Genomic DNA, 72,089 nt, shown 5'->3' on the forward strand with positions numbered 1-72,089 from the left:
TGTTCCAGTCCAGGCTGTTCTGAAAGGTGGCTGCACTGTTTGAAGCAGGGACAAAATTGTTGCCCCTACTAAGGCCAATACTTTCACAAGTTCTTCTGCACAATCCCTCCCTCCCAGTACTACCCAAAGTGACTTGCTTCATCTTGTGGGATGACACGTCCAGTCTTGGCTGTTCCTGGGATCAGTTTCTCAGGATCCCAGGAACAGCCAAGACTGGACGTGTCATCCCACAAGATGAAGCAAGTCACCTTGGGTAGTACTGGGAGGGACAGGATCCCCTGGATGCTGCAGAACATCTGATGAAGAAACTGAAAGAATTCAGGTCATTGGTGGGTCTTAAAGTAAACAAACAAAAAACAAAAATGCTAATTAAAAACATGACCCTGTCCAATCAAGAAATGCTGATGGTTGTTTCCTTTTCAGACTATACAGATCTTGTCAACAGATCTGCCATTTAAACAATGGCAGAAAGACATTTCAAAGTTTATCTGGCAAGGCAAGAAACTAAGAATTAAATATAAATCGTTACAGATACCAAAGAACGAGGAGGGTGATGGAACTTTTTATCATCTTTGGTGGCCCTGTGAGAAGGCTAAAAAGTTTTGGGACCAAATATGTAATATTGTTCAAAAGATTCTCAAAGCGAACATAAAAAAAAAAACCCAAAACCAGAAAACAACCCAGAAATGTTTCTCTTGGGTTTGATGGAGAAGGAGTTAGAGAAGCAACATGGAAATTTACTTTTACATATGATTACGGCTGCAAGACTTCTATATGCACAACGATAGAAAGAGCCACATACATACATATACCTCCAGTGGAGGATTTGGTCACCAAATGAATGGATTTGGCCCAAATGGCGAAGCTAACAGCTTTAGTAAGAGAGAATACTGTCTCCGGATTCATCGCCACTTGCCAACCACTTTTAGACTCCCTGCGTGTGATGGAAAAAAATGAAGCTTTAATTGTGAGGTTTAGTGACTAAATGGTTTCCTTTGAAAGGAACAACATTAATATGGTCTAATTATGGGTAAGAGTTTACATCTCAAATTATACCTGCATGGGATAAATTGGAAACCATCTTTCATTTCTTCACTTTTATAGTCTCTTCTTTGTTCTATAGCTATCTTTTCTTGCTTTTCTATATTTTTTATATTGTATTGTAACTATATATGTTGAAATTGAATAATGTTCTTAATAAAAAGAAATAGAAAAGCAGGAGTCAGAGTCAGAAGAAAAAGTTAACTGAATTGAGAAGGGAATTAAATGATGGCAGCCCTGAGAATATCACCAAACCAAAGGAGGCTTATTACTGTATGCAGAGGCACGCAGTGCAACCTAAGTCTCTTAGAAAAGGGGATAAAAATGCAGCGTCCCTTTGTTAACGCTCCCTCCCCCCTCCCCTGGTGATCAGTAGGTACAATATTTTAAATTGTATTTGTATCTGTATTGGAGAAGTCGGAAACCATCTTTTGTTTCTTCACTTTTATAGTTTTTTCTTTTTTCTTTAGCTCTATCTTCTTGCTTTCCTATATTTTCTATATTGTATTTTAACTATATATTTTGAAATTGAATAAAATTCTTATATAAAAAAGTGCGAAACTGTCAGCCTGCTCAGTGTACAGCTGTCATCTGCAGTTCAATGATATGGTGGAAGTCAGCTGATAGCTCTTGTGACTTCCTTATCACTACCCTAACTCTAACCTGCTCAGTGACTAATAATTCCCAGGGAAAAAGAAGCTTCTAATCAATTATTTATTTGGACTTGCAGGCTGGGCTTATCCCATCAGCCACTGTTGTCACACATAAAACTGGAGAATCTCACTCATCAGCATTGCATAATGATCTAGGCATGCAAGTCCCTAGCAGTTCTACATCCTGTTTTGGTAAAGGCAAAAGAAATGTTTGCTGTCTCTCTTCCTGTTTAACAGATATGGCTGTTACAAGAAGCAACCGTCTGGGTGATTTGCACAGTTCCTTATCAGGCAGCACATTAAAGAAACCAGAAGCCCGGGAAGTAAAACACTAGGAGTGGTGTCATTTCTTGTGCACGTACCATAATCTGGAAATGGAAAATAAATGCTGTGTTCTAGGACATAAGCACTGTGGAATTTGATTGCATGGATGACACATTCCTCAACATTCTGTGCATTACAACTCTGGGCAATTGCGCTGTCAAACAATCACAGCATTGAAGCTCCTTGGACTTCTTTTGAAGGGCCTTTGGGGAAACTGTGAACACTTCTGAAAGGGGCTACTGTCCACTTGTGAGGGACAGCTTCCCCTTTGGTGTCTTGCTGGCTTGCCCTACTCTTTAAGGTTTTAACAAATAAAGTTTTAATATCTCAAGTCTGAGAATTGTGCTTCTTCAGCAAGAAGGCTCTAGAAAAACAAAATAACTGGATGTTTGGCAGAAGACTGATTTCAAGTATAGAGGCCAGGATGACATTTTTTGGATTACAACAGCTTTGCAGGGGTATTCTCCTTCTGCTACTCTTTTAAAAAGTGTCTCCTCCTCACTTCCTTTTGGGTCATTACGAGCTTCTTTGTTTCCAGGCATTTTGAGGAACATTATAGGAACCAAGTCTGGATTCACAAAGAAGTACCATAACTTTCTTACTACAATATATGCAAATTGCTTCTAGGTGCAGTTTTCATTGTGAAATCCTGCTGCTTCATTCATAGAATCCAAATGAAGTTGTTTTCATTTGCAATTCTCTTATATTTCTATAGTCTTTCTCTTTTTCCTTACCATGAAAAGTCAGTAATAGATATCACTGCACATTGTCTTTGGTTGGTAGCCCTTGAGGTCTTTCCATCTAAGTTACCCTGAAAAATGGAGCAGTCCTTGCTGAGTTGACCAGCATTTGGTGTACATCTTGTGAAGGAAACTAGTGTGATCCTCCCTCCCCGCTCCCTCCGTCCTCCTCCTCCTCCTCCTCCTCCTCCTTTTCTTGTTTCCCTCCCTCCCTCCCTTCCTTGCCACCCACTGCAGTAGACTCTGGGCAGCTTACATAATCCAAGGGCAATAAAAAAACAGTTAAAAACGTACAGCAACACAGACAGCTGTTGTAACAATAACAAGCAACAGGTGCTCCACAAACACATTAACCCCAGGCCTGAGACCAAAGACAAGTCTTAAAGGCTTTCCAGAATCCCTTTTCAGAATTTATTTATTTATTTATTTATTTATTTGCGCACTCTCTTATTTACTTACTTTCTTGTTGTTCAACATATATCAATTTATATAGCCACCCACCTTGCAATTGCAACTCTGGGTGGTGAACTTAGGAAGGAGCAGGCCAGTGGTGAATATTTTGTGTTAATTCCAATTAAAGTACAAGGAAAATGATGTAAAGAAAGGGGTTTAGTGAAGTGTCTGAGTGAGTTCCCTATTTGAGGAAGATAGGGATTAGCAACAGAATTGGGAAGCTGTAATTTAGCCACATATACTTCTCTTATAAAACCATCTAGAGAGAAGGACAGCCAAGAATTTGGGTGAAGAAGAGAAACAGATCTCAGCATGTATGAACAATACTTGCTAGATACCAAACTCTCCCCAAACAACAGAGGGCTGCTATGTGAAATAACAGAAATCATCTACAGTATCTGAATAATGAATATACAGTAGTAAAATGTTCTCATTAAACACAGCTGGTACAAACAGGCTTTACACCTTTACTGTAGTTAGCTTGGCAAGACTACAAAAGGAAATAATATAGAACATGAAAAACATCACTAAGGGGATGTGGGCTCATGCCAAAAAGTAATATGTGGCTGTTTTTCTCTTTTGATGTATATTACCCAAGAGCTCTCATAGCCATACTAAAAACAAAAACAGAGCCAAGGCTATAAATTCAGTTAACATTAGTCATAATTAATGGAATGGAAGAAGCAATGGAACTTTTTGGTTGCAGCATGTTTCCATTGATCTTAATGGGACCTATTCAGGACCAAGAGAGCAAGTTTGGTGCAGTGGTTAAGGCACCAGGCTAGAAACCAGGACTCTGTGAGTTCTAGTCCCGCCTTGGACACAAAGCCAGCTGGGTGACCTTGGCCCAGCCACTTTCTCTCAGCCCTAGGAAAGAGGCAATGGCAAACCACTTCTGAAAAATCTTGTCAAGGAAACTGCAGGGACTAGTCCAGGCAGTCATCAGGACTCAAAAACTGGCTTGAAGGCACACACACCAAAGAAAGAAAAAAAACCCAGTATAGCATGGCACATTTGGAAGCAATATATTAACAACCGAAAGTGTGAGAGGTGGTAATTTCTGAAACAGTGGTGTGAGTTGTTTTCTTCTGCAGTGATTTCCATGTTGATAACCCCTCTGTTTTCCCCAGATAATTAGATAATAAAACAAATCTGCTGTACTGAGTACTTTGACAACTGGCCATGGCAGTCAGGAGCCCCTTGTCACCCTATTTCCCTAGTAGCCTTCAATAGTGTGATGGCCTCCATATATTTTAGGAAGTCTAAGACAAGCATCTGTCTGAAAACTCCTTATGCAATAGGGCTGATCTATACAGAACCAATCATAATGCTTGGTGGAAACTTCAGCATGGGGCTTCAGATCTTTAAATTTCGAAAAAGTGATATAAATAATGCATTATTTAGGGGGAAAGAGAGCAGTAGCTGGAAGAGTTTTGTCATTCTGCCCTTCCAGCTGTTTTTCCCCAGACACTTCTATTGCAAATCTCTATGGGGAAAAGTGGTTTTAGTGGGGAAGGGTACAGTGAGAAAAGATAGATGGGAGATTATCTTCATCTGTCACTTTTCTCTTCCAAGTTGTATCTTTTTATTTTCCCATATTGTGTATATTAAGTAGAATCCTGATTTCTCAGAAAGGTTGCAATGTATTGTACGGATGGTGGAGCAATATTTAGTAACATTCAGCGAAATAAATCAGATTGATTTGATAATTACAATTGGAAGTAAAAGGAGTCAGAGCAACCATGTGCTTGACTAAAAATAGAGAGAACTCCTGCTGAGCATCAGCTTAAAACAAGCAGTACTGTACAATATGATCCAGTGATTCAATTGCTCTCCCACCTCAGGGGTATAGTCTCTACTCAAATGGGATGTTCTGAAATCTCCCCTCAGCTACAGCTGTTGGAGGGTGTTTTTACTGTGAACCGCCCAGGGTCCCCCATGTGGGGGAGATGGGCGGTGATAAAAATATGATAAATAAAATAAAAAATAAAATAAAAATAAATCTGGCCAAAGATACATCGCCTCTGCCGCCCCAAACTCCTTGACAATAATAGGCTGGAAAATCTTAAGATTGGCATCAAAGTTCAGATTCCACTCCTGTGCTGTACCTGGAAGAATCATAGAGTTGGGAAGGAACTGATGACCTTTAGGTTCCTTCCCAATACTATGATTCTTCCAGGTGCAGCACAGGAGTGAAATCTGAACTTTGATGCCAATCTTAAGATTTTCCAGCCTATTATTGTCAAGGAGTTTGGAGAGGCAGAGGTGATGTGCTGCTACAATTTTCTTCCCACCATCATAATAGCAAAGAATTAGCAACAAAGCTACTCTATTGTCCTAACCATAGCTTCAAGAGCTGCTACCCTGAAATGTAGATATTAAAGAATGAGCTAGCTGCAATGATGTTCCTGGGCATTTTAATCTTCACTTGTTTTATCTGCAGATCATGGATGGCTTTGAGTGAATGGGCTTCCTGCACCGAGTTGGAGCCATAAGCACCACCTTTCCTTTTGTGGACCCACAGGATGGGGTTATAAGAGCTGCTAGGATTTTTTTTCTCTTTCCTCATACAAGGGACCATTGACCAGCCAGACCCATTTATAAATATAAAGGTGGGCTGAAGTGGGAAAAGAGCAGGACCCTTTTGATTTTAGCTTGTCCCCTCTATTTAACGCTATGGATGGTGTTGCCTTTGTGCCGAGGAACCCAACCATTCCTCTCTTGTGCATGAAATCCTTCAACAAACATCTGGATCAGAGGAAGCTAAACTACAACTGAAGTCGTAGTTGCTGTAGCAATGTGATGGAGTAGATTTCCAGGCAGCTAAAGCTCTTTTGACTAGGGGGCTTAATAGTTGTGGAAAAAAATGTTGCTCCAGAGAGAAGCGCAAGTGGTATTTTACATAATGTTTGGGGGAAGAGAAGGCACGTTTTAACCTGCAGCCTTCCTGTGAATGTCTGTTTTGCCATTCCTCAGCAGCAGGCGCCAGCAACCAAAGGAACAGCAGGAACCTCCTGAAAGATATGGATTCAGGATACAACTCCAGACTTCCGGCTTTGCAGTGGCTAATACCGAGTGCTTTATTAACTGTATCACTCTATATTTAAATAAAGCCGAGACTTGTGACATTTGCCTCTTAATTCTTGGTTGGAAACATTTCTGTTCCAAAGGAAAATGAGGGGGCAGGGCATCTGGCAACCTGCTGGTACTCACCTTACCTTTTTGATTTATGCCTTGTTTTGGCTTCTTTTTCTTGTCCTTAGCTCTACTTACTAGCCTCACTTCTGCACTTTTAATTAAGTCAGTTGCTGCGTGGCAAAATTACTGTTGCTGGTAGCACAGTGTAAGCATCCTGGAAAGTATAAACTGGATGAGGTAATGCTGAGTGGGAGAAGGGAGGATGCTAACTGGCCTGGGGATCCATGCTAAACACCATGCTAGTGTTTTGCTTAGGCAACATTAAATAAATAATGGAAAGCATCCTCTTTTCACATAGCAGCATTTTTTGCAAGACTGCTGCAAAGTTCAAGAAGGACAGAACCCTCAGCAGCACCGTTCCAAATTCAAGCAGATTAACTGACAGATTTTTGCAGCCATAAAAGCATGCCGGGGAAGGCCATCACTTACTGTATGCAGTGCCTGCTCTTCTTTCACAAGGTACTCACTCTGCAGATTGCTACTGGGAAACTTCATTGTCTTAAACCTGGGTCCAATCATAAATTAGCAGAGCTCAGTTCCAGTCTGGCATTACTGAGTGAGAGACTGATATGAGGGCAATTTGATTTTAATTTCACAGTTGCATCCCCAAAACATCTTCACTTGATGACTGGAATCGTCTTTTTCTGGAGGGGATGCATCTACTGAAGGTGTGGCAGAGCCTCATGATAGAATGGAAAATGTTCTTTGATGACAGGCCAAGACATGAGCTGGAAAGGGACAGCTGCAGCACCTGGAGTAGGAAGTTGGCATTTCCTGCATCCACAAATGGCTCTCTCCATACCTCTGCTCTTTGGCTACTTTGACAAGCCATTAACGCTGTGTTTATTTGCTCTCATTACCTCCAAGAGCAGAGAGCAAGACAGAAGAGCATAGAAATGGTATAAAATGGAATGTGGTACATTTTATCCATTCCATGTTGCTGGAGTTATTTTCTAGTTGCTAGGGTGGACTTTAAATAGAACAGTTATATAGTCCTGAAAAAATGAAGGTGACTCCTCCCCTTTTCTGCGTTCAGCTGCAACAAAAAACAACTGCTCAGAAGCACAAGATACTCCTTTCAAACCCATGTTCTTGTGCCATTGCCAGAACAATGACAGCAGGACTAACAGCTGCCTCACCATGTTACCCTGCAGGAATGAAAGACATAGTTGGCTGGACCATGCTCAGAATGTGCTGCATCACAAGTTTGGGGCTTCTGCCTTGTGCTGCATTTTTCCCAAGGCAAGGTCCAACTCCAAGCTGTAACAGACTACATTCCTTGGCCTTCGCTAGCAGAAGTTGACTTAAAGTGTTTGGTGTGATATTCCCCTTCTTCCCTCTCCCACCTTTACCTCCTTTGGAGGAAGTTACAATATTGGCTTAATAGTATCTCTGAAGTTCCATCACTACTACCAACACATAAACACACTTCCTGGAGAATTATTTCACATCTCAGCCAAGTATTGCTGCTGAAATGGTCTTCCTAATTTCTGCTTCCAAGGGCACAGTTTGTTGAGAGCTCTGTGTTTCTACTCTGTCTTTTAGACTTCCATCATGCAAGAGCTATTGAGAGCATGGGAAGTAATCTGCTGCTATGCCATCTAGTTTGTTAGAGAGAAGCAGTGTGGAAGAAAAGCCTTATGGTGGGCTTGATGCAGTTGATCCAATGGATCTGTTCCCACGGGCTCTGCACTGGCATTGTGGATCATCAGCAATGTGAACCTTGCACCATCCACATTCCTCTTCTAATGGCTTCAGCTCTTCTGCATAGACATCCTGTCTTCTTGCCAACACATCTGCTGGTAGCAATTGGTGCATTAGTGAGCCACAGGCTCTTTGTGAGAATCCTTGTCCCTTTCCTGCTTCCTATATGTCCTTGTTTGAGCAACAGTTTTATGAACATCGATTCTCTTCCACTTCTGTCAACCCTGATTGAGCAATGCCTTGAAGAGTATTGATTCTCTGCTGCTTCTTATACTGTATCATCATCAGTATTAGATGTGAGGGTGGAGAGAGAGCAGTCATGGGATCTGTCAAAAGAGCATCTTCTATAAAGACTAAACAGATTAAAACCTAAAGCAGAAACAAGTGCTTCAGAGCAATTTGGAAACATTCACAAAAGCTTTTCCTGTAGTTTTAAGGGTGATGACTCAGAATCAGAAATAAACAGTCTTTATCCCTTAATTCATCTGTTGAGATTTGAAACTAATTCTGAGTTAGTGTAAAGCCCTTGTTGGAGGTTCAGCCATGGGTGTACCCTGTATGTAAGGATATAAGTGCTACTTCAGTAACACAAAATCCCATTTTTCCTGGACCATTATCTCTACTGACATCAAATGGAAATCTGTATAATTGAAAGATAGGAAGAAACTTCATGGAAAAAATACCGTGCTAAGGAGAAAATAAACCCCTAACTTTTTCCTCAACATATTCAGGGAACTTTTTCTCTTCTTTTTTTAACCATACACTCAGAACTGGCTCAACTAAGGAGTCTCAGCCTTTTTTCTGAGGGCGATGCTCAGCCGCTGGAAAACCAGCTGTATTTCATAGTAATCCTTATCTCGCCATTGTAAGAATGCTGCTGTCAATGTGCAGTTCAGGATAAAATGTCTGGGGGTGTGTCCTAGTCTGTGGTGTCATTTGGTAGAGCAAAATTAAATGCTGTGCTCATTTCTTCCATGGACTGTACAGTAAGACAGTACATTCATCTGACTAGCCAAGTTCAGTAGATGGAGTGAATGCAACTGGATTTCTAGATATTTTCATTCTACTGCAAGATTCACCTACTGGTTAACAGGGCCTGGCTTTACTTTATTCTTTCCCTTGCTCCTGCCAGATAGAACACATTTCTGTCCACCAGCCTGCTGGTAAAGTATCTTCAGAGAAGGAAAAGGATAAAAACAGGATTCTTGAATGCTGGACTAAGTCATCCTTACCTGTTCTAATTTTAGTGTTCTTCCTCTTATCTCAACATATTTTTTTCTGCTTTGGATACGATATGGTCATCTTCACCAACCATTCTGTGCTGATGTAGTCAGCTAACTCCTAGGGGTTGGGATCAGCCCAACTATTATTGGCCAGATTGAGTGCAGGCACTTCTTCTCCCTTGGGTCCCTGGGCACTGTTCGGACAGCAGAGAGACTCATTCTGTCAAACTGGACTTTTCCTCTGTATCTGATCCCTGGCTCACAAACCTGGATAGTGGCTGATCACCAGTGGAGGTGGGACATATGGGAAGGAGAGAGCCACTTCATAGTGCAACCCTCCCTGCATCTGTCAGCTGTTCCTCAGGTGGATTTTGGGCACAGGTTTAGCGCTGTTCTAGAAGTGCCCTAAACCTGTGTACAAAAAGAACTTATCTATAATCTGATTATAGTTCCTTCTGAACACAGATTTACACTGTTCTGGAATGTCCAAAGGGAGCCTGAGTGTCAGCTGATGGTCAATCTGCTTCTGTAAACAGGTTTAGTGATCTTCTGAAAGCTGGGCTGTCTTTGAATGTACTTGCTGTAGTACAAATCCATGCCCTTGCTGTGGATACAAAAACTTGCACCAAACCATAACAAGTTTTGACAGACGACTAAACCAGCCAGTCTAGCCATTTGTAAAATCCCACCTCTGTCTCCATTCCCATCCCCCATTACAGAAAGGGACAGGTGGGATGATTTTCCACCAGCTGGTGGGAGGGAGGGAAGCAAAGCAGAGGAAATTCACTCATTGCAGCCCTTAATATGCTGTAAAAAAGGAGGGGAGTACTTGCTAGCATCCTGCCTGGGGCAGGTTAGTGGTCTCCCTGGGGGCAGCAAACTTTGGGCCAATATATTTTGATTCTGCTATGAGGAAGAGCCCTTGTTCATCCAGTTCTCCCTGTGTTCTTCACCCTCTACTTAGCAGATCCCAAGCTCAGTAGTGAGTGAACCCATCCCTTTCCCCAGCTGCTCTGTGAAATGACAGAGGGGGAAAGAGAGGGGCTGGTGTGTTTTCATCTCACATTAACTGTTTCCCCTGAAGGATGAAGAAGAATTGTCATGGCAGTTCCAGTCTTTAAAAAGGATGGCGAAGTCTGTAGATAGGTTCTACACAAGTCACTGGTCCTTGGTGGTTTCCTAATTTGGTTGTACATAGGCTAGCTATGCTGTGAAACATTTCAGATTAAAAAGTGAAAAGGACCTTCGGAGCACACTAAGGTGTGCACAGACTCCTGTCTGCAGCTCCTGATAGCAGCTGCATCTTTTCTCAGGATTGCACGGCTGCTGCCTGGAGGTGTAGCAGCACCCCTGGGAAAGACTTGCTTGGCTTAAGAATTGCAGGTGCTATGTCTGAGCCCCCAGGCACTCCAGGGCACTTTCTTGCTTTGGCATCTGAAGTGCTGCACAATCCTAATATATCATGTTTGTGGTGGGTTATTTATTTATTTGTTTGTTTGTTTAATTTATATCACCGCCCATCTCCCCCAATGGAGGACTCTGGGTGGTTTACAATAAAAGATAATAAAAACCTATAAACCTGAAATTACAATCTAGGAATATAAATAGAATAAATAAATATAAAACCCAAGAGGAGCTGGAATCCCAATCAGTAGGGGTTGCTATGGTGCCAACCTCCCCAGGTGGAGCCGTTACCTTTCCCATGCCCAAGCAAGGCGGCAGAACCAGGTCTTCAAATTCTTCCGGAAAGTCAGGAGTGAAGGGGCCTGCCTCACCACCGGGGGCAAGATGTTCCAAAGGGCAGGGGCCACTGCAGAGAAGGCTCACCTCCTGGACCCCGCTAGATGGAATTCCTTTACGGATGGGGCCCGTAGCATGCCCTCCCTGCCTGACTGGGTGGGATGGGTCAATGTTATGGGGACGAGACAGTCCCTCGGGTACCCTGGTCCCATGCCATGTAGGGCTTTAAAGGTGATAACCAACACCTTGAATTGGACCCAGAAGTAAACTGGTACCCAGTGCAGCTCGCGTAACAGCAGTGTCACATGTGCCATTTTTACAGCACCAATAACTGTCCGCGCAGCCGCATTCTGGACCAGCTGAAGCTTCCGGATACTCTTCAAGGGTAGCCCCATGTACAGTGCATTGCAATAGTCTATATGAGAGATGACAACGGCATGAGTGACTGTTTGGAGGGCATCTTGGACTGTTCGGAGGGTTAAGGGTGGAAATAAGGGTATTCTGCCTTACAGAGGTTCAGCAAACCCATGTCTACCCTTATATGTGTGCTACAAATCATATGATCAAAATCTGGTCACTCATTGTTTGCAGCCTATTTACAGGCATTCTTGTGTCACTGGAGTGCTGGTTGCCCATCCCTACTTCATAGCTACAAGGTACATTTTTTTAATCTGTTCAATTGTGTCTGATTCTCAGAGACTGCCTGGACAAGTCCCTGCAGTTTTCTTGGCAAGGTTTTCAGAAGGGGTTTGCCACTGCCTCCTTCCTAGGGCTGGGAGAGAGGGACTGGCCCAAGGTCGCCCGGCTGGTTTTGTGCCTAAGGCAGGACTAGAACTCCCAGTCTCCTGGTTTCTAGCCTGACGCCTTAACCACGACATCAAACTGGCTCTCATGAAGCCCCTAAAGCGAAAGGGGAAGTACACTCACAGCAACTTGTGGATGAAGACCATGGTTCAGAAGCATTAAAATGGCTTCAGAAGCCTGAGTGCTCACTTCCAAGCTATGTGAAGCTAACCACTCCCTCCTCTATTGTGCCATTGGTAGGCTTTGTGCCAAGTGAGCGGTTGGTGTTCCAGATTAGGGATTGCTTACATTTTGCTATGTATTTTTAGCAGCAAAGATGTTGGCCATGTCATCTATAGCACAATGTCTCAGATTAAGAAATAATAAGTTACCAAGCTATAAATAAATGCCCTCTAGCATTTCCCAGGTAAACACAGAGACTTTGGGGAGATAGGCTAAGCACTGGTCCTTTGTAATCCATTAATAAAGTTTTCATGCCATGTGAATTACACTGCATTTATTTTCTCTACTCTGGTTTATAGTGTTAATAGCTGGAAGGATATCCCATAGGCTGTAGCATGTAAAATAGTAGATGGTGTATTACATAAAGCCTCTGTGTTCATGAAAATGCCTACCTAAAGACATACTAGCTATACAATTCACAGCATGACCTGATCCCTTCAAGTCCAGAGAGAGAACCCAGATCTGGAGAACCGGCAGTACTAACTCAAAGAAAGCCATCTTTGGACCCAGAAATCGTGCGTTCTCTGTTGAGGCAGCTGCCCTCTAGAGCAGTGTTTCTCAATCTTGGCAACTTTTAAGATGTCTGGACTTCAAGTCCTAGAATTCCCCAGCTAGCGTGGGGAAAACAAACAAAATAAAAAAAAACACTAAAATTTCCTCCTAACCAAATTAAATGCAGGATTATTGGGTGCAGTTATTGGGACGTTCAGAGCAGAAAATTTGGCCAAAGCAGGCTGAAGTTGCAAGTTACACTATAACCATATATAAAAGTAGTCTGATGGCATGCTCTCCATTGCCAAGTCCTCCAGAGAGAGACATTTAGGAGCAGAGAATAATATCTTTCCCTCTTAAACTTCTTTGTGAATGTAATCGTGGGTCAAGAAATGAGAGGACAACAATGAAAGAATGGAGCTTTGGAGTCCTTGGTGCTCTCTGAGCTTGGTTGTTTGCTTGCAGGTGCTTCATTACTCGACTAGGTAACATCATCAGAATGGAGCTTGCAGGTCAGAAAACAGCTGGCAGAAGAAAAATTAAGCATCTCTTTTTCTGCCACAAAACTACTACCCCAATGATGCTTTCCAGCTGAGGAGGAGCTTGCCAGACTAACATTACAATGAAGTATAGGGTTTGGTTGGCTGCAAGTTTCAAAAGAGGTTTGTGAACTCTCTGTTCACATTAAGAAAATATTGTGCTGGTGTCAGTCACTGAAATACGTTTCTCACTTGTTTCAGGAACTGGGGAGAAAAAGGAGGAGGATCGGTGGAAGCCAAAGCTTGCATTATTTGTACTTTAATGCTAACAGAAGCCCGAGGGCCCAGCACAGCAGGTTGAAACAGGCGGTGTGCAGAAAATGTCTCAGATCAAAGCAGGCATGCAAGGTTGTGGCAAGATGGGTAGAAGGCAGCGGCAGGACAATTGTGAAGCAAGGGAGGGTGAGCTATGGATTGAATGTCAAGTGTGGATGAGCAGTTGGACATCCTAGCATTGGGTGTGTCCCCATGTGCATGTGGGGAAGAGATAATATCCCTGGGGGTGGGGGGAAGAAAGGAGCAGAGGGAAAGGCAGAGGCTGCAGTCTGAAAACCCTTGTAGGCAATGAAGTTACTCTGCAGTCCCTGGATGAAAAAGATATGCATTCCATCCCAAGGAGTAGAAAGTGTGTTTGAATTTCACGTTCCAGGAGAAAACCATGACACAAAGGAGTGGGTGGGAAAGTTATCAGCTTCCATTTCCTTCAGGGATGTTATTTTGACCAGCTTCCCTGCCACTCCTCCATCTCCTCCTCTGTCATGCCTCCAGCCAGAGTAGGAAGAGAAAGCTTGGTCTCTGCTCTGAAATGATATTCATTGCTAACCCCTGAGGAGAAGGTGGAGTAAAGGACACAGCCAAGGAGAGAAGTTTCACAAAGAATTCAAAAGTGAAATCATGAGGACATCTCGGCAGGTAGGACGGGGCCCACTTTTCTCTCTTTGCTCATCTTATTTTAGGCATTTATCTTCTCAGGCATTAGGTATTTGTTTGCTCCAAGAGAATGTGTGGTGTGTGGACTAAAAGATACATTGCTTGCTAGCTAGCTTCTGCTATTCAGAACAAACAGATACGCGCACGCACACACACAGAGACACACACACACAAACTTTTACCAGCTAAAATCAAGCTTTAATTTGTGTTTTTGTGGGTACGTGTGTTTTCAGTGCCAGACTTGACTCTAGGATAGAGGAATTATCATTTTAGAAGGCAGTGTTCGTTGGCTTGGATCCTGGATCATTTACAGCCAGACTCAGAATTAGGGAGACAAAGTTACACATCAAAAGCTTTCAGTTTATAGCAGCAACATACATATTTTTAGAAACTAAGCATTGGGTATTCAAACAAATGCTTCCTCTCGGCAACAATAATTGTAAAGATATCGATAAAAACAAATGCAGGATACTACTTCCATCCGGCGACGTCCATTTCCCCACACTCCACTGAGCAGCAGTAATGTCTTTTTAGGGAATTAAATGTTAATATTCTCTCGTTAGTCCACTGCAGACTGTGTCGTCATTTCCTAAATGTTGAACACCAACATTTCAATAAGTTTAAAACGTGCTATCTACAACTGCTTTTCAAATGTAATGACGACTCAGTCATCCGTCGGGTTTGGCTGCACAGATCTGGGGCCTGTCAGATACTGTTGTTTAAAGTATTTGAACCCCCCACCCACTGACTATGTTGTGATAGATTTAAGTTAAACATACTTTGAAGTATGATTAATTCCAAGTGATAGATATTATCCTTAAGAAATATGAGAACAAATACTGGGTTATTATAGAAACCTAATGAGTTTTTCCTGTACTTATTACTTAGATAACTCACACATGAGGTTAATTGCTCATTTTACTTTAATGGCATATTTTGCAACAAGAACTTTTTTGATGATAGAGTAAGTATCACATACTTCTCACCTGCTTTGCAGTGAGATCCTTGGCTCTGTGTCGGTTCAGGGGGCAGCACATACTATCTGGTTCCCAGTTCTGAAACCGAACTGGGAAAAATAGCAGTCTTCCTACCATGGGAAAAACGAACAACTTTTAAATATTTAAAATCAGAACAGATTGATATTTGCAGGAACCAGAGCATAAGAAAATGCTAAATGTCACAGAAATCACTGTAGGGACCTAGAACTCACATGCTTTAGAATCTGTTTTCTTTTTAACTAGAACAGAGGAAAATTTAAATTTAGGCCAGATCACCATTAAGAATTATGTTTGCTAAATTTCACCGGAAGTGGTGCCACTGAGCCAGGCTTAGTTCCTGCTGACTATATGGACAAGTGCTGGCCAACTTGCCTTGTCTTTAGTATTCATTGATAGGTCTTCTAAAGATATTCCTGGAGGTTCTTTATATGCCTCAATATTGTTTTGAGTGAGAAGGTAATAAAATTTGGAGTGAAACTAGAATACATGATGAGAAATATCTATGACAAATCTCAGATCAACACTGATGGGTCTTTGGGCAAAGGAAAGGAAACATGACAAAGGATTAGAACTAACAGTTGGGAGTAAGAAGCAGTGAAGACTACAAGAGATTAATTTATTCATCTTTCCCTTAAACAAAATTCATCTTTAAGGCTATCATATAAGCAAGTCTGGCACAAAATATATTCTTCCCATCTCCCAACTTCTAATGATGGGAGATGGGAGACAGTGAGGTAAGCAAATGGTTAAAATAAGATTTCTCTTTCAAATTCTCTCCCAGCATTGTTTCTAAGATGCTATCCTTGATATAACCAATAGTAGTCTGTTTGCAAAGGACATTCCAGTTAGAGAGCATCACTGCCATCACTGAATCTAGCATTCCCCCTACTCTGTTCCTGCCAGGTTTGTTTATATAAGCAAGCACAATTTCTGGCATGGGGCAGAGCACCTAAACTTCAGATCAAAAGTGGAATTTTATGGAGAATTTTGAATCAGGGACAAATTAACCCTGTCATTTTACTGGATGCCCAAAATAACACTGAGTTGCCTGATGCATGCAAAGTTCAGATTTCATGATATAGACTTAACATAGGGAGAGAAAACAGCTGATATATAAATGTATGGCATTCTTTTCTTTAACATTAAAGGTTCATAATGTTGCACATTATTCAATAAAATTGAAGAATATTTCTGTACAGTGGATTTCTTTGATGAACTGATATTAACACCTAAGGCTACATATATACTAAAGTTATTTTGACTTGGAAATTAGATCTGATAATTATTACATGTTGTTTACACTTACAAGATTAATATAAAGTATGTTAATTCTGCCATGGGTTTTTTAAGGAGGCTAACCAATCTGGCCCAGCTCCGGATAAAAAAATGTAAGACTGCTCCTTTCTACCTTTGTCAGTGTTTTAGAATGGAGTATGATAAAATAGTTTTTTCTTAGAATAAATTTCCCCAAACTTCCCAGTCCATGAATCCTAACAGTTTGGAATATTAGATGTTTCAGCTCCAACTCCTATGAAGCTCACTAGATATCATACATATATGAGCCATGTACTACTATATGCTGCCTCCGTCTGCTGATTTAACCTTTGTTAACACCAAGAACCCCAGAAAGCTCTTCTTCCAAAACCTTGCCCCAAATATTTTATTTCAGGGGTCTGGCAACTCTTGCTTTATAGGCCTGCTTGCAAGGATGGCAAGAGTCAAGAATGGCATGGCAGTGGTTGTATGGCTGAAGGTGCTAGGTGGGCCTTGAGCTTCCTCCCTGCATTAATTGGTCTCCCCCTTCCTCAGCTGTCACTCTCTCTACTGTTCTCTCACACAGATTTACATTTGTGGAAACAATATGCAACACAGTGTAATATGCTGAATTCAGATTTCATTGCTAGAAAATTATAGTTTTATATAAAAATAATTGTGACAGTGAGTTCACAAGCTGACAAATGTTCTGGAGATGGTTGGTAAACAGACAATTCCAAGTTTCTCCATTATCTGTGGAAAGGTTCAGCTCCTTGCCCCTTCATAGGAAAATTGTTAAGAAGTATGAGAGTAAGACTTTGCAGTGTCTGCCCTAAGATATTCAGGCTATAAATTAGTTCTGTATGAAAAATATTTAACTTGCTGAAAATCCTGTATTCTATCCTTTTCAGTTCAAAATGTCTTGTTAATGAAGGTACTGAGAGATTCTGGCTTGGAAGAGTTGCTCTGGGTTTGAGGCAGTTGTCAAAATGGTGAAATAATTTAATTACTGATTTCATTCTTTTAAATAAGACAGCCATTGTGTGTGGTAGGGCAGACTGAAATACAGTCAGGTCTCTAAGATCCAAGTACTTCATTTTGACCTCTGAATTATATTGGCAGTGATACACAGAGATGACTGTGAGATACCTTTGTTGTTGGCAAATTTTGGGCCAGCATCTCCTTTGTTGCACTCACATCTTTCTGTTCATGTTGCTATTCCTTTCCCTATGCCGGTGTTTCTCATGCTGGCTGGGGAATTCTGGGAGTGGAAGTCCACACTTCTTGAAGTTGCTGAGGTTGGGAAACACTGCCCTATGCAGTTGCAATAACTTTAGAATACACAAGGTCAATTGTAAATGCATGTCTGTTGTTTAATTTCTTTTCATGGTTAATCAAGACATGGACAAGTAAAATCTCCCTCAAATTAAGCTCAGCTCCCAGTGACTTCATGGGCACATCCATACTGTTTTCTTGGTAGAATTATGGTAGTAGTGTGTGCATTTGTGTGTACAGAGATATAGAGATATTTAGTTTATTTAGTCACTTTTCAGGAGCATGCCTTTGTAAGGTGATTAGATACGTCAAAGGTAATACCTCCTTCAAGGACAGCCTAATGTTTGGTGACTTCATGGACCTGTATATGTGATTTTTGTTTGGTTTGCCACTGCCTTCTTCTGGGAGGAGGAGGAGGAGGAAGAGGAGGAGGAGGAGGAGGAGGAGTTCCCAGTCTAGCTTTCAGCCTTGGTATTCCCTGTAGGTCAACTAGTTAAGAACCAACCAGGTCCAACTCTGCTTAGCTTCTGAATCCAGAAATGGTTGTCCAGGGTGAATCTTAGAGATCAACTAATTAATTATGACATATGTTTGTGTAATGTCCACTTTAATAGATGTAGGTTGTCACTTTTGCGACAACAGATTTAACAGGGCTACTTCTCTAGAAATGATTAATGAATGAAGTCTCTCAGTTGAATGTGCAAATTGATCTGAGGTGATGTTACGAAAGTTTAATTCTGAAAGTTGTTGTCATGAGGACTGATGGTGAGCAGGAGGGGGCCCCTATCCAGGGGGGAAAACGCATGCATAGTACTGAGGAGTTAAGCAGCCATTCAAAGAGACACAGATCAGACCCGCCTTGACTTTGTGGTTTATCTGTCTGGGTTTTTCCCATGCTTCTTCAGTTTGTTAGGATTTTCTGTCTAATGTAGCAGTAATAAAACACTAGAGACCTACTCCTTGTCTCAGTGTGGTTCCTGACTGTTAGGACATCAATCCTAACAAACTCTACTACTCCCATTGAAAGAGGGAGGAACAAAAAAAAAAAAAGGAAGAGACATTTGGGAAAATGTCTTCGGAAAACCAGGAAATTCGGCAAGCCATCGAATAACTGGCAGCAGCATTGCAACAACATCAACAACAAATAGATCTCCAGATCAACACATTACAAGCAGCCATGCTACAGCAGTTACAACAACCTCACAACTTTCAGCAGTCTATGAGGGGGAACCAGACAGAGATTTTAGCAGCAGGCAGACAAGCAGAGGACCTATTTACAAGAGTCAGAGCTCAGCAGCAACAGGACCTGTATGCCAGGGCCAGGATGGATGACCTCCAGAGGGGCCTGCAAGACACTGCCTCCCCATTTAATGTGGAGGCAGGAATCCTCTGGCATAGCAGGTGATTATACATCCCCCCCTCATTGAGGGAAGAAGTACTGAGACTTTGCCATGACCATCAAACGGCAGGCCACAGAGGTGTTTTCAAAACTCTCCATAGAGCTCTGAGAGACTACTGGTGGCCTAAGATGACTGCAGACATAAAGGGCTACGTGGCTTCTTATCATACCTGTAGACGGGCCAAGCCTCTCCCAGGGAAGCCCACAGGACTCTTGCAACCCCTACCCACCCCCAGTAGGCCTTGGGATACAATCTCCATGGATTTCATCACTGATTTACCCCCGGCCCAGGGGCTGACTTCCATACTAATGGTGGTGGACCTTTTCACTAAAATGGTGCATTTTATTCCTTGCAAGGGCTTCCCATCTGCGCAAGCCACAGAGCAGTTGTTTATGGACCATGTTTTTCGGTATAGAGGCATGATAAATCACTTGGTCAGTGACAGAGGCCCTCAGTTCACTTCCAGGTTCTGGAGGGCCCTTTTCCAGTCATTAGGGGTCCAGATCCACCTATCATCATTGCATCACCTAGCTAGTAACGGGCAAGCCGAGAAAATTAACCAATGGTTACAGCAGTATCTCAGGTGTTACACCACTTATCAGCAAGACAATTGGCCAGCCCTGCTCCCCATGGCAGAATTTACTTATAACAACTCTGTGCAATCCTCTACCAAGATGTCTCCTTTCCAAGCACTCTACGGGGTTAACCCTCGGGTGTTGCCCACCTCCTCCCAGCAGGGAGCTGTTCCAGCCACGGCTGATTTTCTTAAAGAGCAACAAGCTGCACAGGAGTTGTTAAAGGAGCAGCTGAACAGGGCAAAGAGTGCTTACAAAAGGGCGGCAGACGCTCACAGGCAGGAGGGGCCAGCGATTGCAGTAGGAGACAAAGTGTGGCTCTCTACCAAGTTTTTGACCTCTACCAGGCCCTCCAAGAAGTTGGACTCTAAGTTTGTGGGCCCTTTCACTGTGGTACAGCAGATAAATCCAGGGGCTTATCGCTTAAAGCTGCCAGCATCCATGAAAATCCATCCAGTCTTTCACAGAGCCTTGCTAGCCAAGGACCCTCCCCCAAGTGCCTTACGATCGCAACTGCCCCCCTCCACTTCCAGTAATTGTGGAGGAGGAGGAGGAATACGAAGTTGAGGAAATTCTGGACCCTAGGAGGAGGGGAAGGGGCATCCCATATTTCATACACTGGAAAGGGTACGCTGAGGAAGAGTGCACGTGGGAAAATGCCAGAGGTGTGCATGCACCAGCGCTGGTTCAACGATTCCATCAGTTTTTCCCTCACAAACCCAAGCCTCGCACTCTACCAGAGATTCCTCACTTGACTGAGCAAGCAGAGGAATCCCAAGCAGAGGAGTTCATAAGTTGGCAACCTCCACCCCCGCCCGAGGCTCTGAGACCAGAGACAGAGGAGGAAGGGGAGCCGCAGCCCTCCACCTCCGACTTGCATTTCCCAAGGGGGAGGGGGGAAGAATCTTCTAATTATCTAGCTATTTTCCATCAGCAGCCACCTGGGCCAGAAGCGTTATCAGACCTGGAGAGCAGCAGTGATTTGTCCTTGGAGGAGTTTTCCTTTGAAGAATTTCCATCGTTGCCCAGTTCCCATGGGAGCTTGGAGGGGGAGATGGACTCTCATGAGACCCTGGAGGGAGGAAGGAACTCTGGAAGGGAGGGGGCTGAAATGGAATGTGAATCTGGAGGGGAGGGTGATGTCATGAGTACTGATGGCGAGCAGGAGGGGGCCTCTATCCAGGGGGGAAAACACATGCGTAGTACTGAGGAATTAAGCAGCCATTCAAAGAGACACAGATCAGACCTGCCTTAACTTTTGGGGTTTATCTGTCTGGGTTTTCCCACGCTTCTTCAGTTTGTTAGGATTTTCTGTCTAATGTAGCAGTAATAAAACACTAGAGACCTATTCTTTGTCTCAGCGTGGTTCCTGACTGTTAGGACAGTTGTTATGCAAGTCCTATCTGGAGTATTTGACATGACAGATGTGAATGCACTGTCTGAAGCTGCTGACTATATCGCGTGATAGCCAAGGATGTATGAATCTGTTTGCGCATTGCACAAGTAAGAGCTTGCAAGATACACTGTCACCCAACGTTTTAGAGAGCAGGGAGGTATGTGAAAGAGTTAAAAAAGAATGGAGAAGGAATTTAAAAATCTTCAGATGTATCTCCCATTACCTATATCCATGTTCTGACACTTTAGTCCTGTTGACTTAATATTTTAGATCCTACCTGAACTGTTTCATTCTGGGATTTGTTCACTTCCATCTCCATTTCCACCCATGCTCCTATTTACACCAAAACATTTCATTTCACATTAAATATCCCCAGCTTTGAATACCTTTGAATAAATCCCTTTCGTTCATAAATGTTGTAAGTTTATTAGGAACCATGCAAAATCTATGTGGTGGATTCTGGCACTGCCACTAATTCTCAGGAAGAGGAAAGCGCATTCCAGAGAGATAAGAGGATTCACAGTCCGGAAAGTATTTGTGGGAAAGCTCAGAGGTTCAGGGTCGCCCCGCCCTAGAGTCTCCCTGGTTATTTGTGCTTAGGTCAGTTACAGTAGCTTTAGCCTGGCAAGATTCTGTCTACATGTTGAGAACAGTAAAGAACTAGAGTTGGAGATATCGGCTCAGCATGGTTCTTGGCCTGGTTCCTGACAATCTATTACGTATTCTCCCCATTTGCTTGAAAACCTAACTGTGTCATCACACCTCTAATTCAACTTTCCAGAGTAAAACAAGAAAAGAGGAATTTTGTGATCTAAATGGACTCACAGGGACCTCTCTCGCCTTTAAAGGGAATATGAATTAGACAATTTAGTCAATCCTGGAAGTAAACTAGTCCTGCTTCATGTAGAAGCTCCCCTCTCCATGGATCCTGCTGAATAGGGCTCTGGTTGCTCTGCTCAAAAGTTCTGTTTTAATGGTATCGCTACAAGCAATGACTTCCCAAGCACTGAAAAATGATGAAAACGAAAGGCCTCATTTGCTTAAAAAGTGATGTTCTAAGTTCTGGGCCTTGTTAATTGTATAAGATTTGCACTAATAAAAAAGAAATGATTCTTCTTAGAAAGTATGAAGTATTCAAAGAGATTTATCCTTCACTAAAATATAAGTCGTCTTTGTTTAGCATTGTATTAGAAATCAATCATATTCAAACATCAACAGCAGCATGAATGTTTTTAAATAATTCATTGATATTTTAGAATAGAAAATAATATTCAGTGAGGAATTGTTGTGTAACTGCACTTCCTATATTTCTGATCATGTGTAGAGAATTGTGACCATCAAAATATTGTTGAACTACCACTCTTAGCATCCTCCATTAATTCACTAGTTCACCATCTGTGTTATGATACTTGTTACCTGATTTTCACCTGATTTTCAAACTTCTCCTGATTTTGCTTCCTGGATAAGGACTAGTCCTGTCTACACAAGGTATTAACTAGTTGCTGTTTTTCTGATTCCAGACTGATGAAGGCCCAGGAGGGACCATGCAAAGATGCTCTCGAGGAAAATCTCTGTTCCTTTGTGCTCTCCTCTTCAGTGCTGTCATTGGTCTTGTGGTAGTCATTGTCTTCTCCATCATTAGATGTGATCTAGGTATTAGAGTTTTCCTTTTTTCTGACCTGTTTGTCCATGTGAAGGCTCTGCCCTTAGCACTGGTTCTCTCCATGTTAAGCATGGAAAATGAGTGACAGAGGCACTTTCTCAGACTGAGGGAATCCAAAAAATGTCTAATTAATTCTGAAGTGCTTCAGAAAGTTGTTTTAGAGTAGTTACGATAACTGAAGGTTATGAGAGCTGGAATCCTACACAAGAATTTAGTCATAAGCTTGTTGGGATTCTAGGAGTGAGCTGCTTTTGATAGGGGATCAATTGCTCCTGGTAGTGTATATATGCTCTTCGTATGTGTATCTGACAGAGCGTATTTGGCTGAGATGCTAGCAAAAAACTGAGAGAAACTCTCCTTCAGGCTAGTATTCAGAGCAGCCTGACAGCATGAGAGGGAAAATGTGGGAATCACATTTTAGACATGCTATAACAGTTTTAATGTTTACTTACCAGAATGAAAGAATAGTGCTTTATATGGATAAAGAACTTTACCAATGCAGCTGTGGATCACCACAGAATTATGAGAGAAGTTGCACATATTTTTTTTGCAAACATTGCATAGTGTGAATATTGTGATATGGAGATCACATAAACTTCTCCCTCCCTCCCTCTAGAAAACTCCTAGAAGACTCTTGTACCTTAAATTGCATCTTGAGAATCCCAAGATTCCCTCGTTTATCATAGTTTCTCAGTGAGGATAGCAGAAATATCAAAACACATTCCTAGAAAGCATTTAGTCCGCTATTAGTAATTTTACCCTATAATATTGTAAACATCTGCAAGAGAGCATTGGTGATGTACCTTCAATTCACACAGATTGATGGTGAAGTTCCATAGGTTTAGTTACAAGAACTCCATCCTACAAGGGTCTACTTCCTACTCCCAGATTCTCTGCAAAGGGCATGAACAGATTTTTAAGGTTTAAAAATACAGTTGGCTATTGTACAATGCACTGTCATACTAAAACATGATATCATCGTATTTTAAAATATTCATGAAATCTTTCCCTGTATATTCAGTGTAAATATCTTCCTTGTTGTAACTCTAGATATTCAGTTACCACCTTTTAGAAGTTACCATTTCCCTGACGCTTCATTGATGAAACAACATTACTGAAGCTAAATATGTATGCCCCTCAAATGGAAGAAAGAACTTGAGGAGGGAGTGGGTGGATGTTAATAAGTTACTTCTATTGTAGATTGTGCTTAGCCACCTATAGTGCTACTAATGATACTGAGATATATGGCTATGTCAGTACTGCGCAAAAGTTTTAGGCATATTGCTTTGATTTGGATTTCTCTTCTGTTCGCTCACTTTGGATTTTGTAAACTGATAAACATAAACAATTACAATATATATTTTTGAAAGCACTCTTACTTTACAGCATTTCTTCACACCTGCCTAAAACTTTTGCACAGTACTCATGTGATCTAGCCCAACTTATGTATGTCACTTTTAAGACATTGTGGGAAGTACATTCCAAGGGAATCTGGTACATAGGTTTTTCTGAGCAATGTGGAACTTACTTTAAAAGAACCAAAAAAAAAAAAAATTTCAAAGGAAGAAATACATGGAAAACACCCATTAAACAAGTGCCACTTTGCTGGAAATTGCTCTTTATGGAAGATCTCAGTAGTTTTTTTACCCCCAGAGACTGCATCTCCCCAGGGGCCTAGAAAGCAGGGAGGAATTTCATCACATTCTTAATTTCTCTCTCTTTCTCTCTCTCTCCCCACCCACCTCATTATCTAAGATTCTAGACTCAATGAAATCTCTGTTCTGCCTCCGGGGCACAAATTCTAAGCATGGTTCATTATATACTCTTATTTTCTCTAAGGAATTTTATTATTCCTGATGTAGAAAGTTGTACATATACTGTATGCCATGGGTTTTCTGGTGGTTATATTATAAGACAACCTATGCTTTTCAATAAAGAGAAGAATTGTATTAAAATTCCTCCTCCCTGTTCCTATGTTTTTCCAGAAAGCTGCAATACTACATCGTGCCTTGTGCTCCTGGCAAGATTGCAGAAGGCTCAGAATGGCACCATTGATCCTTGTGAAGACTTCTTCAATTACGTGTGTGGCAACTGGGAAGCTAATAAAACATGGGGCATGGACATGCCCTCAGTGAATGTGTTTGATGTACTTTTGGAAGAAAACCATCTCATCATGAAGAAGCTTTTAGGTAGAGGGAAGAGACAGATGGTTACTTCTATGGCCAGAAGCTTCTGCAGATCATTACTGATATCTTTGAGGGCAAAGAGCAGGAACACATTCTAAATAAGACTGCAAGTAGTCATACCATTAATGAAGATATAACCTAGACATGGATCCAGTAGCACTAAGATTGTTCACACCAAGTACTCATTATCAGAGAATCTACATGTATCCAGAATTGCAAGTACAACAACTTGCAACAGAACAATTTTAAAACCAGTTCAGATAGTAATTTTTTATTTGGCAAGAGTATCAGTAGATAACATTTCTAAATGTATCCAGTTGGAGGGGTGAGGAGGACTTTAAGCTATTCTTTTCTATACCTATTCCTTTTAAATCTGTTTATTCTTTTAAATCTTGGTTTATTCTTATTCATGCCCTACTGTAAACATCATTTTGGGGACTTCTTTTTGATTATGTTATTTCATCGCGATGTTCACTTTGATGCACAAATTATGATTCATTTATTCATCCTACTTGTAATACAATTACTAAAGTCTCTGGTGTTTGCAGTGGTATATTCTTTCTACTGTACCAGAGTTTTTCAACCTGATTGGGGGTTTTCAGATTGATGAGGTTCTGTTAGAGGCTCTTGGCAAAAAACAAAGAGTTGAGAAATGTTCACTCAAATGCAACCAATTTTTTATTGCTAGAGTTTTGCCCCTTGATCAGGGATTCTGGGATGATGGTGATGATGATGATAATTGCAGTGATTTTAATGAACAGGTTCTGTGGCCTGAAAAAGTTTGAAGCCCCCTGCACTATGCTATGCCCATCATCCTCAGCTTGAGCCATTTGTAGTGACACTAGTAACTCATAGTTTCCATGTATCATTTTCGCCAGTTCCAACTGTCTTCCTGGCTCTTCCTTTCTCAGTTCCACATATCTATGACCTCTGCTTCTTCTGCTTCTCCTGCTCCTTTCTGCTAAAGAAAAATGATGCCCAAGTTGCCTAGCATAAAAGGAAAAAAAACATTTAAATACCATTAAAAACAGAATTTTCAAATGGGAAAAAAAACTCTAATAAAGCATAAAGAATTCCAGGGGCCAGACTGAAAAAAGTCCATTTGAGGCTCTTTTTGAATGCAGAGAAAACAGAGACAATCACAATTCAGGACAACGAGAGTGTGTTCCACTGTGCTTTACCTTCTGTATTTGTCAATTGTTCTACAGTAAGCTACTCTGAGTGTTTGTGTAAACAGAAAGGTAGAGTATAAATTCAACAATACATAAAATCAAATCAAATGACACAAGGAAAGATTATTTCTCAGGTGCCAGACAAGTCGGTCTCCTCAATAAGAGTGTATAAAGAAAGGTCTCTCCTGTGGATTTCAAAGTTTATAATGAAATAAGAGGTCTTTGCACTCAGCAAGATCATAGCCATTAAGTGTTTGAAGTTTTAGATCGCTACTTCAAATGGAATCCTGAAGGCCATTTTCAGTGCTGGTGTTAGGTGCTCTCAATGCATCCATACCTCAAAGCATACTAATAGGCGTATTTTACACCAAAAGAGTTTGCAGGTATCCTTTGAGCATATCGCATTAGTCTAGCTGTGGTGTAAACAAGGTACAGAATAACCATTGCAATATCCAGTTGACGCAGGAATGATCATCTCTAGTGCACAAAACATAGATCAGAGTTTACATAATTGCTTTTGGCATGTTAGCTTGGAGTGTTCATTAATGGGCCTGCTTTTCAAAACATGGCTGACTTTTCCCATTTTTCTTTACCCTTCTCTTATTGAATCCTAATCACTCTTTGGTTTCATTCCATCAGTAAATCTCTTAAGGTCAATATCTTTCCTTTAGAATTCTTTCTCTGCTTATTGTCTTTTTGCCTCAACTCCTTTCCCCTGAAATCTTCTTCTTCAGCCCTATTCACTTTCTTCCTTTGGTTCTTTTGCTCAGAATAATACCTGTTTCACCACCAGCCCCCTTGTTTCTTGCCCTGCATCCTGGGAACTGTTTCCCAGTTCCTAGCAATCCCTCATGTGAGTTTTTTAAATCCAGCCAAATAACTTCTCTCCCAGAAATAGGTCACTTAGAATTCCCTGAGCAACTGCATTTCTTTGTGCCTTCGTATCAACTTACCCAATTAATAGAAATTCTTTATCTCTGTAATCATAATATTATTGAATGACATCTTTGGGGTTTTTCTTTGGAACTCTCCAATGATACTTAAAAAGTCATCTTTAGCCTTATTCAAAAGAAAGGTTCATTATGTAAACACAACGGGAAAGTGAAAAAATTGTGACACTCAGACCTTGGTTTGTGCAGCCATAATGTCTCCATGCTGCTCCTTCACACATGCACTCTTCCTTCTTGCTGCATCCTTCTCTGGTGTAATTTTTTCTATACTTACTTCTTTACCTATTTATTCCATTGAAGTCAGTAGTCCCACGAACAAGTAACCTGAAATACCTCATGGCCTTAAGTTTTAATTGACTCATTTTGCTGCTCTGAATATCACGCCATCTGATATTTCTGAATATGGAAATAGACTACAGATGGAACCTCTTCCATGGGTGGAGGAAGGGCCATCACCTCCAATCCTTGTCCCATAAAAGACAGTGGGAATCTAACACATCTGGAGGAAGCTGGTTGGGTAAAGGAATGGGAATCTAACACATCTGGAAGAAGCTGGTTGGGTAAAGGAATGGGAATCTAACACATCTGGAGGAAGCTGGTTGGGTAAAGGAATGGGAATCTAACACATCTGGAGGAAGCTGGTTGGGTAAAGGTAGTTCTAATGCAGTAAAGCAGACATGTGAATGCCAATACATAGGGAGATGCTCATCTGTTCTTATTGAACTACATGGATATAACCTTAATATGATTTGACTGAGTCTTAATTGAGGGTTATTTCTGCTAATCAGTCAAGCTGATTAGTCAATCCACTCTGATTCTTTTTTAAAATGGATAATCTTAAAGTAGATTACAAATAATATAGTATGTTGCAGAAGCCTACAGTATATAGAAATACAAAGCAGCATTATCAAAATGAAGGGATTCTAGCCTTGCTGTTTCACCATACATTTTATAGTTTGCCATCTTGATATGAATTTGGGCTGTGGCACATTTTTTAGAAATAATCTCCCAACTATTTTGTAATTCACCTGCCTTGTCTTCTTCAGAGGAACCACAGCTTGGGGCTAATGGCTCAGCAAAGGAGAAAGCTGTGCTGTTCTATACCTCTTGCATGAATACGGATCAGATTGAAGCTCAAGGTGCTGAGCCTTTGAAGGCGCTCATAAATGAGGTAATCACTGTACACTAATGTGGCTGTCTGCTTTTGCTGAGGCATAGATGTGTCCTATTACATGTTCCATCTTCTTCATATTAGCATTGAATATAACAAGTGTGATCATTTACTTTCTGGCCCTGAAACTCAAATAATTGATGGTAGGTTGTGATACCCCTGTTTCTTGCTGTTAAAGCTTCTATACTGCCTATCCTATATTTCTGCCCTTATTTCCTGTCACACCTTAAATTCTGTATCTGCTTAGATCCATCTCTCATTGCCATTATTGCTCCCTTATTTGCTATTCTTTAGTTGATAGTTTCCTCCCTATTGAAATGTCAACTCTCAGAATGTTAGTGACTGGAATTGCTCATTTAAAAAATGTATTTAATCTGAAAGATTTAAATTTAAAGATGTAGTGGTATGTAGGAATAACTTTGGGAGACAGGGAGAAGAACCGTAGCCAGGGAAACAGTCAAGAGGCAGCTTAGCTGTAGCAGGAATGGGGGTGTGGCAAACATCTCAGAAGGAGTCCTCCCTAGTTTCTTGGACTGTAAAGGTGATGGGGGAGAAATGGACTTTCAGACTGGCAAGATTCTGTTTTATTGTAAGAGAGTAGAATTAGTTCATATGGGCATGCTTCTTGTCTGGACTACTTCACTAGCCTGACAAAATGTGGTCAGCCTGTTGTTGTTCAGTCGTTGTGTCCAACTCTTTGTGACCCCATGGACCATAGCACACCAGGCCTTCCTGTCCTCCAATGTCTCCCGGAGTTTACTCAAATTCACATTCATTGCATCAGTGATGCTCTCTAACCATCTCATCCTCTGCCATCCCCTTCTCCTTTTGCCTTCAGTCTTTCCCAGCATCAGGGTCTTTTCCAGTGACTCCTCTCTTCGCATTAGGTGGCCAAAGTATTTGAGCTTCAGCTTCAGTATCTGTCCTTCCAATGAACAATCAGGGTTGATTTCCTGTAGGGTTGACTGATTTGACCTCCTTGCAGTCCAAGGGACTCTTAAAATTCTTCTCCAGCACCACAGTTCAAAAGCATCAATTCTTTGGTGCTCAGCCTTCCTTATGGTCCAACTCTCACAGCCATACATTACTACTGGGAAAGCCATAGCTTTGATTATACGGACCTTTGTCAGCAAAGTGATGTCTCTGCTTTTTAATATGCTGTCTAGGTTTGCCATAGCTTTCTCCCCTAGGAGCAAGCATCTTTTAATTTCATGGCTGCAGTCACCATCTGCGGTGATCTTGGAGCCCAAGAAAATAAAATCTGTGACTGCTTCCATTTCTTCCCTTTCTATTTGCCAGGAAGTGATGGTCAGCCTGCACCTCTGATTAAAGATAAACTCACAGCTTCCCTATCCCTGAGCTTAGGACAACAGACACATTTTGAATCTCAAAGAAAGTTGTAGGAAAAAGAGTTGAATGAAAGCAGCTGAACACTGATTCCCATCTTTCCACTTTTCTGCTCAAAGTAGCTTTTTCATGCAGCTAAAAGAGAATGAAAAGGCAGCATTGAAGCTTTGTTGCTCAAGTTTGCATATATTATGCAGTGGGCTTCAAGTAACATTTGTGTGTGTGTGTGTATTAACCTAGAACAAGCCCACCCATGAAAATTGCCTATTAATAAAAGACCGCTTTCCTTGTGCAAGGAAATGTATTTTTTATGTGCAAAAAATACCCCTCCTGAGTGCAGTAATTCAGTGATGTCCTTTTCTTGTGTGAAGTGGAATTTTCTGCTTATTATGTTGCCTTTATTATTTGTTCTCTTTTGTGACTGGTTGTTTTCAAATATCTTTTTCTAAGACTTTCTTAAAGGCTTGTTTATTACTATAAGACTTGCCTTTAGCAGACCAATCACAGAGCTAATATTACAGAGTTTTCATCGTTCCTTAAAATGCAATATTTTTTCCAGAAAAATCATCTTAACTTCCATATTCTTTTCCCCACAACAACAACCCTGTGAGGTGACTTGGGCTGAGAGAGCGTGACTGGCCCAAGGTCACCCAGCCGGCTTTCATGCCTCAGGCAAGACTAGAACTCTCAGCCTCCTGGTTTCTAGCCCAGCACCTTCACCACTAGACCAAACTGGCTCTCTGATAGCTGAAAATGAGAATTATCTGCAAGCTCTAGTAATAAAAGCCAAGCAGCACAGTGAAAAAATGGGACTATGATTAAATATAAAGAAGGTCAAACTAATATCAGCATGTGCAGCAACCAACCTTAGAACTGATAATGAAGACATTGAAATGATAGATAGCTTCTGCCATTTAGAATCGAGTATCAAGTAAAGATACCAGCAATCAAGAAATACTTTGCAGACTAGCATATGATAAAGTGGCAGTAAAGATATTCAGATGCCATGTGCATGAAATGGTTTTCCCTGTGACACTCAATGGAAGTGAAACTCAGACTTTGAAGAAGCAGGATAAAAAGAGTTTTGATGCCTTTTAATGTTGCTAGAGAAGACTCTTGAGAATACTATGGACAGCCAAGAAAACAAAGAAATGGATCACAGCAGAAATCAAACCAGAGTTCTCACTTGAGGCACTTGGAAGAAACAGAAGAGGACAACCAGCAGCAGAGTACGCAGACTCAGTTATAGTGGAGATGAGTTCATCGCTGGAGGCTTGAAGGGGACTGGTAGGGAAAATTAACCCCTTCTTACCATAACACATCCTGCACACCTAGCAGTTCGTCCTGCACACCTAGCAGTTCGAAAACATGCAAATGTGAGTAGATTAATAGGTACCGCTTTGGCGGGAAGGTAACGGCGTTCCGTGTCGTCATGCCGGCCACATGACCACGGACGGGTCTTACGGACAACGCCGGCTCCAAGGCTTAGAAACGGAGATGAGCACCGCCCCCTAGAGTCGGACTCGACTGGACTTAACGTCAAGGGAAACCTTTACCCTTACCTTTACTGTAACACAATCCTGACATAAATACTGATGCTCTTATTCCAAGGAAAATAATCAACGATTTTCCATTAGTTTCAGTGAAGGTAGGTCTCTCCTCTCCTCTCCTCTCCTCTCCCCTTCCTTTCCCTTTTTTCTTTTTTCTTTTCTTTTTTCTTTTCGCAGTTAAGGACTGTGTGGGAGGACATTTATGAGGATTGTGAATTGGAAAAGAAAGAATGAAACCTTTCCTCACATGTGGTGGTGGTTGTTATTGTGATTAAGGTTTCCTCCTGACTCATTTATTTCAACCGGAGTTTGGCCTTAAGTGAGTCCATTTCTGAAGTGAGATTTGAACTGAGCATTTTCCAACAGAATTTATACTTAGTGGTTTCATAACCCTTGTTCTCAGTAACAATGATTAAATTATCTGCCATTTTCTTTGTTCAGATTGGGGGTTGGAATATCACCGGTTCCTGGAAAGAAACAGATTTTAACCAAACTCTTCAGATACTCATGGAAAAATACAACACTTTTCCATTCTTCAAAGCATATGTGGAACCCAGTTCATCTGATCCAAGCACCAATATTATCCAGGTAGGAATACTATGAGGCAAAGTTTAGGCATCACAGTCAAAAAGTTTGATTTTAATACACACATTTTCCCAGATGAGGTTACCTTATACAGAGTTAGAACAATGGAGTGCCCTGTCAGAGAACTTCTTAGCACCCAGAATGAGACCATGTGCAGCTATGGACATGCTGTGCTGAAAGTACAAGGTATGATCAACTTGTCCTCTCTTCCATGTTAGATCAGGATTCGGGTCTGGTGATTTTTTTTCCACATTGCTTTAAAAGGAAATCCATGGAAATTTGAACAATGTTAGTTTTTATTTATACATATCTTATGTGTTATTACATGGGTATGTGTTTAACTCCATGCTTCTTTAGTGCAGTTCTGGGGGGTGGGGGAGGAGAGAAAGAGAGAGGTAAGCTCTTCTGAAGAACGTATCAGCCACTGTTCACAACTCTCAGTATATTTTCATGCTGATGTTGAGTGGGGAGGGTTGCAGGTTTTTTTTATTAAGAAAAGAAGTTAACTGGGTTTTGTGCATGAAAAAAGATGATTTATTATCAACAGCAACAACTCAGAACGTGTTTTTTTCCTCTTTGAAAATTGCTTATATCTGCTCATATCTGATACATTACCACATGCACATTTTATGCAAATTTGTGTCACTGCTGATAATACCCTGACAATAATCCACTTTTCTATGGACAATGTGCTCTTCTTATCAGCAGTTTTCTAGAAGTCAGCATTCTCTCTAATCCCTTGTGTTTCCTTCCTTCCTTCCTTCCTTCCTTCCTTCCTTCCTTCCTTCCTTCCTTCCTTCCTTCCTTCCTTCCTTCTTCCTTCCTTCCTTCCTTCCTTCCTTCCTTCCTTCCTTCCTTCCTTCCTCCTTCCTCCTTTCTTTCAGACACATATCATTTCCTAACAATTGCTTTTTTTGTTATTGTTAACTTGTTTATAATGTTGCTGGTATTACTATCTATCCATGTTTTCCTTTTCAGATTGACCATCCAGAATTTGAGTTGCCACTAGAATCCCATTTTGAAAGAAATGTGAATTATCCCCAGGTAAGCTGTGTTAAATTATTGATTTGCTGTTTCTGAATTAGTCATTTCTCAAACCATTCTCTATGCCTTGTGTTTGTTGTGTGAGACTGAGAAACCATATATTGTGAGATGGTTCACAAGACCTCATTCATCTATGATGTCTGTTACTGAGAGATTTCAATGGATGATACTGCTCATCTGTGTTTTTAAAGTGGAAGCAACTCATGGTGGGGATTGGAAGTCCAGATAACTTCCCCAAATTGGAATATTTATTTATTTATTTATCTAATTTGTCCCCGCCCATCTCCTCCCATCGGGGGACTCTGGGCGGTTTACAACCATCGTGTCAGGGCCAGCCTCGCTTCGCAATAAGACACAGACTCACTTAATGGGTATTAAGGATTTCTGGTTTATTGGAATGATAGCTGACAGAACGAAAAACGGGAACGGGGTAGGCAGTGTGGGGGTGCCCCTTTTATACCCTCCTGTATTGCCCCGGGCTTCCCCACCCTTCTTTGTCCCGATCCCTCTTGATGGGACCCTTGATGGCTGCCTGGGCGTTTTCCCGGTGTCTTCTTTTGTCTCCCAGCGACGGTTGTGTCCTCCGGGGCACCAGGTGCGTCTTATCTTCATTCCTCTGACGTCCTTCTTTTCAGCTGCCTATGGGTCCATGGGTGTGGGTGCTTTTGGGTGCTTGTGTTAATCCCTGGTTTGATTATCTCCTTCCTCTTTTCCTTAATGATCATGATCCACGTTGTGAGGCTCTTTGTGCCTTGCAACGAGGTCATGACACATCGATTAAAAACAACAACCATAAAATACACAGTATAAAAACACAATAATAAATAATATAAATAAAGGTAAAAATAAATATGCTACAGTGGTCTTTATGTGGCATTGGGTCAGTGGGACAGCTTGAAGAAACTTGGTTTATCTGTCCCAACAGCCCTCCTGAATGAACTGAGGTGATTTTAGATGTGCTATTAAAGAACTCTGGGATAATGTTCTTATAAGAGTTCAACATTCATGCTGAAGCTGAGACTTTACATCTTCCAAGTTAACTGTGAATCATTCTAAAATTATCACTGGACAACATAGGGCATTAAACTGTCATTGTATAGGATAGGGCATGCCCTCAAAGTAATTTTTGGCCTGGGATATGGGTAGGGTGAATTTGATACTGTAAGAAAATAATATAGTTACTCCAACATCGTGCTCAGAGCATCATTCCCCTTCAGAAGAAGTAAAGGACCCACTAAGGGGGATCTACCCCTGGCAACTGATGGAATCTAATGGATTCTTGAGTGCTCTGGGGTAATATGCAGAAGCCAGAGTCAATAATTCTGTTTTGATCTACTGTATAGTGATAAAAGTATATTGATCTATCCTGTTTTGACCAATAGAACAGGAAAACAAAACAGGATATTGAGACAATTGCCCTAAATTGTTTTATTCAGCATTGTGGAGGAAGGGCTTTCCCTAGTTCTCTTGAAATCTCTGATCATGGTGCAGGCCAGGAGACAGCTACAGCACAAGTGGTTTGATATTTGCAATGGAATCCACAGGACATGTGTTAGTTCACACAGTCCTGCTTGTTGAGTGGCATAGAAACTCATAAAGAAGGCTTCTTTGCATCTTTAAATAGCTGTTCAGCAGAGCTCTTTATGGTGGGTGAGAGTTTATTGTCATTGTCTCAGATAACTTGAATTTGCAGCTCTCAAATATTTGCTTGACAGCTTTAGAAGACACTCTGAGGACAAAATTGCTCATCTTCATGCTGATGTGAACATAGTTTTTGATATCAAATGTACTGAACTGTCCAGTGTACCTCCTGATGCCTGTAGATATGACAAGACATCTTGCTCTCTTCATCTTATTAGCTTATTCAGTGATAGTCTCAGAAAATAGCATTTGGTGACTGTGTCTCTGTTCCCCAAAAGTTGTGCTGTGGGATCCTGTAAGACAGTATTTTATTCCAAAGCTATCTAACAGCTGTATGAAACTGTGGTCATCAGGAATATTGGATCTAGTATTTTCAGTATGCAAATGACACTAAGGTTTACTACCCCATAGTATCTGAATCAGGAGACACTCTGTCTGGATGAAGGGATAGGATGGCTGAAGGTCTCTAATCTTAGATTGAATCCTGGAAAAGTGAAGGCATTAATGGTGGGTAATTCTTAGAGACATCATTGCCATTGACAGCCCATGTGACTTTTGTGGCCAAAAGAACTTATTGCCAGCTTTAACTGATATACTTTCTTGGACTAGGACATCTAAATACAGGATTGTTCTTGCAATGCTAATCACATATTTAGATTTCTAATATGGTCTATATAGGGCTAATCTTGTGCTTGGTATGGAAGCTGCAGCTGGTACCTAATCTGGCAACCAAGTCGCTAAGAGGGCACTTGCATACACACAAGTTATGCCTCTGGCAAAACAATTGCACTGGCTGCCAGTTAGCTACCAAGCCAGGTTCAGATTTTCCTTTTTGACTTGTAAGGCACTAAACAACTTGGGACCAGAATACCTGAAAAAAGGCCTTCATCATTACAGACCTGGTCAGTTGCTAAGATCACCTGTGGAGGTCCTGCTGCACGAGACAGGATTAACAGAATATCATCTTGTGGTTATTCCCAGATTGACCTTCTCTGTGGTAGCACCTGCACTCTAGAATCCTCTCTCTTTTGAAATTCATGAGGTGCCTACTATCACATCTTTTAAGGTCTGTGGAAGACCTGTCTCTTCATCCAGGCCTTCATAAATGAATGCTGGACAAATAGTTCTCTTTTGTTTTTGTTTCTCACCCCCTTTTTAAAAAAATAATTTTTAATATTATTTTACTGATTTGTCTTTATTACTGTATTTTATAATGGTATTGTAAACTGCTTTGAGGTGGCAAAGATTTGGCAAGACAGGAAGAATAAGATGCAGGAATCCCAAGGAGATTTGATAATGCAGGCATGTTATGCATACATGGCCTCTGTATTTCTGCATGGATTGAAATTTACAGGCTGATCCTTGTATATTAGTTAAGTAGAAGCTGCACAGGTATTTATGAATAACAGAAGACTGAGGTATGTGGATAATTTTTTATTTTAGATCGTTCCTAACTGAACAGATGGCTCAAGACAATTTCAGTCGGTGACTGCTTGATAGAAAGATTTGTTTTGCAGGTCTTACGTTCATATTACTTGTATCTAAAGAAGTTAGGAGAGCTGATGGGAGGCCATACAGATCCTACGTATACCTACATTTCCTTGGCATTCTCCTTTATCTCAAACCTCCAGAAGGTTGTTACTCCCCTGAAGAAGCGACAGGAGAAAAGGATGCTATTTTACCACACCACCATCAGGAACCTGCAGGTCTGTATACAGAGTTCCAGAAATGTGATTTTTGCGTATTACATTTATATATTGCTGAGTCAACAAAGAACTCCCAGTGGTTCATAGTAATGCCACAACGTTACTATGAAGTTAAAATATCTATCCATACAGCAAATTGTCGATGGTACATATGCAAAATAGTCACAAATCCTGTAACAGTAATAATGAGGATAATAAAGCAAAGAATTCTTCAAGTTCTGCTAAAACCAGAAAGCATGACCACTCTCTACCAAAAATTTTCTAGAAGATCTTAGTCTTAATTAACTTCCAGAAGCTTAAAACAATGGGCAAGCCTAACTTCCAAATGCAATTTTTGGGAAATTAAAGAATATCCAGAATATTCTGGAGATACGATGAAAATGAAATGGCCTTTTAGTGCCAAGAGGACTTGAAATTCTTCTTGATTGAAAGGGTTGCATTTTTTTTAAAGGAGATCTAAAATTAATGCATGAAGGAATTTGAGATATCAGACAATGATTGACTGAGCTTTCCTATTGTCATAGAGGCAAGTTAAGCAAGAGGGTCTTCTGAATCTAAAGCCGTGCATAAACTGAATTTCTGGGCTCTGAAAGAGAAGGAGAAGCAAGGAAATCAGGACCTAGGACAGGAGGACTTGGGGTTCCAAAGAAGCCAACAGACTAAGAAAAGTAGAGGAATATAAAAGAAGTGGATTGGAAGATGAAGCAGCAGTTCCAGGAAGAAATGGAACAGGAAGCCAGAAAACTAGAAGACAGAACAGGCAAGCAGTCTAAAATCCAGTGAAATCTGAAATAAAGATCAGATCTTGAACTGCAAGGCTGTCATTATAATTTGAAGAATACTTTAGATTTTTTTTTTTTTTTTAAAAAGCAGGAGCAGGTAGATTGCAAGGATGGCTATCTTTGTACTGGTTTTACTATAAAGTTCAATACTGAACATACATACATATATATTTGACACATGTTATAATAGATACCAAAGATGGAGAACTTCGTAGCAATGGCCCTTCAGCTGAGAAACCCTGAGCTATCGTAATACATAGGTTCCTCCCTTGGTAATAGTCTTAACCACAGATCTTAAATATGGGGCAGGTACATACCTGTAAAGAAGTTTTCAACAGATCTTCAATACTGTCTTGGGCCTCATAAATGGACAAAAAACAACGTGAAGTAGGGTTGAAAGTAAACAAGCAGCTATAGTAGATCTTAGAAAATTGGTGTAATAAAAATCCAGGATTGCACATTCCTTAGTAATTGAGTAGGGGCATTCTGCACCAGTCGAAGCCTTTAGACCATCTTTAACATCAGCCCCCTGTAGAGTACGCTGCAATGAAGTAGTTGACAGAATGGAAGGGCTGAGCTGTGGCAGAAACTAAGCAGCTGATCCAGTGCAGCCATCTGGACTGACGGAGAGAAAGCTGAAATTCGAAGTCCACCAAGCTATTCCTTCAGAGGGAGTGCAGTGCTATCCAAAATAGGCCATCTTCTCATTTCCTAGGCTTGGAAATCATGTACCAACAGTGTATCTGTCTTGCCAGAATCTTACTCTACTTTATTCAGGGCACAACGCTAAATGCACCGATATGGGAACAATGAGATTTATTATCATGCAAAGGCATGCATAAAATGAGGCTGTTGATGATGTTTCCTATTCCTGCTTGTAGCATATTCTTGCTTCCTCCACTAAATCATAGCACTGCCCCTACATTGATTTCTGAGCATCGTTTTTTGTGGTCCTTCCTCTCCTCCTTCCTGCCCAGCCTTCACACTAGAAGGGCAGCATCAGAATGCCCTTCGGGTTCCAAACAAGCATTTTGCCCTGTCTCTTCTCAGTGAAATTTCGTCCTTTCATTCTGTCCGATTCTCTCTTTAGGAAAAGGCTCCTGCTATTGATTGGCTGTCATGCCTTCAGGCAGCTTTCTATCCTGTGCAGCTAAACATGTCTCAACCAATCGCTGTGCATGACATGGATTATTTGAAAGGGATGTCACAACTTATTGGAAAGTGGCAACACAGAAGGTAAGGAGTGGCTAGTCGGTGGGGTGTGATATCTTAACTTCTACATCCCAGGAAGGCAAGACCTGGAGAAGCTGTTTGGCACGGACTGTATATATGGAAAAGGAGGAAGGAGGACACACTGGTTACTTCACAGTGTGAATATCACAGTGATATTCTGCATCAAATGCATAGAAATTTTCCTGTTTGGCACTCATAAAACTTTAGGTAATTCATATGTGGGCCTTCTTACATGTGTACTCCAAAGTCTGAAAGACTTTATTGTGGTCATTAACCAGCACATACTTAAAAGTCATTTCACTTTCCCCCCCAACACTTTCTTGTCTAATGTTTTCTTTTCCCATGATGGATGAGCAATAATACAACCATTCATGTATGCCTTAAAGGTGTCCCAAACAACTATCAAGGTACAGAATGTCTGTTCAGATGTATTTTGAAAAATCTTCAAATTCTGGTTGCATCTGTTTTATAAAAAAAATAGGATAACTCCTGATTATGATAATTGATAGTGTTACTCTGGCAAAATCAGATGTAGCAATACAGCCTACATTACATTTATTGCTCCATTCAACTAAGGAGACAGATACTAAATAATAATCTAAATAAGAATTGGAGTTGAAAAAAAAAAAAAATCATTCTTGTTCTGAAGGATTTAAAAGTTGCCATATTTATTCATTATAAATGCTTGTATGAGGGACGCGGTGGCGCTGCGGGTTAAACCGCTGAGCTGTCGATCAGAAGGTCGGCGGTTCGAAACCGCGCGGCGGGGTGAGCTCCCGTTGTTAATCCCAGCTCCTGCACACCAAGCAGTTCGAAAACATGCAAATGTGAGTAGATTAATTGGTACCGCTTCGGCGGGAAGGTAACGGCGTTCCGTGTCGTCATGCTGGCCACATGACCCGGAAGTGTCCTATGGACAACGCCGGCTCCAAGGCTTAGAAACGGAGATGAGCACCGCCCCCTAGAGTCGGACTCGACTGGACTTTACGTCAAGGGAAACCTTTACCTTTACCTTTACTAAATGCTTGTATGCTGCTTCAGTCATATGTCTCTAAGCAGCTTACAACATAAAATAGAAAGAGTATAATACATTGCAATAAATCAAAATTGATCAATATTATATAACAATAATCATAACCACAATGACCACAACATTAATAGCATCATCAGAAAACCATGACATAACACCAAGCAGCCAGACTCATTTCAGCTCAGGTAGATCTCCCATCTTTTACAAATGCAGATTCAAAAAACCATTTTAGAAGCTTTCTGAATATGATTTGATAATATGATTTGCCAAATCAAAATCAAATTAAATTTTGCTGGTCATTGACTGAATAAATGTGATTTGATTTGATTTGAATAGTATGATTTGATCATAGAACAAATTAACTCAGAGTTTTCACTCAAGGCACAAATGACCAGGCTCAAAATATTAAAGTTTGGACACATTATGTGACAACCTAGCTCTCTTGATAAGTCCATGATACTGAGAAAGGTGGAAGGAAAAAGAAGAAGACAACCAAGGTTGATGGATTGGATTACAGTGGTGATGGGTGCACCACTGGAAAATCTGAAGGATCAGGTTGGGGACAGATCCTCCTGGAGAGAATCTATGTGGTTGCATAGAGTTGACACCAACTTGATGACCCATCATGATCATTATCATCCTGAATACTGGAAGTGAGGGTGTGGTTCTTATATCTGGTTGGAGGGAAGCTCCCACAAATAATGCTCAGCTGTGAGTCCCTTCTGGTTGCCCTTCACCCATGGCAGGGGTTCTCAGGAGGCATTATCCATCAAATTAAGCTGCAATGTATAAGCTTGCAGTACTTTTCTTGTTCAGTTAAAGTTAGGGTAGAGAAATATGGCAATTTAAGAAGGGATCTAAAACTTGATTAAAATGCCCAGCATAATTATCTGAATCACAGCCAAAATAACAAGATGTTTAAACCACTTGTGTCATGAGTAAGGATGGCGAGCAGGGGGCTCCCATCCAGACTGTCAAGCGCATGCGTAGCATTGATGAATTGTTCAGCCATTCAAAGAGACACAGATCGGGACCGCCTTAACCCTTGGGGGTTATATGTCTGGGTTTTTCCCACGCTTCTTCAGTTTGTTAGGATTCCTGTTAAGTACTAGCAATAAATATTAGAGACCAGTTCATTGTCTCAGTGTGTTTCCTGGTTGTTAGGACAACTTGTGTAATAAATGTAAATTTCCCCTAGCAGATGCTTTGAAAACGATTAGAAACGAATGCTTCGGACATTGCATCAGGTCACTATCTTTGTGCTCTTCATTCAAAAAACCAGTTTTTTTTTCAGTCTTCCAAGTGACCCTGAAAACAAACTGCTGGCTGCTGCTTTAAGAGTCACATTAACTTGAATGAGTAGGTTCCTTAAAGGTCAAGGCACTGTTTCTGGATCATTTTCAAGGCACGCATGGCCTTATTACGTAACATGAATTATGGAACACGGCTATTGAAGAAAGGGTGTTGTCACTGCTGTTATCCACATAAAAATGTGCATAATTTACCTTTTGTTCCTTTCTTTTTCTTTTTCTAGAGATGTATTACAGACCTACATGATCCTTTGCCTAATTGGAAATCTCTCCCCAGCCCTGGACAGCCAATTCCAGAAAGCTCGTCAAGAATTAGCAGACATGCTGGATAGCAGGACAAGGAATACAGACATGGTGAGTGTGCTTTCCTTATATCCTCATTTTCCATTGTGTTAACAATTAGCTCAGTTTTTCATTGTAAGTTGGGATTGCTAGAATGCATGAAAGAAAGGAAATGTATAACTCATAAGTGACCCCACCGGGATTCTTCCCCTCCAAATATTAAATTGAGGACAGAAGGTAGTGACAATATCTTTTCTGTTTTTAAAAATAATATGGTCTAGGTGGTGGACTTTCCAACCAAGTGAGATAGGTAGTAACAACAACTATATTCTGGGTGTTTTCCACAATTATCCAGAAGCCTTCTATTGATGGCCCCATGAGCCACTATGTTCCTTGATAATATTTCAGATATGCAAATGCTGCTTCCTGAGATAGACTCACCACTGACCATTGGTGGCCATTGCCACAGATGCAATATTATTGCTTCTTCAGCAATACTGCCTCAGTCCACAGAAGCTATAGAAGGGGACATGGTCTTCTTCAGAGCTGCTATAAGTGGGCTTTTGGCTGTTGTTACTGCTACTGGCAGTCACATTTTATTTTTACAAAGAGGAGGAAAACACTAGTCCCATGGCTTGTCCTAGTAAGGCCTCTGCTCCCTATCTCCAAACTGAAATGCTGCTCCACATTCATGCACTACAGAAGGATGTGGGATGTTTTTATGTCATGTTGGAGAAGCATGTTCTTGTGTGTAGCTCTTGTACATTTTTTAATATAAAACTTTATTATTTTCAAAGCATAATTAAGATACAAAAGAAGAGGGAGTATAGGACAGATAGAATACAGAAGTAAAGAAAAAAGAAAAAACTATAAAGGTGTCGACAGAAAGAAAAGAGAAACAGAAAGTGACTTCCAACTTTCTCGGATACAGATGTAGATAAGTTGATAAATCTAATCTCTTACAATTACTTAACCCATCATAGCATTATTTCTATTACAACAAACCATTTAATCACTAAAATCCAAAATCAAAGTATCATTTTTTTCTATTACAAGCAAGTAGTCTAAAAGTGGTTGCCAAGTAGATAGAAATCCAGAAACAGAATGTTCTCTTATTAAAGTTGTTACTTTAGCCATTTGAGCCAAGTTCATTAATTTAACAATCCAATCTTCAACCGTAGGTATTTGTGGATCTTTCCATTGTTGTGCATATAACAGTCTTGGAACTGTAATCATGTATAACAGCAAAACTCCACATTGTTTCTCTAATTCCTTCTTCATCAATCCCAAAAGTTCTGTGGGTTTTTTGGTATATTTACTTTAAGAATCTTTTGAATAGTAATACATATTTGATCCCAGAACTTTTTAGCCTTCTCACAGGTCCACAAAAGATGATAAAAGGTTCCTTCACCCTGTAAACATTTCCAACAAACATTAGTTACACCATTACACATTTTTGACAGCTTGTGGGGAGTCATATACCAATGATACATCATCTTATAAAAATTTTCTTTTAGATTATAATTCAATGTAAATTTCAAACCTTTCATCCACATGGTTTCCCATTGTTCCAACATGATATTATATCCAAAATTCTTAGCCCATTTAATCATACATTCCTTGGCTTGTTCGTCATCTGTAACAAGATGTTGTACATCTTAGTAATAGCATAATCATCATTTATACAAAGGTCCATTTCAAGCTGAGTTATCTCATTAACAAATGTATAGTTCTTTTTATCTAGTTTGAAACATTCTACCAATTGTACATAGGTGAACCAATGCTCTTGTACGTTTTTGATTGAAAGAGAGCCTCCCTTGGGGCAAGCAGGACTCCTGGGGACTACATGGATATGCCCATGTACTTTTCTTAGTGGCAGTACAAAAGTAGTTTGCACTGGCTTCTTCCAGGAATTTTTTTCAGCCTAAACCCTGGAATTTTTTTTTTGTGGACTTTCATCCACAACCAGATTCAGCTACATGCTCCCACTTGCTATAGGCTCATTTTTTTATAGTTCACAATTTCCAATTTTAAAATTTTATTTTAATTATTTTCAGATAAGAACTGAGCGATGGAGGAAATGCCTGAGTGACACTAGCACATTCTTTGGACCTGTACTTGGGAAGATGGTTGTGCAGGAAATATTTCCCCAGAAGGCCAAGGATCTCGTAGGTATTCAATAATGCCAGATACTGACTCATTATTCCATATTCTCTTGTGCTTTTCAACTAAAATGCTTATGTGGTATGTTCTATGCCTATCCATAGCTAATCTTAGCTAACAGATTTCACTGGAAATGGCAGGAGATACTATTGCATTATAAAGGGGTTCCACAAGTAAGGAAACAAGGTGGTATTGGGTAAAAGATGCTCTTCAGCATCCTGTTACCATATTTGATATTATCTACCACTCCAGACAAAAGAGCAGATGGCTAGGCTTAGTTTCTCCTTAACCATTCCTTTCAAGAATGCATCCATATCTGTAAGTTCTTGTTTTTAAAGTTTAGTAAATTCAGTCTAGTTTAGTCTTAGGGTTTGTGTGCAGATCCAGGCAATATGCTTCCCTACTTCTGGGGATCTCTTTCCTTTCTCGGCCAGGCAGAAGAGATTTTTTCTGAGGTCCGTGATGCCATTCACAGCCATCTGGATCAAGTTAATTGGATGGACTCCCAATCCCGCCAAGAAGCCGAGGAGAAAGTATGTCAGTCTATTGTGATGCTTGTTTGGGCTAGGTTGTGGCAATGGATGGCTGTAATAGAATTTATATCTAGGGAATGTAGTCTCCAGCTCAGAGACTTCAAAATTAGTGCCCATGGCTAGAATGGAGTCCCAAGTGTAGGAGGCAGAAGCTGTACATTTCTGAGAAGTCAGAAACCAGTCAATATTTCTTCCAGCACTTGCAATTCAGAAATTTTATACTGTGTTCCTGTAACCCATGGTAATGATGTCAATGCACCCTTCACCTTTAGAGGACTAGATTAAGGTCATATAGGCATGTAATTCCTCAGTCTAATTCCAGCCATAGACCAGAAACTTTCCCATTCAGTCTTTAATGACCTTTGACTGTGGTCTGCATTGTAGAAAACCTGAATTACTCACTTTAGTGAATGAATACAAGAGTTATAAGCAGGGGCAGATCATAATCTGTGAGTAATACCAAGTCTCTTAGGTTCAGAGAAAATAACTAATCTCTATTTTCATATTTTCAGATTTATAACCTCCAAGTGGAGATTGGCTGTCCAAAAAGCATCCTCCAATCAAACAAAATTGATGATGAGTATCAAGAGGTAGAGGTTAAGCACCATTTGTGATTCGGCTTCCAATATCTTTGTTTTATCCACCGAAGGATGGGTCTTAAGACACAGGAAAGTGTAGTTGCTGCTCTCCTACAGTTTCAACTACTAGAAATTGAGTAAAAGACAAGGCTACTGTGTCATGGGCTCTCCCTAGGTCAGGGGAGTCTGCCGAGAGGGTTATCAACATGGCAAGGGCAACCAGGTGCTTGAAACCCCACTCCTTTTTAACATGTGTCAAACACATTATAGACATCTAAAAAGAGATGGGGCTTTGATGATTCTGCTCTATGCCTACCATTTTGACACTGTTGATCTCTGTCCATGAACCCCCCTACCCTAGGTAGTCTCTTGAGTTTGTGAAATAGAACCACCCAGTTTTCAATCTTACGAATGAAGTGAATGTATTATTAGAAACCTTTAAAATATCAGCAATATATAGGATGGCAGTCCATAAATCAAAAGAGCCACTGTCAGATCTGTGTCTAACTGAATGTTAAATGTGTTACCTATAGGTTGTCGTTTGTTTGCTTTGTATTAATGGTAAGCATGGTCACTCTTGCTTCTGTTGGAAGTGCAGCATATGGGAAAGGGGGACATAGTAAAAATTTTACTCAGGTTGCAGTTGTGGAGGAAAGGGCTAAACCAACATATTTCTTGCGGCAGTTCTGTGAAAGGTGATAGGGGAGAGATAAATATTATTAAACAGGCAGGCAATACATAGCGAAACTTGCACCTGCCAAATGATGGTGCCTTTGTAGAGCTACAGATGTATAACCTGTTGATAGAAGCATAGAACCTTAGGGGAGAGATGGAAGAATTAAATGCCAAAAAATGATTTGTACTTAATTATTTGACAGAGTCAAAACCTAAAGTCATTGCAGGGAGAACCGAGAGAAGAAGAAGAAAAATAACATTTATTGCCCTTGATGGATGTTAATTAATAGTCATTGACCCCCCCCCCCATTCCTAACATTATTGTTTGCTACTTTGTTCAGCTGAAGATTGATGAGAATAAGTTTTTCCACAATGTGGTCGCCTGCCTGAACTCTCTGCAGAAGAGGTTCTTGCTCAGACTTGTCAGTCCCCAGCTGCATGATAAGTAAGCTTTTCTTACTAGATTCATTCAAAACTAATATCTTGGTTTTCCACATCCTCTTCTGCTATTGTTCTATGGGTTTGTTACCGCTGGCTTCCAGTTTAATCTATAGGATAATCATGTTAGAAAAGCCTGTTTGCTATTACTCTAACTGAACATATTTTTTTCTTTATAGACTATTGATGCACCCTTGTACACATGTACAATTGAATGACAACTTCATTTTGCAACTTGCATTAATGAGTGTGTGTATTCTCTCTTTCTTTCTCTCTCTCCTCTCTGTATCTCTCCTCTATCTATCTATCTATCATCTATGTGGTGCTGGACTAGGACTGTGGAGACCCAGTTTCTATCTTTTCTTGGGTACAGAAGCCAGCTGGGTGACTTTGGGCCAGTCATTCTGTCTCAGTCAATCTTCCCTAGATTGGGAAGTTGAAAATTTACATTTGCCAATTTGCACTAGACCAGTGTGGTAGATTATGGTTCATAACTTCCATGAACAGGCCTTCATTCTACAGTAGATTGATTCAGCTGGATGATGAAAATGATGCTAATATGTACTGCACCAGGGTTTCCCAACCAGGGTTCCGTGGCACCCTAGGGTTCTACAAGAGGTCACTATGGATTCCCTGGGAGATCATTATTTATTTAAAAAATTATTTCAAATTCGGGCAACTTCACATTAAAGGGGCAAGTTTCATTATTTTTAGTTTAAGAACACTGTTAGTACATATATATAGGCCTACCCATGAAATGCATATAATAATTTTGTAACTTCTGGCCTTTATTTGAGCCTGAATGTGCAGGGGTTCCCCGAGGCCTGAAAAATATAGGGTCAAATGTTTGAGAAAAGCTGTACTACTACACACAACATAATATACTAATACACAACAGTAACCTATAAGGTGGGGGAAAAAAGGTAGAGATTGAAAACTTCAGGTGCTTCTGCCTGAACACAAACCAGATTCACGCAACAAAATCAAATTCAAAACTGCAGATTGCTAATGCATTGGTGCTACTGTGCTGAAAAGATCAAGGAATTTGGAAACCTAGAAGCTGTGAAGAACTTGGCATCACTATAAATGTGAGAACCCACCAGGTCAGTGAAAAGGAGAGAGAACTCCAATGAAAGCAATTACTTCCTTCCTTTACTGTGATTTCCCCCCCCCCCCCCTATTTCAGCTGGGAAGTGGCTCCTTGGTCTGTCCATTCCTACTACTCACTGCGACGCCATGCAGTAGTTTTTCCCGCAGGGATGTTTCGCAATCCTTTCTTCCACACTGAATTTCCCAGGTAAGGACAACAGCAAAACTGCTATAAAAACCATCAATCGGTGGGCCAAAGCTGGCTGGAGAACACAGTCCTGAAATATCTGGGTGCCAAGCCATGAAGGGCATTATAGGTCAAAACCAGCATCTTAACTTGGACCAGAAGCCAACAGGCAACCAATGCAGGTTCCATAAAACCAGTGCTATTTGTTCCCAAAGTCAAGAGCCCAAAATCATGTGGGCTGCTGCATGTTAAAACAACTGCAGTTTCTGAATATTCTTTAAGGGCAGCCACAAGTAGAGCACGTTACTGTAGCCTCTATGAGTGGTTATAGGGCAATGAATGGCTGTTGCCAATCCTTCTGAGTCAGATAAGTCAGATAAGGCCACAACTGGTACACCAATCAGAGTGGGGTGTAAGCCCCTCTTGCTATAGCTTCCAGCTGTTGATCATGAGCTGTGAGTCCAGCAAGACTCCCAAGTCTCAAACCTGCTCCCTGATGGGTAGTGCTGGCCCATCAAGGAGTAGCTCTGGTGGCCACAGAGGACCCTGCTATATCAGCAGCAACCCTGACTTGCCAGGGTTCAACTTCAGTCTGTCCAGACCCTGACAGCCTCCAGCCTATTTGGTACATTTTACATCTAGACATCCAATAAACCACAGTCTATGGAAATTTCTAAGATCTACCATGTCTGTTTTCCAGTGCTGTCAACTTTGGAGCCATGGGTTTTTTCATGGCACATGAACTGCTGCACTCCTTGTATGATTATGGTATGCATTGTGAGAAATTGTGGGTAACGTATTGACCATTCCATCATTGGCATTTGTAGGGCCTTATTTGGTAAGGCCAGAACTGAAAAATCAGGTGCTGTAACTCATTTGCAAGGGGGTTGGCTGAGGGGGGTTGGAGATGTGATTTGTCAGGGGTACATGTTATGTAGGCAAGGAATGCTTAATTCTGCCCTCTTTTCATCGGATACTCCTCATCCCATCCCATTTTTTCCCAACAAAATTACAGACACCCCCCCTTTTTTTTAAATCACAAGTGTATGGTTTTGGGACCTTGGGGTGGGGGGTGGGAGGAGGGGCTTCTTTGTGTGTACTACCTGCCCATTGCAGGCTTCCACTTCCAAGACTGCCTTGCCAAGGAGAAACAGTGCCTGAATACATCAGACAGGTGTGATATGAGTGATTTCAGTCTAGAAGAGTAACATACCAATTGTTAAGCATACCACATGGTTAGGACAATACCTGTATTGAAATCCCCACTGAAAAATCTAGGAATAGTTCCTTTTGGGCCCCTGTGTTTTTGTTTAACAAGAAAAACACAGGAGCCATTCTTCAGGAGCCATTCTTCAAGGAGAAAAACTTCTTAGGCGCACTTTGTGTTTCATCCTTTCCCCATATGCATTCTTAATTCAGGCAGAAAGCACCTTTATTCATTACGTTCATAACCATTTTAATGAAATGGAGAAAAGTGCCCCAAACTCTTACTAGATTTAGTTACTACTGTAAGAGATATAAATTAATTCTGCTACAAACTTGTTATGAGTGCTTTGGGCTTTCTGCTCTCTCTCTATTTCAATTGAATTCTAACATGAAATGAAGTCCTGTAGAGTTTCGCCTTTCTCCATTCAAAAATCTACTAAACCCCCCTCTTTAAAAAAAATGAAAATGGCCTGAAAATAAATTACATTTTTAAAAAGTACTTACATCATGGAAAGATTGCATGAAGCCTGTATCAGAAAATGTATTGGAGCTAAAGGTATTTTTTTGCTTATGTTAAAGGAAGATTTGTAGGCGATTTACATTAGCGCTGGTATAATTTAGGGGGAAATGCATACAGGGCTCAGCTTAGCACATGGCATGGTTCTGAGAATATAAATGGTTATGAAATATTCTACAATTGCTTCAGTCTGTTGGGAAAAAAACCAGTAGATTAGAAGACGGTCTTATTAACCCTATAACTTGGAGAGAAATTCTAGAAATCAGCAAGATTTTCACAACAATCAAGTTCTACCTATTGAAGTAATATCTAGTCATTATAGATTCAAGGAGGGCTTTGAGGAGGGAAGGAAAGTTTATTTTTGTTTAATAAGCAGATGCAGTTATAGTGGCTGGTGAGACCCATGATCACAGATGACTTTCTTTCTGGACTTTCCTTTGGTTTACAGTGTTGCCCAACAACTGTTCTACTTGTGGCATGAATATCCCAGCAGAAAGTAAAGACTGTCTGGTGAAACAATATGGGAACTATTCCCTGAAGGGTCATGGCATCAATGGATCCTTCACACTCCTGGAGAATTTAGCTGACACTGGAGGACTTGCCATTGCTTACCAGGTATCCGAATCAGATCCTATGGGAGAAATTGGCTGGGGTTTGACTTTGAAACAGCCTGACTTCATTTGCACTTGACAGATTAGGACAGACCATAGCATAATGACACAAATCATATACTGGCCAGGACTTTGCAGAGTGGTTTTCGGCTCCTACAAAACCCTTGCAAGACTGCATTTGAAAATATCCATAGGAACTCAATACAAAATCCATGTAAATTCATGTGAAGGAATAACACCAGGATTTTCCTTTTTTAAAAAAGGAGGTAATAGCTAGGGGGAGAGATTTGAATTGAGACTGAGATTGATTTTAATTGAGATTTTAATTGAGACTAATTGTGGAAAGGCAAACCACAATAACTATACAATAGTACACTGAGCAAAGCAATATGTAGTAATGATACTTTAAAAAGTCAATATGACCTGCAGGTTGATAGGCTTATATACATTTAAATGAGCAATAGAAGCTATTTTCACACATAATGCACAGAAAACCCATATGATGGATTTGCTACTAGATGTTCATTTGAGAAAGCTGCAGCTGACTCTTTAACCTTGATGATTGCATATTTTTGCAAAGACCCCAGTAAATTTTTCCTTTCTTGCTCAGAGGTGTTGCTTCCCTCAAGGCTCAGTGAGAAACAAAATGTCAAGGCAAGGAAGGTGTCTGGACACCTCGTGGCCAAAGTGAGAACCACTTCATATCCCAGACATTACTTTTGTGCAAGCTATTCTCTCCACCAGGTCCAGAGAAACCCCAAATATTGCTAATTTTGAAATGCCATAAAAGGCTTTGCTCACTCAGCCAGTGGGTTATTTAAGAAGGATGAGAAATCATAACAGAGATTGTGTAATGTGCAAAGATCTCTGGAGTGATTATCCATTTCTTATCAAAGGGTCAGCAAAGAGCTAGACCGTGAAACAACAATGTGCATGAGTGGTATTAGCAGAAGCACCAAGGAAAGAACAAGCTGGAACAACCTTTGTTTAATCTCTCAGTACGTAATTAACCTAGCCACTAGGGATCCAATATAATAGAAATGTTTCATTAGAACCCCCAGATTTTATTTGGCAGCCCTAGATGTCAGCCAAGATCATGCTACTGAAACTCAATAATAAAATATTAAATAACAGGAGCATTTCTGCATTTGGGGCAAGAAATCCAATAAAATACAAACATTAAGGCACCAGTATTTTAACACATTTATTAAAGTGTTATGTATTTGTTTCTCAAACTTATATGCCACTTTAGTCATGAACAACCTCTAAGCAGCATACACACTAATCCAGCAACAAAATGCCATCGTAAAATATAACAATATAATAAATAATATATAAATTAATCATATTACGCCAAGGAAAAATCGTGCCAAAATAAAATCACCCTTACTGAAGAGTGAGAACCCAGCTCTCAGTACTGGGGTGTCATGCTCTCTAGAATCAAGAAAGGGATGTTCCCAGACTCAGCTGGTTTCTGAATTCAAAGGGAGCCACTTCAACTTGCTGGGATTAAGCCTGAGTTTCTTCCTTCCCATCCAGATCCTTACAGCCTCCAAACACTGAAGTAATATCTTCACCACGTCTCCCATTCAGGCCAGGCTTGAGATATACGTACACCTCAGTACCATCAGGATGTTGGTGATACCTGACACCATGTGGATGAATGACTTTCCCAGACATTTTATATAGATAGTAAATAGGAAGGGAGAGAGAATTAAGCCTTGGGATGCCCCACAACAGGGACTCTGACTTCTGATTGAAAAAGGTTCTGGAAGAAGGAGAGAACCATTGCAAAACAGCGTCCCCCACTTCCAACTTCTGGAGATGTTCCAGATGGATTCCTCTCCTTGCCCCCCAGCCATGGTTCAAAAACCTGTGTAATTTTTAAGCAGGGTCTTGCCCTCCAAAAGCTGTCATGCCTGCATTATTGCTTACTTATTTAACATTATACTCAAGAGTATAAAATGCATTTATTTATTTTCTTTCTTTTCCTCACAGGCCTATGAAAACTGGTTGGCAAAGCACAGAGGGGTAACAAATTTCCCTGAGCTTGGGCTCTCACACCATCAACTCTTCTTTGTCAGCTTTGCCCATGTAATTCATCCTCCTTTTTTCCCTGGTGCCTTTAGTTTGCTTTGCCTTTTCCCTAGTTTTTAGTAGACTCAATCCTTTGAATTTTCACCACCTTACTACTGCTTTTACATGTTCTTGGAATATTTGTGTACAGTAGCTATTTTCCCTTAAGCCGTATCAGGAACATCTATAGCACAATAACTGTACAAACATTCCACAAAAATATGTTGCTTGTTGCAGGAGGAGAGGACCAGCATGCTTCCTTTCCACTTTCAAAGGGGGCTCCTCTCTTTGAACCACACAAGTCAACAAGTTGCAAATTTGGCTTGAGAAAGACCACATAGCAAGTCACACAGTGTACGTAACCTGGGCAAAACTGCGTTCATGTACTCCCTGTTACTGAATCAAATAGGAGTTAAATACCAATACACAAAAACATGTATTTATTTAAATAATAAATAAATATTTATTTAAATATTTTTGTGTATGGGCACTTAATATTTTTATTTATTTATTTATAAATAAACATTTTATTTATTTATTTATACTCAAATAAATAAAAATATTTAATTTTTTTTGCCGCCTTTATTATTTTTATAAATATCTTAAGGCAGCGAACATACCTCATACTCCTTCCTCCTCATCTTTTTCCCACAACAACCACCCTGTGAGGTGAGTTGGGCTGAGAGTGTGATTGGCCCGAGGTCACCCAGCCGGCTTTCGTGCCTGAGGCAGAACTAGAACTCTCAGTCTCCTGGTTTCTAGCTCGTTGCCTTAACCACTAGACCAAACTGGCTCTCTAGAGAAAAGGATTACTGAGTATTACTGAGCTCATTTGATGATGATGATGTTAATGATGATGATGATGAGTATCATCTACTTTGTGGGCTTAAATATGATGAGGGAGTATATGTAATCTTTTCTCTGCACACCTTTCCTTTGCTCTCAATAATCCTCCAGCATGAGTGGCTTTTTCTCTCAATATTTGCACTAGGAAATGGGTATGATTATTTTGTTTGTTTCTCTGTGCTGTCTTTCTCCTCCAACCTGGAACTGAATGTTTGGAAACAGGTGTAAGAGGCTATGTGGAAAAATCACTCTTTTGATATTGCTGTTCAATATTTACAATCGTATGTTTTCCATAGGCAATGTGTGGGCGCCAGAGCCTTGAGAGTCTGCAAGCCTTCTTACACAGGGATCCCCACAGCCCCTCTCCCCTTCGTGTGCTTGGGTCTTTAAGCAACAGTGAGGATTTCTCTACACATTTCAAATGTCCCAGTGAGTCGCCAATGAATCCAACTCTTAAGTGCCACATCTGGTGAGATGATCTCAAGAGCACATGGGGCAGTTAATGCAGAAGACAGAGATTGGGGCTATGAAGTCATGACTGATCATGCTCGTTGCAAGGGTATATTCCATTCCTTCGTGGTGCAGTGCTTCTTCCCCCACTTCTGCTCTCCAACTGTCAATGTGAAAGAAGGTTCCACCCATTTATCAAAATGGAAGACAAGAGAACATACTGCACTGTGGAACTTCTCTAGTACTTGTAAAGAGCATTTTGTAAAAAGCATTTTGTAATCTGACAAAAGAAAGACTCCATCAGAGAGGTGAAAAACTGAAACTTGAAGCATTGAGATGAGAGACACTAAGATTCAATGTGTGCCAAAGCATGCATGCTGGTTAAAATTCAGTCCATGGTCAACATGGGAAATTTGTGTTTGGGTTGAACCAGTTCAGAATGAAGAGAATGGCTGACTCAACATGCAACACTGTTTCACATGACTAAAGGACAAGAAAAATTCTCTCTTGTCTCCTACTTTACATGTTAATTTCCTTTAAATTCAAGACCTTTTTGTACAGAGAAAATGGCCGTCACAGTGACAGCCTGATTTTCTAAATAGTCCCCAAATAACCACAATTAAAAATCATAAGCTGTTTTCTATTTTCATGATGTAGCCCCTGGAGACAAAGCAATGAGTACAGCCATGTTTTTGTTCAGAAATTATATCAAAATATAGTTTGCACACATCCTAGTTTGCAATAACCACTTCCAGTTATGATTTTAGATTACAATGTCTAATTCTGATTCCGTTAGAAAAGCAGAGTTTATCAATCAGTTGAGGCATCATACCATGCTGCAAGTTATGCTTTTACATAATATTTGAATTAATCTTAAATAAATGTATATATTGTTTACTGGTTATTTTAATTTACTATTTATATTACATGATAAAATCTTGATATTTGCTTTATTTGCCCTGCAGCCACAACAGAGGAACCAAGATTGTTTTCCTCATAATTCTTTCACTTGGAGGCCAGACACTGAGGTGACCAAGTAATAGCTTGACCATTTAGGCTAAACTCTGATGCAACTATACTTGGTCCATTGAAAGTCTACTAACTTTTCATCAAAGATATACTGTCACTTAAAACATAAAATGCCACTCCAATTTCATACAAATGCTGTTGTATTACTATCCTAGGCCCTTTCTGAAAAAAGGAATATGAGAACTGCTAATGTGTTTCTAATGACCATCTTTCAAGAATTTTTTGCCCATTCTTCCAATTCAAGAAGTCCAATTCAAGAAGTTAAGCACCCTCATAAACATATACTTAACCACTGTGACGACCATCCTTTGGGGCTAGAGATGACAATTCAATATAGATGGCATAGGGACATAGCCAAAGACAGTTGAAAGTAGCAGAGGGATCTGTTATGTCTGCTGCAACAAAACTAGAGCCTGATGGACACAGATGAAATAGCTTGTCTCTTTGATTTGGCTTTTCACACTAAGATTTTACTATTTCACAGAACTGGCTATATAAATTGGCCACCAATGTGCCATTCCTTAGATGAGTATAGCCCCTAAAAGCGCAGATATTTGACCATCTCTGACCTAAATGGATATCCAGTAGAACATTTGGAATGGGTCGCTTTATTAGAACAAATTAGAATACACCCTTTGTTCTAGCTTAACTCCTTAAATGTTGCAGGCAATCCTATTGTTACCTGGTGCTCTTTACTGATTTCCTGTCAAAAAATATTTGTTGACTGTCTGACACAAGAAATCAGAACCATATTTTAACACAGACATTCTTAAACAATAAAACTTGTGCCCCACTTCAAGGAGGGTGCTGATAAAGAAAAGAAAGACTCAGTCCTTTTCTGAATGGAAACCAAATCAGATGATCTTCACCCTCTGGTGTGATGTAGGGATGGTGCTAGGGATGAGAGGTGGACATTTGCAGTTTATTATTTGTGTTTTCTCATCAGCAACAGTTGCTATATTCAGCTGCCTTTTCTTCAAAAAGAGTATCAGTGATGAGCACTTTTTGAAAAGTACTCTCAACATCATAACCTGGTTCAGTCATGCTTCCTACAACATACATTTCCCTCCTTCCTCTCACAATTAGCTTTACACAATTCTACCCAAAAATGAGGAGAAACTAACAAGATAAATCTAGTAATATAATTTTTATTAGACCAAACGTTTTAGCTGGAAAACACATCACTTTTTAAAAAATCAAATTTATATTGGGATGGTTCTTGAAACTAATTAATTGGCCTGGAGTGTAAATGCACTTCTCTTTACAACTCAGGAACATTACTGTTCAGAGAGAAGCATAATCTATATTGATTCATGAGAGAGAAAGCCCATTATGATGCATGTGACTTCCATCATACAAATATTAAAATTCTAGGGGATTCATAGGCAATGAGAATGTTTCTCTTAGGAGTCAAAAGCACATTACAGTCTACTGGGAAGTTGTCTTGCACAATTGCCATGCAGAGAAACAGGAGCTGTCCACAATAACTGATTTTTAAAAAAAATACGACTCCTTCTTCCAACAGATTAATGCAGAACTTCACAATTAAGTGCCTCCTGCTCCTTATTACATTCAACTGCTAAAATATAAGCACTGAAAAGTTTATTTCCAGTTTAACTGAACAGACCAATGTGCTATTTTTAAAGGCATCAAACTGAGTCACAATTAATTGAATTATTGACAGAATCAGTATGTTGCTTGGAATTGCACAGTATCTATTTCTCTTTATTGTGGTCCAAGAGCCGTACAGCACAGTATAAAAAAATAGTGTTTCCAATCTGCACAACAGGCACTACATCTTTCACTGAAACAGAGAAATAGCTGTAACAGCAGAACAGCTAACAGTAATGTTGAAGAAGATAGGGGAACATTTGCATTTAAAGCTAAGGAAATTCAGAATCTGATGTGCACTCACCACGTAACAAGTGAGGAAAAACAGCTCTTGGTCCCTTCCCCCAAAGGTGCAATGAAGCATAGCAAGACAGAATAAGATCCTGCAGAGGAGATCCCAGTTCCTCTAAAGTTCTTTTGGAGCTCTTGAGGATTGAGAGCAAGCACAGGGGGCAGCAACAAATCTTTGGAAAATATTGCTTTTGTGGTGTGTTAAGAATGCTTACATGATGTTACATTAAATATGCAATTGCAGTTAATATGTCTCTCCCTCCTGACACACACTTTAAAAATGGTACCTAGAGGTCTGACTGCAGTTCAGGCAGGGAGAATTAGTTGTTCCTCCGTAGCATGGAGCCAATGAAAAGGATCTCTCTCATCTTCCCCATCCAGCCTGACCATAAATGGTCAGAATCCAGACAGGGGTCTGCTGGCTGTTTGCTTTGAAATCTTACAGAAGGAGGAGCTGCATTAGTGCTGGTAGGCATTTATCTGCCAGCTGGGAGGTGAAGCCTAAGAGAAGATCAAGCATCTTGTGACCTCTCTGTGTCATTTAAAGGCAAACTACTCCAGTTTTCCTCAATGGTTAGGAAGGGATCCCCAGAATCCTAACAACAAAACCAAGTTATTTTTCAGGTGATGAAAAACAGGGGCTCTTTAGGTCTTTGGTTGATAACAGTTTAACACAGGGTGAATATGCACCATTTCAAATTAAAGAAGGAATGACTGAGATACTCTCATGAAAAGGAATTACACATAGAAAACTAAGATATTGAGGAAATGTCCAAACTGATCTTTTTACTCTCTGATACAGAGTTTTCTATTTACAGATAAGTTGATTAGAAGGTCCCTTACTTGGAGACCAGGAAAAAAAATTACAGGGGGATTATCTGTTTACCTAAAAAGCTTCTAAAGCCCAAGAAGGTCTAAACACAGGTTCTGAGAATGGGCAAAACAGTGAGGATCAGAATACATGTTTCTGGCTTAGAACACATTCTACAAGCTTTGGTTAGAAGGTTTATTGCTCCTCTTAGGGGCCATGGTGTGGAGACATGTCTAGTTGGTACTGATGTCCCTGGGTACGAGTGATGAAGTCACAGCTACCTCTTAGTAGGCAATCATGAAGCACAAGTAGATGTTCATGTTGTCTTCATCCATTACCATTGCTAAGACTTCTGGCTCTATGTCACGCATAAAAAAAAGAGCATGACACTGGCGGTGTTCAGGGAGATGGCTAAGTCCAGCAAGATGTCCTTCACTGCTCCACTCCCCAGCTGTTGGGAATCCTCACTCTCGGCCATGTTGATCACCTCCATGCCTTCCCCTGTTGATGAAGCCACAAATGTTTCTTCCATCTTTCCCTCACCTTAAATACAAATCAGGAATCAACAATCTCTTTTCTGTGACTTTCATTCTTTCACTCACCCGCTATCTGCCCATGTTGCCCTGTTGTTTTTCCTGAGTCACTGAAGCATTCTGTTTTAGTTTAGCCTGACTGCCTTGTCACAGAGCTGTACTGAATTTTCATGAGATGGTTGAATAAGTGGAAATGTTTGAAGAAAATCAAAAGAAGCATAGGATCTAATTGTTACGGGCTTATTGATTTCAGGAGAACTTTTAGCATAGCTGATTACCTTGCTAATCTGACTATAGTACACCAGAGAACAGCATTCATGCCAGCACGTTTCACTGTTTTCCTATCAGCCTTTGGGAAGAAAGATTCTGATGTGAGCCTTTCCCCAAAATTGAATTAATTTGCTATCCATCCCTCCTTGAGCTGGCACAAAATAATGCCAGTGTAAGATCTGGTGCTCCCATCGCCAATCTTTATCCTGCCCTTGTTGCACCTGTTCAAAGTCACTGCCAATTGACGTTATCCTGACTGGCAGGTATCCTACTTGCTCTAAGTATAAGGTGATTGATTTTCTCCTCTGGCTTTATTGCCATTTCCCTTCAGCACATCACCAGCCAGCAGGGGAAGATTCCACTAATCAGGGCAATGCCACAGGAATAGGGTGGATCTTCAGTACTTTGCCTGTCTTTGCTCCTCCCCATTTGGGCAGTTGAAATAATGTGAAATAATGGAGCAGGTGGGAAGTCACAGCCCTGGAGAAGATAAAGTCAGACTCTGCCATGATTGTGTACCCAGCTAGGGCAACAACTCTCCCATTTTACTGCATCGGGGGGTGTAGGGGGGAGAAGTGACTGATAGAAACTGATCAAAGTTACCAAAACTGGCAAATAATCCAGAAAAGTCTCATTTGATGTCTTTCATTATTTTCAGGACACTGCAAGGAGGAAGAGCATCTAGAGATCCTCTTGTGATGCCATTTCAGAGTATTATGGAAAGAGAATTGTACATATAACCCCCTCTCCTTCCCCATATAAAATAACAAAGATCTGCTAATAGTGCTAATTGATAGCAAAAATGTCCCCTCTTCTTTTAGGTGAGGACAATGTTGTACAATCAAGGAAGATGATCGAGGCATGATGGTAATATGAGAAACTGCAAGCTGTTTGCTGCACAGACTTTCTGCACAATCTACTTGTAGCCATGCACAGTTATGTGTCCCTAATTGGGGCAAGACTGGCTGTATATGAGAATACGCAATTGAGTGGATATGCAATTAATAGCAAAGCAGTGTATGCAAGTGACCCCTATGGAGGGGTCTTATGCCTCTTCTTATGGAGAGGCATAAGAAGAACCTGTTTCTTTTCTTCCTATCTAATTTCCTTGCAAATAGTTTGAACTTGTGTATGGGTGGGGTGGGGTGCAATATTTGCTGCGAACCCCCCCCCCCCCCCGCTGAAAAAGGAGCACTTATTTTTCCTCCTTAATTGTATGGAAATGGATTGCAGACTTTCTATTATCAGGGGACTCTTCCCTCACTGTAGCTTCTGAAGAAATACCAGCCTGTCTTCTAGTACTCCGACTTCAAAAAGTCTGGGGGAGATGGGCAGAGATAAAAATTTGATAAATAAAATTAATAAAAGAAAAAGAAAACATGCTTGAGCTCTGTTAGGCTTCATAGTTGTCCTGGGTGAGGTGAGGATATATTGTACACTGTTGAGGACATGATGTGTTTGTTTTACTGTACTTCATTTTCAGATTATTTTTGATGAAATACAGGGTAAACATGCCTATAAATAAGTAAGTACGAAGCAGTAGTACAGCCCCAAGAATGCTCCACCTGAGCAGGTAGAAACTACACCTGAAGCAGGAGAACCTGCTTCTCCCCCTTACATTGTGCTGCCAAACATGCACCCTTCCCTGGCAGTGTCAGCCTATCTACTCCTCTTCTAGCAGTCCAATTGGCCAGCTACCCTTTAGATGTCATTTTGAGGGGATCTTTACCATGCCACTTTGTAAGACAGCCACAGCTATTAATTGTGCAGGCAGAGATCATGACCAATTCACAACACATCACTTAGAAGACCCCTCTAGGTGATGCATATAAGGTACATATAAGAGGCCTACAGTATAAGGTGGGAAAGAGGACACCCCAGGCAGTGGGTTGGAAAGGTAGCTAATGCAGGCTTGGTCTCAATTTGCATCCATCCTGATCCACTGCCTGAAGTGGTTGTTTGTTAATAGCAGCAGGGACAACCGTGGGATGTGCTATATTCAGCAATCAGTAGGCAACTCATCATTCATGAGAATACATCACCAACTGAATTTCACTGATCTTTCAATAAAGGGGGAGGAGGGGTATTTTTGCTGAACTCAGGAACAATAATACATCCATCTATATTATAAGCATATTGCAACCATCTTCTGGATTAAGAAATAATGTTAATCTGTCTGGAAATCCTGATTATTAGATCTATTTGTTTTTAAGTCTTTCATATTCTTACTGTCAGTGTATTCTATCAAGCCAGCTTCTGTGCCTGAATATCTCCCTAGCTATTATGGTGAGCTTGTTTGCTTGGGGAACTTCTACCCTCCTGCAGTTCTTCAGCCACATCATTTGTTGCAACTGATAACATGTATCAAGGCTGGCACACTGTGGCTTTCCTGCTCAGCAACTTCCATTGATATAAGTTGGATGCATAGTTGCAAACCCAACCTCAGATGGTGAATTGTATTAAATAACATAATGAGGATGTATAAGTAATAGGAAACTTACAGCAGGGTTGTCTATTCCAATGTGAATGAAAGGGAGAGAGGGAGGTTAATGCTTTGCCTATAAATCATCCTTAATCACCTTCCAGGATGCTGAAACTCTACTTTCTGATACTTTCTGTCCCTGAAAGTTCTCCAGTTCTATTTTGTCCCTAGGCTTGGAGATGAAACTTCTTACTTGAAATTCATGTGGTCATGTCTTTAAAGAAAAAAATAACTATTAATTAAGGCATTTGGCTTCTGCAAGGGAAGCACTGGATTCTCTCCCCCTAGGCTCCTGATACCATTCCATGTTCAGAAACCAACTGGCACAGCAGCTGAATCTTACTGGTGAAGAGATAGAGTCTGTAATGGTATGTGGGAATGACCTTGGGAGACAGGAAGAAGAGCCACAGACTAGGCAACAGTCAGATAAGAGACCCCTGAACCCAAAGAAGGAATGGGGCATAGCAAACATCTCAGAAAGGACCCTCCCTAGGTTCTTGGACTCTAAAGGCAAGGTGGGAGAGATGTACTTTCAGACTTGCAAGATTCTGTTAATGTAACCCTACAGTAAAGACAGAGCTTGTACTCCTGGGCATGTTCCTTGTCTGGACTACTTCAAAAGGCTGAGTCCTTGTCCAAAACTAAGTGTAGCAGCCTAGTTTAAGGGGGAAAACCTCAGAAAACAGCTGAGCAACTTGAGAGGAACAGCTGAAGAGGAGATGCTATCCATATACTAATAGGAAGAAGAATTTTTCATCTCTTTTACCTGTGAATTGAGGGTCATCACACATTCCCTGATTACCATAGAAGGCAATACTGAAAACAAAGGAATGGGCAGGAGGTACTTTAGTTCTCCCTGCTCAAAGGCACGGATCTCTTTGAAGATTAGCTGTTGCTTGGGAGGAGCTGTGGCTGTTTGCCTGGTGAATTTATCCCTTTCTGTAATACCAAGCTCTGCTGGAATTATACTTTTATGTTTCCCTGTGTTAGGTTAATTTGGTGCGAGACAAAAATGGTTGGTATATAGATGGGGTTATCTCATTTTTACAGGCAATTGATTTTAATCAGTGGTTAGTTACTTTCTTGGCTCTGCCTTTTTGGATCCTGGCAGATATACACATATGTGACCACATATTCTGGTAGGTATACACATATGTGGCAGGTATATACATGCATGACACATGCAGGCATCTATCAGTGAGAGGAAAACATTTAGGAACCATTTCAGCTGGAATAGTAAACCTTGGACTGGCAGGGTGTGGAAGATGGGACCACAGTTTTACCTGTTTATAATTTTTTCCTGCCTAATCTTTCTTTTGGGGAGGGGTCACCTTGGATTCAGGCCGGACTCCCTTCTGAATGAAAATTAGGACAGTGTGTGCTTTAAAACTTACTCTGTAGATGAACTTCAGCCCTTGCCTGAGCACTGCACCTCACTGCTGTTTCTTTAAGTAGCTTAACCTTTTTTCAACTGTTTTGCAATCCTGAAAAAAAAGTGCTACTGCTGTAACCATCATAATAACTTTACAAATATTTTTTAAAGCAGTGGCACCTTTTTTCAGGGTCATGCAGAAGTTGTATGCTGAGCTTGCATTGTTTCTGAGTAATTTTTGAAGCACTCATATCTCTAGTAAATACAATACTTAGCATCTGCCACCAGAGATAGCTGCCTCTGCTTATCAGTAGGGGCAACCTGCTTAATCATCCTTTGGATGTCTAATGCTTTCCTTCTTTCTGTCTCTGGATGCTACACCCACTCTTAGCACAGCACTTACCTCCTTCCTGCCATTTGTTAGTGGTTGCCTGAAGGACAGCTTTGAAGCCATCAGAGAAAACAAGGAGATGAGTTGTGAAAAGCACAGCCAACAGGCAGATGGTACACCCCAGGGACACCATTGGGATTGGATCACCCCTTCTCCACCTTTACCATTTGATAGGAGGCTCTGCTCCTCATGACCCCCTTGAGTGAATGAAAGACTGGATCAGGTCTCTCACTTCTGAAATGGGCCCATGACATCACCAGGCCTTTGTGACCTCATATTAGTTCATGCTTTGTTCTGCATCTCATCAGTGAGTAGGATCCTGAGGAAAAAGAGGGAATAATAATAATAAGGAAGTTGTCTTTGAGATGGACTACAGCTTGAGCCAAAAAAGACATCTGGATGATTTTACGCTTTACTTTAAGTGAATTAGGGCTGTGAGAGTCTTCCACCACACATTCCTCTGGAATTTGATTTCAGGGAGGGAGAGACCTACAGCCCCCAAAGAGTTCTACAGCAAGATGTGTGTTAGCCAAAAGCAAATCTAATTGGCCAGGCTGATTTTGTATCAGTACGGTGGCCAAGTGATCTTTCAGGTGTCTGATTCTTAAAATCTTTAATCTTAAAAAATCAGATGTTCTTATGTAAGTGCTGTTTGTTTTGCTTTCTTCTTGTTCTGCAAGAGTCTACTTTCCTTCAGCACCACTTCTTGGACTGGCTCTGTAAAATTGTATGATGGTATGGTTAATAAGTTCACAAAAGATCTGGAAATGTAATTAAAAAATGAAGTGACAGTATACATTCTCTTAACTTAGGATGTGTTTCTGCCAGTCATAAAGAATTTAAACACAATCATTATGCTTTTCATGTTAACTGAGTGAGAGGCAAGAGGTGAGGAATAGTGGTTGGGCAGCCCCCCTGCCGACTAGAGAGAGAAATTGAGGGGGGCACAGTGTGTGAGTGTGGTTGGTGGTTGGGCTCTACCAGTGCTGAGAGTGTGAGCTGGTGCACTGGGGGGGCCCACCATCGCCCTGTGATTGAGTTGTGGTGTGGTTGTGTGAACGAATAGAAGGGTCCCTATCCTTAACCAGCAATCTTAGGAGTCCAGGAGTGGGGGCTAATGGACCTTGAGATCCAGGGGGTTGTAGGGCAGGGCAGGTGATTGAGGTGGTGACAGGTAGGGGATGATATGACGGGAGCCAGAGGGCAGGTCATCATAGAGGAAGACGCCCCCGGTGCTTGTTACCTGTGGCGTGTTCCGGCCCTCTGTGCTCGAACCCGGGCCCTGGACAGCAGACTCGTGGTTGTCCTGACTTTCGGCTGCTGCTCTGTAATGTCAGGTCAATAAATAAGAAGGCCCCCCTCATGTGACTTGATCACAGAAGAGGGGGCAGACCTGGCATGTATTACTGAAACCTGGCTGGGTGTTGAAGGAGGCATTGCTCTTTTAGAGATATGCCTGGCTGGGTTTCGAGTCTGGCATCAGCCATGACCTCAGGGCAGGGGAGGAGGGGTGGCTGTTGTCATCCGAGAATCCCTAGTGGCTGCCAGGGGCCCTGCTCCACAAGTGGCAGGTTGTTCTCTTCAAGCTGGGTTCTCGAGAACAGTTGGGAGTTCTGCTACTGTACCAGCCTCCCTGCTGCATAGTGACCTCCCTGCCCGAGCTGCTGGAGTCCGTCTCAGGTTTGGCAGTGGAGTTCCCTAGGCTTATGGTGTTGGGGGACTTCAATCTGCCCTCCTTGGGGTGGGCCTCGGAAGCAGCCCGGGAGTTCAGGGCTACCATGGCAGCCATGGGCCTGTTCCAGATTATTCAGGACCTGACTAGAGACAGTGGCCTCACCCCAGACCTAGTTTTCTTGTTGGAGCAGTGGCAAGATGATCTGAGGGGAGAATTACAGCTTTCCCCTTTGTCATGGTCGGATCATGCCCTGGTGGCCTTGAGATTCTCTCGTGCCGTCCCCCTCCGCAGGGAGGCTGGACCCATTTGATTGGTCCACCCCTGGCAACTGATGGACCCGGCTGGGTTTCAGAGGGAGCTGGGGGTTATACCCGAGTGTCTCCTGCACGGTCCAGCGGAGGCCCTGGCTGCTGCCTGGAATAGGGAGGCAGCCGGAGCCTTGGACGGGATTGCGCCTGTGTGGCCTGTCTTGCCCACTCAAACCCAGCACTCCCCGTGGTTTATGGAGGAGCTCAGGGTTTTGAAGAGGGTTAAGAGATGCTTAGAGCGCCGCTGGAGGAAGACAAAAGCCAAACCCGACTGAACACAAGCTAGAGCTGCGATTAAGGCTTACCTTGTGGCGGTAAGAGCAGCGAAGCGCCAGTACTTCTCCGCTCTTATTGCATCCACAGATTGCCACCCAGCAGCCCTGTTTAAGATTACCTGATCCCTTTTACGGAAAGGGGAGTCAGACTTCCATCTACAGGGCCGTGCGGAGGAATTTTCGTGGCACCTGCAGGATAAAATCTCTCGGATCCGGACCGAGTTAGACTCCAAGTGTGAGACAGAGTCAGAGGAGATACCCAGGGAATGTACTTACCAAGTTATCTGGGACCAGTTCGATCCTGTTGAACCCGAGGAAGTGGACAGGATCCTTCGGACTATAAATGCTACCTTATGCCAATTAGATCCATGCCCCTCCTGGCTGGTGAAAGAAACACGGGAAGTGACATGTGGCTGGGTCCAGGCAATGGTAAACACATCCTTGAGAGAGGGGGTGTTCCCAGCAGCCTTTAAGGAAGCGCTGGTGCGCCCCATCCTCAAGAAACTGTAGCTGGACCCTACTATACTGGACAATTTTCGCCCAGTCTCTGTCATGAGCACTGATGGTGAGCAGGAGGGGGCCTCTATCCAGGGGGGAAAACGCATGCGTACTACTGAGGAGTTAAGCAGCCATTCAAAGAGACACAGATCAGACCCGCCTTAACCTTTGGGGTTTATCTGTCTAGGTTTTTCCTACACTTCTTCAGTTTGTTAGGATTTTCTGTCTAATGTAGCAGTAATAAAGCACTAGAGACCTATTCCTTGTCTCAGCATGGTTCCTGACTGTTAGAACATCAATCCTAACAAACTCACTACTCCCATTGAAAGAGGGAGGAACAAAAAAAAAGGAAGAGACATTTGGGAAAATGTCTTCAGAAAACCAGGAAATTTGGCAGGCCATCCAACAACTGGCAGCAGCATTGCAACAACATCAAGTAGATCTCCAGATCAACACATTACAAGCAGCCATGCTACAGCAGTTACAACAACCAGCTCCAATTAACCCACAACCGGTGCCAGCAGCAGCAGCTCTGCCAGTAGTCTTGAGATCCCAGGGCAGTCTACCAGAGAAGTCTGGAGGAGAAGCAGGACAGTTGAGAACCTTTTTCACACAGTGCACAATGTTTTTCGACAGCAGACCGGCAGAGTTTCCCACAGACAGAACCAGAGTCACCTTCATTTTAAGTCTGCTAAAGGGCCCAGCAGCCAAATGGGCTATTCCCATGGTGGAGAACAATGACCCAATTCTCAATGACTACCAGAATTTTCTGGCAGGGCTCCAAGCACACTTTGACAACCCGATCAGAGAGGTCACTGCCAGCCAGGAAATTCGGAAGCTCAAGCAAGGCAACAAGAGAAGGGGAATCTACACTGCTGATTTCAAGCTGTTAGCAGGAGATCTGGACTGGAATGAGAGTGCCTTGAAAGACCAATTCAAACAGGGGCTGGATGAAGAAGTTAAAAATGAATTAGTGCACCAGGGAACACCAGCTACCCTAGAAGGTTTATATCAACTGTCTGTGGTCATAGACACCAGGCTAGAAGAGCTCAGACAGATGCAGCTGGGGAGAAACAGGGGCCTCAGAGTGCTTCCAGGATTTCCAGCTCTCTCCGCAGCATCTCCTTACTCAGGACCAGAGGAGCCGATGCAGATCGGGGTGAGCAGGAGGCTTATTTCCGAGGCTGAGAGACAGAGAAGGAGAGAGAGAGCCCTCTGTTTCTACTGTGGAGTCCAGGGGCACATAGTGAAAGCTTGCCCAGTGAGAAGCCAAGCAAATTCTGTAAGAGCCCCAGGGCAAGCAGCAGAACCAAGAGCCACCTCCACCTCGACTTCCAACCAGGGAAACTCCGTCGGTCTCCCTCCACAGAGCTCAGCAGGGAGACCATCAATCAATTAAGAAGGGCTCATTCCAAGGATTCCAGGCACTCCTTTTACTACTTACCAGTAATAATGTGCGTAAACCCAGAGCACCAGGTCAAGCTAGAGGCCCTCGTGGATTCCGGAGCTTCCACCAATTTTATTGATGTACAGACTGTACAAGACCTCCACATCCCGACCATAGAATTGCCACATCCCATAGAAGTGGAGACCATTGATAGCCAGCCCCTCAAGGCAGGGCCGATTAGAAGTTTCACAGAACCTTTGCAACTAACAATGGGAGACCACACTGAGTGGATCCAACTTTATGTTACTGCATCACTTAATGTGCCTATAGTCCTGGGCACACCTTGGCTGAAGATCCACAACCCATTGTTGAACTGGACTATGGGAGTAATCTCCTTCCCAGCTAAGGAATGCCAGCACCACAAGATTCAAGCTTCTCTCCTCTCTCTAGCAACCAATGCAGCCACGGAAGAAGGGGGGGGTCCAGTTGCCAGCCAAGTATGCAGATTTCGCAGACATTTTCAGCGAACAAGACATTTTCAGCACTACCCCCCCATAGGGACTGTGATTGCACCATTGAGTTGATACCAGGAGCCAGGATTCCAGCAAGTAAACAATATTCCATGTCCCCCAAGGAACTAGCCACCTTAAAGGGTTACTTGGATTCTAATCTCCAAAAGGGTTTCATCCGACCATCTACTTCCCCAGCATCTGCTCCTACCTTCTTCGTACCAAAGAAGCCTGACCCGTTGGCACCGGCAAACCAGGAGGCACCCATGAGAGGGGTCCACAATTTCAGTTCCCTCAATAAACTCACGGTCAAAGAAAATTACCCACTCCCCCTAATATCTGATCTGCTGGATCGCTTACAGAAAGCACGCATTTTTACTAGGTTGGAACTCAGGAATGTGTACAATCTGATCCGGATGAAAGAGGGGCATGAATATCTGACTGCCTTCGACACCAGGTTTGGTAAATTTGAGTACCTTGTTTTGCCCTTTGGCTTGTCTAATGCAGGAGCCATATTTTCCTGATTTATGAATCAAATTTTCTCTGATTTACTAGATAAGTATCTGGTCATTTATCTAGATGACATATTAATATTTTCTGAGGATGCTACAACTCATGTAACCCATGTACATAATGCCTTACAAAGACTGAGAGAGAACAAGCTGTTTGCCAAGCTAGAGAAGTGTGCCTTCAATTTAACTGAATTACATTTCCTGGGCTATAAAGTATCAACAGAAGGCATATCCATGGATCCTTCTAAGGTCCAGGCAATTCTCTCTTGGCAACCCCCCCCGAAATGTGAAAGAAGTACAAAGATTTCTAGGGTTTTGCAATTTCTACAGGAGATTAATAAATAAATTTAGTGACAGGGCTAAACCCCTCACACAGCTTTTGAAGAAAGGATCAAAATTCATTTGGGGGAGAGACAGCAAGCAGCCTTCCAAGAATTTAAGCAACTCTTTGCATCCCAGCCACTTTTAAAGCACCCTGATCCCACGAAGCAATTCATAATGCATTCAGATGCTTCAGATATTGCCATTGGTGTGGTTTTATTGCAATATACAAACAAAACCGAGAATACATTGCTACCTTGTGCATTTTTCTCCCGCATGCTCTCACCAGCAGAGAGAAACTATGATGTTTTTAACAGGGAGTTGCTAGCAATTAAAGCAGCATTCCAAGAGTGGAGGCACTGGCTAGAAGGTGCAGTCTTTCCTGTGAAAGTTTGCACCGATCACAAGAATTTACAGCTACTACAAAACACCAGATCCCTCACCCCACGCCAAATCAGATGGAGTCAGTTTTTCTCCCGTTTCAATTTTGTTATTTCTTATGTTCCCAGGGCGCAGAACCGTTTGGCAGATGCCCTGTCTCGATCCATTCAGGCAACCCCTGCTACTCACCAGGAGGTACAGGCTACTATATTACAACCTCACAACTTTCAGCAGTCTATGAGGGGGAACCAGACAGAGATTTTAGCAGCAGGTAGACAAGCAGAGGACCTATTTACAAGAGTCAGAGCTCAGCAGCAACAGGACCTGTATGCCAGGGCCAGGATGGATGACCTCCAGAGGGGCCTGCAAGACACTGCCTCCCCATTTAATGTGGAGGCAGGAATCCCCTGGCATAGCAGGTGATTATACATTCCCCCCTCATTGAGGGAAGAAGTACTGAGACTTTGCCATGACGATCAAACGGCAGGCCACGGAGGTGTTTTCAAAACTCTCCATAGAGCTCTGAGAGACTACTGGTGGCCTAAGATGACTGCAGACATAAAGGGCTACGTGGCTTCTTGTCATACCTGTAGACAAGACAAGCCTCTCCCAGGGAAGCCCACAGGACTCTTGCAACCCCTACCCACCCCCAGTAGGCCTTGGAATACAATCTCCATGGATTTCATCACTGATTTACCCCCGGCCCAGGGGCTGACTTCCATACTAATGGTGGTGGACCTTTTCACTAAAATGGCACATTTTATTCCTTGCAAGGGCCTCCCATCTGCGCAAGCCACAGAGCAGTTGTTTATGGACCATGTTTTTCAGTATAGAGGCATGATAAATCACTTGGTCAGTGACAGAGGCCCTCAGTTCACTTCCAGGTTCTGGAGGGCGCTTTTCCAGTCATCAGGGGTCCAGATCCACCTATCATCATCGCATCATCCGGCTAGTAACGGGCAAGCTGAGAAAATTAACCAATGGTTACAGCAGTATCTCAGGTGTTACACCACTTATCAGCAAGACAATTGGCCAGCCCTGCTCCCCATGGCAGAATTTACTTATAACAACTCTGTGCAATCCCCTACCAAGATGTCTCCTTTCCAAGAACTCTACGGGGTTAACACTGGGGTGTTGCCCACCTCCTCCCAGCAGGGAACTGTTCCAGCTGCAGCTGATTTTCTTAAAGAGCAACAAGCTGCACAGGAGTTGTTAAAGGAGCAGCTGAACAGGGCAAAGAGTGCTTACAAGAGAGCTGCAGATGCTCACAGACAAGAGGGGCCAGCGATTGCAGTAGGAGACAAAGTGTGGCTCTCTACCAGGTTTTTGACCTCTACCAGGCCCTCCAAGAAGTTGGACTCTAAGTTTGTGGGCCCTTTCACTGTGGTACAGCAGATAAATCCAGTAGCTTATCGCTTAAAGCTGCCAGCATCCATGAAAATCCATCCGGTCTTTCACAGAGCCTTGCTAGCCAAGGACCCTCCCCCAAGTGCCTTACGATCGCAACTGCCCCCCTCCACTTCCAGTAATTGTGGAGGGGGAGGAGGAATACGAAGTTGAGGAAATTCTGGACCCTAGGAGGAGGGGAAGGGGCATCCAATATTTCATACACTGGAAAGGGTACGCTGAGGAAGAGTGCATGTGGGAAAATGCCAGAGGTGTGCATGCACCAGCGCTGGTTCAACGATTCCATCAGTTTTTCCCTCACAAACCCAAGCCTTGCACTCTACCAGAGATTCCTCACTTGACTGAGCAAACAGAGGAATCCCAAGCACAGGAGCTCATAAGTTGGCAACCTCCACCCCTGCCTGAGGCTCTGAGGCCAGAGACAGAGGGAGAGCCACAGCCCTCCACCTCAGGCTTGCATTTCCCAAGGGGGAGGGGGGAAGAATCTTCTAATTATCTAGCTATTTTCCAGCAGCAGCCACTTGGGCCAGAAGTGTTATCAGACCTGGAGAGCAGCAGTGATTTGTCCTTGGAGGAGTTTTCCTTTGAAGAATTTCCATCGTTGCCCAGTTCCCATGGGAGCTTGGAGGGGGAGATGGACTCTCATGAGACCCTGGAGGGAGGAAGGAACTCTGGAAGGGAGGGGGCTGAAATGGAATGTGAATCTGGAGGGGAGGGTGATGTCATGAGTACTGATGGCGAGCAGGAGGGGGCCTCTATCCAGGGGGGGAAATGCATGCGTAGTACTGAGGAGTTAAGCAACCATTCAAAGAGACACAGATCAGACCCGCCTTAACCTTTGGGGTTTATCTGTCTGGGTTTTTCCCATGCTTCTTCAGTTTATTAGGATTTTCTGTCTAATGTAGCAGTAATAAAGCACTAGAGACCTATTCCTTGTCTCAGAGTGGTTCCTGACTGTTAGGATAGTCTCCCACCTCCCCTTTTTGGGGAAAGTGGTTGAGAAAGTGGTGGCTTTGCAGCTCCAGAGGATTCTGCATGAAATGGATTATCTAGACCCCTTTCAGTCAGGTTTCAGGCCCGGTTATGGGACGGAAACAGCATTGGTCGCACTTATGGATGACCTCTGGCAGGAGCGAGATGGAGGCAGTGCATCCATCCTTGCTCTTCTTGACCTCTCAGCAGCTTTCGATACCATCGACCATGGTATCCTTCTGGACCGACTTAGGGAGTTGGGGGTGGGCGGCATAGTTCTGCACTGGTTTACCTCCTTCCTCCAGCGTCGGTCCCAGTCGGTGTTGATAGGGAGCGAGAGATCCAGCCTGCAGCCCCTCCTTTGTGGGGTGCCGCAGGGTTCGGTACTCTCTCCGCTCCTTTTTAACATCTACATGAAACCACTGGGCGAGATCATCCGTCACTACGGGGTGAGGTATCATCAATATGCAGATGATACCCAATTATACATCTCCATCCTGGGTGAAGTAAGTGATGCTGTGGCCACGCTTTCTGAGTGCCTGGGGGCTGTGGGGGCCTGGATGGGGGACAACAGGTTGCGGCTGAACCCGGGGAAGATGGAGTGGCTGTGGATTAATGGCTCCTCGATTTCTGGAAAATTGTCATCTTTAGTTCTGGATGGGGTTGCACTGCCCCAGACAGACCCAGTGCGTAACTTGGGGGTCCTCCTGGACTCACAGCTCCTGCTCAAAGAGCAGGTGGCAGCCGTGGCTAGGAGGGCCTTTGTGCAACTTTGTGTTGTGCGCCAGTTACGCCCCTTCCTGGAGTGAGAGTCCCTTCGAATGGTCACTCATGCCCTGGTTATCTCCCATATAGACTACTGCAATGCGCTCTACATGGGGCTACCCTTGAAGAGTATCTGGAAGCTACAGCTGGTGCAAAACGCAGCTGCGTGGGCGATCTTGCGTCTCCCAAGATCAGCACACGTCACTCCTTTGCTCCGCGAGCTGCATTGGTTGCCAGTATGCTTCCGGGTCCAATGCAAGGTGTTGGTTATCACCTTTAAAGCCCTGCATGGCACGGGTCCAGGTTACCTAAGGGACTGTCTCCTCCCCATCACATCAGCCCGTCCCACCCAGTCGTGTAGACAGGGCATGCTACGGACCCTGTCTGCAAGAGAATTCCATCTGGTGGGGCCCAGGAGGCAGGCCTTCTCTTGCAATAGCACCCGCCCTTTGGAATATCCTTCCCCCGGAAGTGAGACTAGCTCCCTCCCTCCTGGACTTTAGGAAACAGCTAAAGACCTGGTTCTGTGATTATGCCTGGGGCGGGAGGGAGCGTAGCCATTTCTGGGGATGGTTAGTTTCTTAGAAGGACCCAGTTCTGCCTGCAAATCATAAAGAACTTTTAACCATCAAGGTTTTTATTATATTTATTGTATCTGTATTATAGGGTTTTATAGTTTTATATTTTTATCTATCTTTTATTGTAAACTGCCCAGAGTCCCTTTTGGGAGATGGGCGGTGATAAATTTGATTAATAAATAAATAAAATAAATAACTGAACTACTGTTGTTTTATATACCTCCATAATTCCAGGTTATCCCTGTAGAACTGCCAGCTTGAAAAATCAGCAGTGAGGACTACATAGCCATAAATATCTGTTTCATTTCACCGGGGCTTGTAAAGGGAATTTCTCAGTGCTCAATGAGTCCTTTTAAATGACCATTTATTCTCTCACATGGCCACCAGATGGAGATATGGCACAGTGATCACAGTTTGACAAGGCCACTGGATCTGGAGAATGAGCAAAGGCCAATGCATTTTAAATTATAAATTATAATTCTGTTTTATATGCCTGTTGTAGAGATTTTAGTGGGGTACCCTTGACAAAAATTCCATCTTTTAATAGTTCTAAGTTTAAAGACACATAAGGAGCAGACCCTATTCAGAATTCAAAACAATGGTTCTATGCAGATGCATAAAATCTGTATTCTTGTAACATTAATTTTAACATTCAGGATCATAAAGTATTTGTGTTTGGGAGAATCAGTAGCCCCAAAGAACATATTCATAACTTATTGAAGGGTATTAGGAAAGTACTGGGAGAATACTTCTGAATACCAATTGCTGGTGCATCATATTGAAGAAAGGAAGACTCTCTTGATAAAAATGATTCTGAAGAGTCATGCAGGGCTCTCATATTTCAGCTGCAAAAAAGATTTTGTTAACATTTTGCTGCCATCTAGTGTTCACCTGGATTTTTGCAGCCCAAATATGGTAACCCTATTTCACTGACATATAGCAGCTTCTAGAAACAATCTTTGGTAGGAAAATAATGCAGGAGGAAGGGATCAGTATATCCTTGTGCATGCTGGCCTTCAGTCAAACTAGATGCAATGTTGATGCTTTTAGTACCCAAAATGTGCACAGGTTTTATTATATAAATAGTTCCTTGAGAGTCCTGTGCAAACTTGGAACCATGAGGATTAAGTTGAAGTTTAACTTTTTCTCTCTTTGCCATTATCCTGACAAAAATTATCTCCTCAGAATTATTACTTGCATTTCAAGGAAGTCTTCACTGGTTCTTGTGGGGAAGGGAAGAGGCATATATTCTGTCCCCAGATTCCTGTAGGAAAATGTATGAGATAAACAGTATATAATGTTTAGAACAGAAAGTATCAGCACAAGCTGATAAGCTTCTTGACAGAATTAAACAAGATACAATAAATAAAGTAAGCTGAAAGCATTTAATATTTTTTATTTGTTGAAAATGGCCACCACTACTCTGAACCAATTATCTCCTTAAGGTGAAAAGGCAGCTGGTGGGGAAGAAGAAATGGGGGGAGGGGAGGAAAAGGTTGACTGGAGACGGGTGGGGAAGGATTATATCAGTTTTTCCTCTTTCTGCAGGTTTCTGAAAATGCTTTTGGCTTTTAAAAAGACATCTTGCCTTTTTTAAAAACTCTGATACACACTTTTAAAAGAGAAGAGGGTTTGGCAGCACTGTTTCTGACTAGCCAATTTTATTCAAAGGCATAAGCTTTCATCAGATGCATCTGAAGAAGTGAGCTGCAGCTCACTAAAGCTTGTG

The 72,089-nt window shown here is 41.8% G+C and overlaps 1 protein-coding gene across 2 annotated transcripts; it reads left to right on the forward strand.

The window, feature by feature from the left end:
- Positions 1 to 13,663: 13,663 nt before the first annotated feature.
- On the forward strand, positions 13,664 to 52,879 carry KEL (Kell metallo-endopeptidase (Kell blood group)). 2 transcript variants are annotated; one of them, XM_063294725.1, is made up of 18 exons: positions 13,664 to 14,045; positions 22,482 to 22,614; positions 24,610 to 24,813; positions 27,979 to 28,103; positions 31,442 to 31,588; positions 32,564 to 32,629; positions 35,788 to 35,976; positions 37,849 to 37,994; positions 40,556 to 40,685; positions 42,671 to 42,781; positions 43,211 to 43,309; positions 43,822 to 43,899; positions 44,904 to 45,007; positions 46,187 to 46,297; positions 46,977 to 47,044; positions 48,448 to 48,614; positions 50,609 to 50,704; positions 51,829 to 52,879. In XM_063294725.1, the coding sequence occupies exons 1-18, from the start codon at positions 14,028 to 14,030 to the stop codon at positions 52,003 to 52,005; spliced, it is 2,169 nt and encodes a 722-aa protein (XP_063150795.1). In that variant the 5' UTR covers positions 13,664 to 14,027; the 3' UTR covers positions 52,006 to 52,879. The 2 variants fall into 2 exon arrangements, with proteins under 2 accessions (XP_063150795.1, XP_063150797.1); XM_063294727.1 differs by lacking the exon at positions 46,187 to 46,297.
- Positions 52,880 to 72,089: the final 19,210 nt, after the last annotated feature.

This window comes from Candoia aspera, chromosome 2, assembly GCF_035149785.1.
Source record: "Candoia aspera isolate rCanAsp1 chromosome 2, rCanAsp1.hap2, whole genome shotgun sequence".
NCBI classification, from domain to species: Eukaryota; Metazoa; Chordata; class Lepidosauria; order Squamata; family Boidae; genus Candoia; species Candoia aspera.

What these genes read in the sequence shown, in the direction of transcription:
- KEL (XM_063294725.1), top strand. An exon ending in CATCATGAAGAAGCTTTTAG is followed by an intron (nt 24,814 to 27,978) that starts GTAGAGGGAAGA and finishes TGTCTTCTTCAG; the next exon opens with AGGAACCACAGCTTGGGGCT. An exon ending in TTCCACACTGAATTTCCCAG is followed by an intron (nt 46,298 to 46,976) that starts GTAAGGACAACA and finishes TCTGTTTTCCAG; the next exon opens with TGCTGTCAACTTTGGAGCCA.